Source organism: Hippocampus comes, unplaced genomic scaffold (assembly GCF_001891065.2).
Source record: "Hippocampus comes isolate QL1 unplaced genomic scaffold, H_comes_QL1_v1.1 scaffold267, whole genome shotgun sequence".
Taxonomy (NCBI): Eukaryota; Metazoa; Chordata; class Actinopteri; order Syngnathiformes; family Syngnathidae; genus Hippocampus; species Hippocampus comes.
The window spans coordinates 310,903-382,057 of record NW_017805049.1 but is presented as its reverse complement, the minus strand read 5'-3'; the positions used below and the strand labels follow the sequence as shown (position 1 = coordinate 382,057).

Sequence of the window (71,155 nt, the reverse complement as noted above, 5' to 3'; positions counted from 1 at the left end):
GGACATTGTGAACGTGATTCATTTCACCTCAATGTCACCACACACACACACACACACACACACACACACACACACACACACACACACGAGCACACACCCGGCCAAACATGGCGCAGCAGCATGCTTCCTGCAATGCTTCGGCAAGCACTCCTCATCCCGGACAGAAACAAATGGCCTCTTCTCTTTTTAACAACTCCCTGCCTTCCCTCCTGTGGACGTGCACCTTTCATAGACACTTTTATTTTGGAGGGGAAGGGGAGCGGGAGATTCTTCATGCCATTTATCACCCAAACTGAGTCATTCTCAGTACCTGCTGTGTCATGCGCTCTTCCTGTGTACAAAAAAAAAACAAAAAAACAACAAAAAAAAAAGGGAACCCCCCCCTCCCCCTCACAGTAGAACACAGCGGCCTTTTGGAAGGTGATGACAAGGTACTTACGCCGGCGTGCTCTTTCACAAAGTTGCCCCCGTTCACTGTGAGATTTGCAGCTGCTCGGCCAGCGTTAGCGCGTATGACCGGAAGGGATGAGGAGAGCAGTCGGAAGTCGAATTTGTGCACTCGCACGGCAGGGGATGGCGCGCTGATGAATCACGGGCCCGGCAGTATGAATATTGAGTGCCTGTTTAGAGTGAGAAGCTGTTCTCTGGTGCTTCGGGGGGGACGCAATAAATGTTCCGCGCGGGTGCGCGCGCATTTTTTCCGGCATTTCGTCCACTCGCATGCACGTATTGGATGTGCATCTGGATTTGTCAGATTTGGGAACAACCAGATGAAGGCATCGAGCGATCAATTAAAATCACACTGCGGCGCAGCTTTTAATGTGTGTGTGTGTGTGTGTCTGTGTGTGTGAAGTGGAGTGTCGCCCCTGGCCAAGTGGCATTTTCAGTCTTCACTTCAGCTAATTACTGTCTGTTTTAAATGACAATCGTGCCGCAGGGGATGGTATTTGCAAGATTCTTTTGCCATTCGCCAAGCATCAATCTCCAAGCCGAGTTATTAAACACAATTGATGTTCACGGATGACAAAATATTGTTTTCCCCCCCCGAATATCACATCTCATGGTAAAAATAGAAATATACATAAACCGCTGCCGTCTAAAATCTTTGTTAACTGTACAGGCAACCTTGGATCATCCTTGACATTCGCGCAAGTTGAAAAGTTAAACCAACTGTTATTTTCAAGATGGCAAACATTAAAATATACAATAGAGATGCAACAATTTATTTATTTCCAACTTCGACAGTGGTAGTTATTTACCGTGACTTCCTGACAAAACGAGACGGGTGTTAAGATAAAACTGTTCCCATCTAAAAAGTCCCGAGGTTTTTTTTTTTCACCAAGTTTCAAAGTTACTTTTGCTTGCTATAAAGCAAAAATAACTTTGATCATTTTGTCTACAGATATTTTAAAGGTAGACTATTTATGGGTTGCATTCCAGATTCGATAACAGATGTTTGAAACACGGGTTAGCTGTCATTCAAAATGGCGGCCCAGCTCAAAGCCTTGAACTAAAAATACACTCCATGTAAATGCACTTCGTCATCTCCCGTGGTACCCTGACTGACACGAGTGCCCCAACGTGATCGTTTTTCGAATAACGAGTCGTCGGCTCTCATTGATGAATGTCAAATTATTTGTGCATAGCCACAAAAAAATTCTCATGCGAGACATTCACTTCACAATCTTACCGCAAACATGCTTCTGTTTTTCCAGTAACGTCAACTGTCAGCTGCCGCCACTCCAAACCCGCCTCGGCATCCATCCCTCACTCCCGTCCTCTCGCTGCGTCCTCCCGGACCCCTCAAGTCCTTCGGCATGAGCTCCTCTTCGCTGACGTCGCAAACAAACATGGACATCCTGGATGAGCTGCAGCTGATTGCAGCCCAGAACCTGGAGAAGTTGGAAGTCAATAAGTATTACGAAGTCATGAGAGAGCTGGGCAAGGGCACCTACGGCAAGGTGGACCTCGTCATCCACAAGATCAGAGGTACCAAAATGGCGCTGAAGTTCTTGAAGAAGAAGACCACCAAGCTGAAGTCGTTCCTGCGGGAGTATAGCATCTCGCTCTACTTGTCTCCCTGCCCGTTCATCATCAACATGTTTGGCATCGCCTTCGAGACGGACGAGTACTACGTTTTCGCGCAGGAGTACGCGCTCGCGGGGGATCTCTTTGACATCATTCCTCCGCAGGTACTCCGTCATGTTGTTTCGAATCACCATGAACACGTGACGCTAATTACTCGACACCCGAAAGATTGCTCGGAGGGTTGCGGGGGGGAAAAAATGCTTTAAATTTGTTCACTTGGGGTCGTCATCCTCATTTCATCTTATCATGGAAGTCAACGAATGAGAATGTCGAGTTGATGGGCTGTCAACTGGTGAAACGTAGCCGCGATGCGTGTTGAGGAAAGCTAGCAAGAACGCTGCTCACGTTCACTACGTTTTGCTACCGTTGGTTCAATAAAGTGATTGAACAAGCAGTGACAAACTATCTTAAATTCACCCCCCAAAAAATTGTTACTAGTTGTGCTTCGCATTCGCCGCATTGTACTTTAGCTTTAGCTGTGATGCAGCGAAGCCGCGAAAAGTGAACGGTGATAGCATGAGCAACGACGACATTGCCAAACGAGCAACCCTGCTCTGAGTGGAAGAAGTGCATGTCAGTGGCTTTAAATTGTGGGAACCACTTGAAAAAAAATGATTTAAAAAAAGACAAACTAGCAACAAATTACAAGAATCCATTAGGTAATTGCACAGTGCTAGTTTAAGTACATCTGTCTCATTTCAGTATCAGGGAAAAACAAATATGGCTGCTGTTATGTTGCTAGTTTAACTTGTGGAAACCCACACATTGATTTACAGTAACAATGTTGCAAATGGCTTTTAAAGCATGGAACATGGTTACACATTGTACACAGGCTCGTAAGTAAAAAGCTAGCAAATACGATTGACATTAGCGCTTGTTGGACCAGGCTGGACACATTTGCTGTTGTTCTGTCCATGTTTTTTTTTTCATGTTTGTTTTGTTTCGGGGGAATATAGAGCAAACTACGGTTAATATCTAAGCAGAGCCCCTTGAGGGACTCGACCAGGGGTGTCAAACTCATTTTTGTCGTGGGCCACATTTTAGTTACCGTTTCCCTTGGAGGGCCATTATGACTGAAACCATATCAAAAAAAAAAAAAAAAGAGGAAATAATGCTTTATAAATTATTGTTTAAGTTACTGTAATGAGGGGTTTAGTAACAAGAAAACGCTGACACTATGTCTCTTTTTTATTACATCTGAGAATTTTAAATTTTGGTGGAGATTTTAGCAAGCATCATGGAGGTTGCCATGTTTGATTTGCTTTCGCGGGCCACATAAAATGATGCCGCGGGCCAGATCTGGCCCCCGGGCCTTGAGTTTGACACCTGTGGACTAGACAAAGCACGGCTCAAAAGAACCCAATGATGAGTTCAAATACTGGAAAGTGGTGGTGGTGTGTTCCAACGACTCAAAAGAACCTAATGATGAGTTCAAATACTGGAAAAAGTGGTGGTGGTGTGTTCCAACGAAAGGATCCTCTATTCAAGGGCGCTGGAGAGGAGGTTCCATTCAAGTCTTAGATTCAGGAGGAGCGGCGTGGTTTTTCATCCGTGGCCGCTTGACTTTCGAGACAAGATGATTTTGTGTGGCCCAGTCTTGTATGTGCCCCTCAATAATCCCCCCCCCCTTTCCACTCTTAGGTCGGTCTCCCCGAAGCAGTGGCAAAGCGCTGCGTCCACCAAGTAGCCATTGCTTTGGACTACCTGCACTGTAAGAAGCTGGTCCACAGGGACATCAAGCCCGAAAACATTCTCATTTTTGACCGGGAGTGCCGCAAAGTCAAGCTGTCCGATTTCGGCATGACCCGTCGCGCCGGCTCGCCCGTGAAACGAGTGAGTGATACCAAGGTCCTCCGGTCAAGATGCACTTTTGCTGGTTGAAAATTACTAAATTTTGCCCCCGTGTGTCTTCAGGTCAGCGGCACCATCCCGTACACGGCCCCCGAGTTGTGCGATGTGTCCCGCCACGAGGGTTTCTGCGTGGACTACAGCACTGACGTGTGGGCCTTCGGCGTGCTTCTCTTCTGCATGCTGACTGGCAACTTCCCCTGGGAGAAGGCGCTGGCCTCCGACTCTTTCTACCAGGAGTTCATCCGCTGGCAGAGGAGGAGGACCAACACGGTGCCGTCCCAGTGGAGACGCTTCACTGAGCAGGCCCTGCGCATGTTCCGCCGCTTGCTCTCGGTGGAGCAGGAGCGACGCTGCTCCGTCAAAGAGGTATTCGGATACTTCAGCCATTCGTGGATGCTGGACGGCGAGAACAACAACAACAACGGCAACGGTGGGAGCGGCCCCGGGGAAAGGGTCGGCGGCGGCAGTAATGTGCGAGGCGAGGCCAACGACAATATGTCCTCATCTTCATCCGGGGAGGAAGACGAGGAACTCCTAGTGGAACGGATGAAGCAGCAGACTCTGTCTCCACTCTCCCCCCTCTCGCCGGTGTCACCCGTAGCCGCTGAGCGCGGCGGCGGCGGTGCGGCCAAGGGCGCCACGATGGAACTGGGCGGCGGCCACCATTTCGTATCCGTGTCCACCAACAGCTCGGTGTCCTCCACCAACAGCTACGAACGGATGCCGCGGGAAAACAGCTCCCCGGGAGGCCGGATGCTCGTGGCCACGCCCATCGAGATATGCGTCTGAGCACCCCGTCGACATTTTTTTCGACGTGAATCCCGTCTCACCGGTGTGCTCTTCTACCACTCATCCACCCCATGTACACAGTCAATGTGCATGCACGGAGAACGAGACACTGAACACCGTCCTTGTTGTTGTGGAAGCACAGGGCAGACGAACTGTGCAAACCTGAAAAGTATAACAGAAGACCAAAATGTCGTTCCTAAAGCAATATTTCCGAAAAAAAGCAAAAAAAAAAAACCCTAAAAACAAACAAACAAAAAAAAAACAGTCAGGAGGGAACATGACTTCTTTGGGGGCTTGACTTGGCGCCCCCCCAGAAAGCTTGAAATGTGTTGTACGTTTGACGAACGAAACAAGACAAACTTGAAAGACGAAGTGCTTTTTAAATACATCAAGTGTGTTTCATTAACTGGATCCTTTTTTTGTAACGCATTGAGGAGGTGATTTTTAGTCACAAGATTCGGGCTAAAATTCAACTGCTCATTGGCTGTCGGATGATGGTTTAGAACTCTGCGCTTTTAACATATCTACTTCACACATTTTTTTTACTCACTCTTGTGTGACATAAAATATACATCATTAATTCTTTTCAACTCTGCGCCCCACAAAAAAAACGAAAACAAAACTAGACAAAAAAAATTCCAATATATAATGCATGAGTAGCTCAGCAACTTTACACACATCCAAAAAAATGTCATGTGGAATTTTTGACGTAGCACAATTCTTGCATTACGTCCAAGAGGGACTGTCATATGATCTCTTGACGTTTTAGGGCTAAAGCAAAAAAAAAAACAAAACAAAAAAAAAAAAAAAACAACCCCCAAAAAAAATCTCAATATAGTTTCTATTCAACGTGTTTAAGTGTTTTTGTATTCGTGTCTTGTATTCATATCACCACTTTAAGGAACTGGAAAAAAAAGAAGAAAAAAAAAAAGCAAAGCATGACTACATAGCGCTCACAAGGGTCGGGAATATCAATGACTTTCGGAGCTTCTAATTGGTCACTTTTAGATAACACGGTGGCATGGAAGTTGTTCGCAAAAAAAATTCCTTTATCAAACTGAACCATTTTGAAAAAAAAAAAAAAGAACACTGGATCCTGCATTTGGAGTGAGCCTTTTGTCTTTCCCCATAGATCTGCATGAAACGTTGTGTCCTAAAAGCTAATCGTAAAAAAAAAACAAGATGAGTAGACGCTAGCAACACGGTGTATTTTACGACCCGCTTGGATTATCGTCACCGTCATCATCCCAGCTGCTCCCAGATCAACTAGCGAGTATGCAAAAAGAAAAAAAACAAAAAAAAGAAAAAAACGTCCGTCTTGTGACAATCTCTGACCTCATCGGACGCCGTACAAAAGGACAAAAGGAGGGACACTGAGGACGCGCTGTTTTCCCTATCATGCAGCTGCTACGTTGTTTACTGCCGCTGCGGAACTTGAACGCTCGCTCACATGGCCGCATGAAGAAGAGCATTACCTCATCATCTGAACCAGCACCGTTCGCTAAGAATTCGTAGCAAGCCTCACGTTTTGAGTTCTGACAGTGACGTCAAATAAATACGACGATGTAATCCTGGACAACGCAAAAAATCCGAGCGAGCTCAGTGAGGTGTAAATCAGTGGTGCCCACTTCAACTTCTGAAAATATGAAATTGCCCCAATATTTTGGATTTTATTGACAGGAAGCCTTTTTTCTCCTCATATAAGCTCACTATAGCGTCACTTAATGTTAAAAAACTATGACCAGTCACCACCAACATTTATGTGGACATCTCTACTCATGCCCACTTCAACCTCCAAAAATATTTAACAATTATCCCAATAATTTGGGTTTTATAGATCTTTTTTTTTTTTTTTTTTTTACTGTGGCAATCGTCCATCCATCCATTTTCCGATCCGCTTTATTCTCACAAGGGTCGCATGGAGGGGTGCTGGAACCTATCCCAGCTGTCTTCGGGCAGTAGGCGGGGGACACCCTGAACCGGTTGCCAGCCAATCGCAGGGCACACACAGACGAACAACTAGCCACGCTCCCATTCACACCGAAGGACAATTTAGAGTGTTCAATCAGCCTGCCATGCATGTTTTTGGAATGTGGGAGGAAACTGGAGTACCCGGAGAAAACCCACGTAGTCCCGGGGAGAACATGCAAACTCCACACAAGGAGACTGGAATTGAACCTCTGCACTGTGAGGTCAACGCGCCAACCACCGGACCACCGGGCTGCCGTTGGGGCATTCATTCCAATAATTTCAAAAGTAGGCATAAGTAGAGAGGCCTCCACTTGGTGACGCTTGATTGAAGTCTTCTGACACCCAAGCATTTTTCCCTTTGGAGAGGAATACACTTACCGTTCAGAAAATTAAATATTCATTCTTGATGTCACTGGCATAGACAGCCGAGACATCTATATTTTTTGCAGTAAATAAACATTTCTGACCAATGAAGTGAAATTAGAACCGGTATACCGGTTGGAAATAACGGGTGTTAATGGTTACTTCAATGGCAATCTTAATCCAAATTCATTATCATTCGCAGAAAAATGAATACAGTAATAACCATTTTGGAACTTATGTGGATGGATACAATAGAGTAGCTGATTTTGATTTTTTTTTTTGTTTCTTTCAACGCCTCCAACGCATTTAAGCTTAGAGGCAGGAGGAGAGATGGTTTACACCAAACTGTAAAAAAAACAAAAACGATCCAAACAGTTTGCCCCTGATCCTCCTCCCGTTTTCATCATCCCACCATTCGCATCACGCGTAGTAGTTGAGTGTCAGTGTCCGTGTCCAGCGAAACATTTCCCAGCATTATCATTTTTGTGACTTTTGTGAGTAGATGGCCAGAAGCACTCTTACTTGGTTCTGTCTCTGCAATACAGCTGTCTTCCTGTCAAATCGGATTTAGTCAATAAAATTGAGAAATTCTCATCATCTGTTTTCTGTTTTTATTTTTGGTGGGCTTCTGAAGGGCCTGTTGCTTGAAGAACCCTTTCAGGGTCAGCGGTTACGACAGTGGACAGTTTATCATGTTATCAGGTTGCAGGGTAAATAAAAGGGTTAAAATGGAACATTCTTTTCCAAAATGCGATGAATTCATTTGGATTTTTCTGAATCTATTCTTTTATTTACCCTGCTTGGCTGACCAACACATTCAACAACAGTTCACCACCAATCATCGGCTATGAACATACTCAACAAATGTCACTTGCATCTTTACAGAACAAAGACCATGACACATTATTAATTGATACATGACTCTCTTCTCGTTCTGGGAAAAGATTATACAGAGGGTCCTTGGTTTACAATGGTGATGGCATTCGAGGTTGCAATGGCGTACAATGAACGAGTTTGCACAGCAGTGTAGGAATAAGGCTAAAGGTAAACAAAAAGGCCCTCTGAAATACATGGTTGTTTTTTTTTTTGGGGGGGGGGGGGTGGCGGCGAAAAACGCCTTTCTATACATGGTCGTTTTTTATCGGCAAAAAACGCTTTACAATACATGGTCGGGTTTTTTTTTTTCGGTTAAAAACACCTTACTATACGCGGTCGTTTTCTGGGAGCTAAAAACACCTTAATAAAAACGCTTTACAATACATGGTCGGGTTTTTTTTTGGTTAAAAACACCTTACTATACGTGGTCGTTTTCTGGGGGCTAAAAACACCTTAATATACATGGTCGTTTTTGGGGGGGCTAAAAACGCCTTGCTGTACATGGTCGTTTTTTTCGGTTAAAAACGCCTTACTATACATGTTCGTTTTTTGGGGGCAAAAATCGGGTCACCCCGCTCTCCCCGGCGACCCTTGTGAGGATGGACATTATGGCTTACCTTACTGTCTGTAGTCTGCCAAGTATGGTTAAGTTATTCAATTAACTTACCTTTTTCTTTTCGTCGGAACCATTTATTCTTCAGTGGTCCTGCAGTGCCCCCTAGTGGTCTGGCAAACTTCCGTTTAGTGGTGTGAACTTCGGCATTTTTTCCTTGCCGACATTTTTGAGTTGTTTTGGTTTCAGCAGCGTCCCCCACCCCCCGCCCCCATTTTTGCATTTGTTTTGCGGTTTATAACGTACGCTTCCATTTTGTTGCTGTAATTACAGCATTTTTTTTGCGTTTGTGTTTTCCTTTCTGCATTTCAGTGTTTTGTTTTTGTTTGCAGCGTTCGGACGCTTGTAACGCGTCCGCTCTTGTCGGTCACTGTACATGTTCACATTTACTCATTTGTGCCCCCTATTGGCCTAACATGATCCCTACATTGGACAAAGTTGGGGACCTGTTTTATCTCAAAATTTGCAGAATAAAAACTACCACTGCAAGTTGACTGATAAAGTTCATGCAGAGGAGAATGAAATTTATTTTTGCAATCATAAACGCTGATAAATGACTTGGTATAATTTTCCTCTCTTTCACATCTGGTGTTAAGTGCATGCAAATCGCATTTACATTCCAGAATTGCAAACCAACAGACACGCATGTACGCGCAGACACACAATCTCTTCAATGTTCAACAAAATATTTATTTTTTGGACACCCAAATGGCCTCCAATGCTACAAGAGGAGAGCAGGGATGTTTAAAAAAAATGACAATGGAAAAAAATTTAAATGGCACAACACGCAGTCCATTGTTCAACGCAAACAATTACAGATATAAGGAGGTGTTGGAATGTCTGGACAGGAAATTGAAGCCTTTCGTAATTCCTTTCCATGAACCCCTAAAAAATGTCAATTCAGCCCTGAGATAAACACACAACATGACAAATATTCCATAACAATCACGCATTATTAAAAACTGTATTGTACAGTACAATACAAACAACTAAAACATGACTTGCAGTCGTGTGACTGAACTGAGACATGGCACGAATGAAAGATGTCTTTTGTTTTGTGGCGGGTTGTGTCCTTCAGTGAACTGCTCAAACATTTGTCTCTCACACAGCACAATGCTGCCCGTGGCAGATCCGATTTGTCACTGCACTGTGTGTGCAGTGCCCCTCGTACGTCAAACTAAGGCTTACGAGGTCCCACAACTGCATCTTGTCACTCAATAAATAAAACTAGCGTGGAAAAAAAGCAGCCTTTCCAAACTGTAATTCATGTAAACTGGTCTTTCCTTTTTGACTGTAAGTGGTGAGTTACTGAATTTGTAAAGCAGGACTTTTAATGCCCTATTGGATTCACAATCCATGAGAACACAATACAAGAACCCTTGTCACGTGCCCAAAGTGCTTTTGAGCCAGATGGTGGAGAGGGGGGGGACAAAATAAATCATTACTCTGCTAACTAAGGCTGGAATTAACACTGCAGGTCCAACTGCCCATCTCAGCGACAAATAACTAATGCGACTGTTTACAACTCCGGAACACACGAAACAAACCCGCAGGTGACCAACTTTGAACTCCACAAATTTCAAGACTGGACAGTACCAACACATAAGTAGATGTAAATACACAAATGATACTAATATATCTTATCTATACTATTTATCAGGGCAGTGCTAATTCATCCTGCCAGTCGGAGACATCCGAAAAGTAAGCGTTGCCTAGTTGCTATTCTCTGAATTATGTCACTTGAAACGTGCAGTGTCAATTCAGCCCAAGAACTGCTTCTCCCTTTCAAAATAAGAGGAAGATGGAAGAGGAGGGGGCGTGGCCAACTAATACTGCAGCTACTGCAAAGTGCTTCCAACTTGCCCCACTGCCAACACATACAGACAAGATGAGGATACATTCAAACACACCGTGACGACTTCCCCTCTAAAAGCATGAACTGGGAAAAAAAAATAGTTCTGTTGTTTAAAAAGAAAAATAGAATAAAATGCATATATTTCTTTGAAGAAGAGGTACCTTTACATGGCTTCGCTTTTCATCATTTCCTCTGCCGCAGCTTTCGAGTTCAATCCTAAACTGGTTTTACCAATAACTTAAGTCTTTGACCAAAAGAGGCAAAATGACATGCTTCACGAATAAATAAAACCAAATATAATCAGATATTTACAATTTCTTTAAATTAAATATATTGATTGTTGTTTCGGGGAACTAAAAAAAAAAATTCATACAAATGAATTTCTTAAAAAAAAAAAATTATTAAAAAGGGAGGGAAATTGTGCGTCAAACTAGAAAGGAGGATTTAAGGTTTTTGGGTGTTAGATGTCCATAACAAGGGTGCCGGTCCGCACAGTCCAGAGGGTGAGCCAGCCCCTGGCACAATTTGGCAGGTGTTTGTCTGCAGAAAAGAACAAAGAAACAATGCTGAAATCGTTTTGGAGAAAATGGAAGACTTTTAAGTGTGCCTTTTGGTCGTGAAAATACGGTAAAAAAAAATTCCGATCAACAAGCTAACGTCCGCCATTTCTGCCCGTACTCGAGTTTCGCCGCCTATGACATGTTCAGAGGCGGATTAGATTTACTTTACTCACCAAGAGGGTCTTTTTCTCCCCGGATCACTGTGCATCCCCGCTGGGGCTTTGAATGTCTTGTTCTAATCATAAGAATAAGAAAACCTTTATTCGTCTCACAATGTAGACATTCCCAATTTACAGCAGCAACGTTATGAAAGGAAGAAAGTCGAAGAACAAAAAGTAGAGGAGCTGCTGTAAAGGCAGCCACTCTCGCGGCGCCATCTTGAAGTCATAACAAAATAATACAACCCAACACGTAAGACAAAGGCAGTCATTCAAATCTGAACCGCTTTTCGGCATAATCTTTGTTGTTCTAGAATGGGATGGAAAGTTCGACGCGAATCGGAGTGTAGCTAAACTAACTCCAGGAAATAAAACGGCAGACGGGAAGATTGTTTTTGCACTCACTTTGTGCTTTTTACACTTCATGGAGAAGTTTTCTTCGATGAGGACACAGTCTGCAAGGACAAAAGAAGAGAAGTGTCACTAAACTTCGTGCCAACTACTGAGGCTTCTATCTGTATTAGAAGTCCTGATGCCAAAAAATAAAAATAAAAAGTCACCTTATTTATAAAATATTGTTAAATTATAATTCCTGAGTGTTGGGAAAAGCAGCCGTCAGAATAATAAAAAAATCTAATTTCTTGTACGGTGATTTGTGCCCCACATCGCTTTACTTTATGTAATTTGTGGATGGCCCTTCACGTAGACCACAGGTGTCAAAGACAAGGCCCGGGGACCAGATCCGGCCCGCCATATCGTTTTATGTGGCCGTGGGAGCAAATCTTGTGTGTCAGCTTTCATGATCCTTGCTGAAATCTGTACTAAAATGTCAAATCGTCATGGGTAATAAATAACGTTGTGATTATACATCAGCCCTCCAAGGAAAGCCATAACTCCGAAGTGGCTTGCGACAAAAAATGAGTGTGACACCCCTGACGTCGACGGTAAGAGAAATACAGGTGTTAGTGGCATGATTGCACATGAAGTGACAACAAATGCAACTGCGATCTTTTTAACAGTTTTGTTCATTTTTGAACGGGGTCTGCTTTTGAGACAGTAACAATACTCGAGAATGTAAAATTGCACATCACGACAGCAACGTTTTTGATGACAATATCGAGGACGATATCCATATCGCCCGCCCCTAACGTAGCGTGTGACCTTACCCGCCTCCAGAGCACACCTGTAGTGGTATTTGCTGGGACAACCTTTGAAGAAGCAGCCGAGCGTTGCGCCTGCGGCAGAGCAGGCCGAGCACATCTGCGCGCGCGCACACACACACACACACACACACACACACACACACACACACACACACACACACACACACACACACACACACACAAAAGCGTTCATGAGCGCATCTTCGAAGTTTGACAGATTGCTTTTGCAGTACAGGTATTCCGCATTGATATGTGGTCAGAGACTTTCTGATAAAAGACGCCTACTCGTTAAAAGTTGTGTAACGGCAGAGTAAGCAAAACGTGCAGACCACAAGTCATCAGTGGTTTAGGCGGGTGACGGTAATTGAAGGAGCTAAAAGCAATCCAAAAATTTATCTGGTATCGCACCCACACGGGCAATGAAAAGGGGGCTAAATGAGGTCAGACATGATTGGTCATTAACTCATTCAGTACCAGCCAATTCTAGATCAAGTCTGAAAAGACGTTTAAAAACGTCTTTGGGAGTGAATGAGTTAACATTTTACTAGACACAAGCGCAATTGCAAGTATTTGATCCATAAAGCCCCTCTCAATCGCTTTATTGAAAGAAAACTAAATACTGTCAAATAACGCTAACATCAGAAAACTATTCAACAGCCAAAAGCGATATTTTCTTCTGAAACCAAGATGTTGCCATTATAGCCTTAAATTGCCGCTTTACCGTCTCCTGGGCCACTTTGACTGATTCCTCCAGGCCGTAGACTCTGCCCTTCACCAAGAAAATGCCAGCCGACCAGATGGCGCAGTCTTCGTGGAGCCAGTACTCACGGGGCTCCATGGGCAGCACAGGTGGGCTGTACCAATCCTCGACATCAGTTGGCCACATTTCTGAACAGGCGCGTTTTGCTGCAGGGCTGCCGCTGTTGTCGGCGGCCCTCTGGCGGCTCGGCGAGAGGCCCTTTTGCCACCACTGATTCGCCGGCCTGTGACTCCAGGACGAGGGCGGAACAGAGCGTTTCCTCGCCCCGCCCCCGACACTAAAGGACGAAGAATCGGAATCGCTGTCGTCCTCCTTGTCACCTTTCGGGCCGGACGTAGGTGTTGATGTTTTGGGGTTCGACACCCGGTATCCTTTGGGGTAGTAAGGACCGTGGAGATCCCCCAAGTCCATGGCATTGGCAGGGAGCCCGCAGAGGCAACAGATGAGGGAGCCCTGATGCTGACCCTGAGTGGACGCCCGGCCCAGCAGGAGACAAGAACTGTTGGGTACGGTTCCGGAAATAAAGCTACTGTGGTGATCCTGTAGCTCTCTCTGGCCCTTTTTGTGCTGCGTCCTGACCTCTTCTGGGTAATTCACGACAGTACATAGTGATGATGATGACTGCTGGTGATGCACGCGGATGAAGGGGGAGAAATTCTCACACCTTAAGTGCTTTTTTTCCTCCCTGTAGTGAACATACCTCAATTTGATCTCGGGCTCCTTGGGAGCAAAGATGGAAGAAAATGGTCTCGGTTCGTACTTCTTCTGTCGCCTCTTTGGAGCCCGAGACACTTTGGTCTTTGCCGCGGATGATTTTTGCGGACCTTTCGCTGAACGTGGGCTTTTCTTTGGAGATTCTTTCGTTGCTGGTGGGGGACATCTTGCTTGATTTTTTTCCAATGAGGAATCGGAGTGCACGCAAAGTTCTGGCTCGTTTTTTGAGTTTTTAAACAATGGAGTTGATGCTGAACAGAGTCTCCTCTTTGAACTCACAGGACTCCTCTGTGGCACATGTCCAGGGTAGGGGACATCCTCTGGAATACTGTTTGTAAACTTTGGGCTTTTTGGTTTGTTAGAATTATTAACACAATTAGAGGTAGTATTTTTGTATTCATGTGTTATAATGCTATTGGCTTTGCCTTTTTTAGGCTGGGTAACTGCTTTTTGTTTCGCTTTCACTCTGCTTCTCCTTTGTCCATCAGACATAGTGTCATTCCTCTTTGGATTTGTTGCATAAGAATCCCGAGTTTTGGAAGCATTCACGTTAGTGTTAACAAATCCGGATATTTTATAACTCCTTGAACTTATATTCATAACCAGTGATTCTAAGCGCACCCCTCTATTTGAACGTAAAGGCAACTTCCTTTCATTTACAGTTCTCTGGAGCGCGCTGACGTTGCCGTTCATGTGAGGAGTGAGTGTTTTGGGTTTCTCCTTTGAAATTCCTGACAAACAAACATCCTCAGTCAAGTCAACAAAAGGCATCAGCTCTGGCTTCCTTATGTGGACAGGCTGTCTGTTTTCATCGCTTGAATCGAAACTTGTGGCAGTGTTGCCAATGCCAGACCTGAGCTGAATGGCCCCTTCTGTGACTGAATCATCCCATGCAACCTCTGCTTGAAGAGAGTTATCCCCGCTTGGTGAGCAGGAGGCCTGGGTCTGCATGAACACATCCTCGACATCACCCAATGAGGTAGCAGAGGGAGAAACGGGTTCTTCCAGAAGGCCTCTACAGTTCCTGGGGAGTGAGCGCAGCTTTACAACCGCCACTTTGTTATGGACCACCAATGGTTCGTCTTTTTTAGAAACATATAGCAGCGTCTCGGAGTTTCCCTTGCTCTCATTGTTCCTTAGGACAGTCGCCTCTGGTGACGATTCAGAAACCACACCTAAACTTGACCAGCTGTCATCTTGTCCATTTTCCAACCTTTCACTCGTTTCCGGCCTCCCAGGAATGCCGTGTTCCTCTCCGAGAGTCGTGCTCGAACTTACTCCCCCATTTAATTCACAAAGCTCCTGTGGTAAACAAAGTCCATCAAACTCTGGAGCCTTGGTGGCGAGGTCGACTGGCGTGTCAGTATGTTCCAAGTAATGCTGGTTCAGTGTATAGGCGGTCTCCCCAAACCCTTTCTCAGCCTCACAGGAAGGGAGGAGGGAGAACTTGCTGATAGGCGGCAAAACAGTTAAAGGCTGAGCTGCCGAGTAAATGTGAGACCTGCTCACATAGGATAGGGTCACGGTGGTGTGGGACAAGGCATTGTCTGGTTGAATTTGATCCACTGATTGGTGTGAGGCATTCGAGGAGGTGGTTTCTGAGGAGGGTAATCCAGAGTTTTGGTGCCAGTCTGGGCTGTGGACCAGGTGCTGGACATCACAGGACTTGACATTCAGGCTGCCTTTCCTGGTCAGGTCAACCACGCCAGGGATGCTTGAGGTGGAGAGGTCCTGAGGTTGAAGCTCGTCCAAGCTCCCTGGTGGTTGCTCCATAGCAGCTGCAACACAAAGTTGTGTTCTCAAATGAACTTTTTCAATTCAATTTCAAATATCGAAGTGTTTTATTTAAATTATTTTCAACAAGCTGAGTCACGAAAGCACACCCTTTCTTCCGATAAACTTGGCAGTAACCTTTACACATCTGAACACAACAGCTACTTTTCTGAGTCTACACGTATCATGGAACTCTTAAATCTTTACCTAAAGTCCGTAGAATGTTTCCATTCATACTTCAAACGACCTATGTTCCGTTAAAGAGAGAAATTAGTCACAAACGTTACGCCGACACAGTAAATGACGCGTCAGGGAATAACGTTCACGTTAAATAAATACATTTTTAAAAACACGATATAGCCAAAAGTATGCGTTTTACATTTTCTTCTTGAACGTCACCGATGGTTACAAGAATCTACTCAGGATCAAATGATTATTTTCTTGAAAGCAACTGACAACTTACCAACAGCGTTGACAGGTCAGGTATGCCAACTCGAAGGCTACAGTTTAGCCACCGCTAACGCTAGCAAGCTAGGCCCGGCTATGATGAACTACGACTACTAATAGTCAATTTTCATTCCTTTGAAATAAGGGCAGAAAACAGCGATGTTTACATCAGTGCTTTGGAAGTGCGAGGGATTTACAGCGACCATTAATCATTTCAGCGACATGTGCCTAGACCAGAGCTTTAATATTTTTCTAGAATGCCAACTTTTATTTCTAAACCGTCCAACGTGAAGTCACTGTGCTTGGTAACTTAAGTTCTAAGGAGAACGACAAAAGCTGTTCAATGTTTGGCTCATTCGGCAGGAGTTATTGTTTAATACTTAGCCCGAATTAGAAAGTGCATGTAAATGTATATGAACTCGTGAAATTGTACTTCTAGGGGATATACAAACCCAACGACGCGCGTAATTTGTGAAGTTGCAAGTTAATTTCATTGAATTTGGCAGCGTGTTATATAGAGCAGTGCGCTTATCGGGGCAAGGCCCGACTGGGTGAAACAAAGACGGAGCGGAGGTAATACGCTGAACTGAGGAAGCTGCTCAAACTTACCCGTGAGGGAGCGATCGTCGTGTTTCAAACGTCCAGCTGTAAAACTCTTCCACCCTTCATCTCATTCAAGACCCCATCAATTTTGACAAAATTACTAAATGCTCTTAATTAAAAATTAAGACCATAGACTTTCTTGAAACGTTTGATTACCGCAGAGTCAAGTTGTCTCATACATCTTCAATTTCCTGATGCACCCTCCACAATAAAAGATTAGCTGCACTTTTCTGCAGAAACCAACACACTGGGAAGGATCCTGATATATTATAATGCGCACCGCATCCAGATATTTTATTGTATTGTAGTAACGTAACTCAGTACGATAAAGAAGTGCATTTTGTGTTAAAGTCTGTTGTTTGTGGTTCGGTTTTTATTTGATTACGGCTGTTTTACAATTCCTGAAAAATCGATACACCGAAGCAGTGGTCAGACTAGAGGTACGAGATTAATTGTCTAATCGTTTGGATAACTTTAAAATTGTCCAAATCCTTGAAATTTCAGCTTCTCAACAGTAAATACGATCAGATTTCTGTAGTCCTCCATCAAAGCAGGCTGACAATATTTGCGTTGATCCAAAATAAAACATTTTCTTTTTTCTGACGTTACAGACCAAACCAGTCACTGGATCATAATTATGTATTTTCCACACTATCAATTCGAAACAATGGCATGCTTTGAATAAAGTGATGCAAATTAAAACATCCATTTCAAAACAATCACATTGATTAATAAACAAAATATCAACTCTTGAGTGTTCAGCTCATACCCATTCATGTGTCTCTCAATCTTTTGTATGTGCTTTATGGCAAATATTTGTCAGGAGATTTTCTCATAAAACATGAACTATTGGATATGCTTGTCAAAGTCAAAGCACCGCTAACCCAAAGTGTGTGACAATAGCCTATCATATTATAATATTCGACCCGGTTCGCATTTGAATCAAAACGTTGGACAAGGAAAAAGAATGATATATATATATATATATATATATATATATATATATATATAAAGGTTAACTACACAACAGTCACAAAGGGTGCAAAAATATTTATTGCTAATAAACCTGTAATCAGTTGGTGAATATGTGTATTTGGTTTATATTTACAAAAATTAGAGTACAGAGGAAGTGGAATGTGAAAGAAAAATCCCAACCATTTAAATAAATACAGACTGTCACTGAACAAAACTACAAACACAACCAAACTCTATAAACAGCTGGAACAATGATTGCAGTGAGAGAGAGAAAAAAAAAACTATATAAAATTTAATACATATAAATTATAGTCAGAGAACCTCATCCATGTGCATTCAGCTGCAGTCTTTCCATGGGGATCAATCCAAGGATGGCAGAGAACATCTTGATGTTATTTTGAAGTCAGGCGATGGAGCAACACGGTAGTTTGCCGTTTTGAGAATGCAAATCTGTACTTCTCTTCCTACTTCCATCTGTTCTGGAATGCCGACAGAGCAACCTGAACGCAAGAGCCATCCTATGTTTAACGCATGTATTAGTCGCCCAAAAAAAAAAAAAAACGCTGGGCCACTTGGACGTCACATTCTTGGCTCGCAACAGTCTAGGAGTTAAAACAGTAGCTTACACAGTCATAGTTTTAGTGTACGCGTGGTAGATGCTCAATTAAAAACAATATTTACAGTAAGACAATAACAGGAAGAAAAAAAAATGTCACAGTTAAGTGAAGTGCATGGAATGCAAATTCTAAACATGAAATCCGAACTTCATACCATGTGTCCTTTAATAATAAATGTTTGTTTTGTGACCAGTGTGTGTAGTGTTACAAGACAAGCCGTTACAGAGCTAAAATAGTGGACTTTTAAGCATGCAGCAAGGTACGGGAGGGAGGTAACAAGTCACATTCAGAACTCCTTAGTGTCCTTATTTTCAAACAGGTGGAGTCGTTGCTCAGGTGTCAGTCCTTCCTTTAGACTCTGTTGGGATTGAAAGAAAAGCAGATGTTACGAATGAATATATGAAGTCTTTCGAGACGTGCATTTCTGCAAAGCTCTTTGCCAGGTTAGTGTAAAGATTTCCCCGTGAAGTCCAGTTGAGCATAAGTTAGAGCTTGTACAGTTTGTAATTGGACCAAAATCCTTGGAGGAACCTCGGCCTCCAAAGTTATTGAACCTCGGCTCACAATCAATGCAGTAGTGCGCATGTTTTTTTTGTTTTTTTTTCCGCCCCAAAATTGTCATCTAATCATTCCTTCACAGGCCAGGCACTGCACTTTATATAAGGAAAACCCAACTAGTCCCGAGGAGGAGGTTAAAGCTTTTACTGCAATCTACTACCCAAGCCACATCAAATTGTAGCTCGGTAAGTCAAAACGCTGGTTGATCTGCCTCTTTGCTGCCAACATGGTGAATGAACAAAACCAAACTAGCTAGTGACACTGAAAGCAAGTCATTCACAAAATGCACATCTGCTCAGGCACGGGTGTCAAACCCAAGGCCCGGGGGCCAAATCCGACCCACCAGGTCATTTTATGTGGCCAGAGAAAGCAAATCATGTGTGTCAACTTGCTAAAATCTGTACCAAAATGTCAAATTGTCATGTGTAATAAATAACGTTGAGATTTGACAATAATTGTGTGATCCTGTTTACACTCACTTGAACAATAATCGAACAAACTATTATAATTAACTTGACCGATTTCAAAATTAGTAATCTATGAATTTGTTGTGTACAAGTAATAATTTTGTCGTTTCACTGTCATAACGGCCCTCCGAGGCAAGACGTAACTCCAAATTGGCCCGCGACTAAAATGCGTTTGACACCCTTGCCAAGGTGTCATGACACAACAGTTTCTCATCCTCATTGTCGAGACACAAACACACATTCAGTCCTCCGCAACAGTGTCCTTCACCACCATGCATCAGTGCAGTGATTATTTGTGCAGTGGTGACTCAGATCTGTCTTGGTGCTTTGACAGTGGACGACGAGAGGATTTACTCAAAATGCACGGCGTACCTAAAGGAGAGGGGAGGGAGGCCTACGCGTCCTCGGCAACACTAACTGTCCCAGGGCATGTCACGACTCACAGACTGGGGACAGAAGGGGGAAAACAGACCAGTGAATGTGCATTAGACTGCTTTGAAGTCAAACCGGGCACCGCACGTTTTTAATGGGAGTTGCACAAACAAGAGAGATGGTTAGAGCAGGGGTCCCCAACCGCCGGCCCGCCGGTCATTTGGTGCCGGGCCGCACAGAAAGAATAAATAACTTATATTCCTTCCTTTTTATTCATTTCGGAATCTGAAAGATGTTTTATTTTAAAAAATTACCGGATTCTCTGTCATAGTCTACAGTATGTAAAAACACAAACGTCTTTGAAACGTTTTTTCGGGAAGGGGAAAAGGCCCAGCCAGTTTTTTTCATGCACTTTTTATTTGCGGCGTATCTTATTTTGAAGGCACGTTTAAACGTTACCGTAGCGACCAGAGAATGTTGTGGCCAGATAGGACGTTCCTCGTGTCATGATTCGTGTTTATTATCATGTTCCGAAAATACCACACTTTTCATGCAGGTCATATCAAATTATATTGTTGTATTTATCCAGCCTTAAAGGCCCGTCCCTGAAAATATTGTCTGACATGAAACCTCTCCGTGGGGCAAAAAAGGTTGGGGACTTATGGGTTAGAGGGCCAGCTGGCTACGCTGAAGCAAATTGCATGTGGCCACTCCAGCCAGTAGATGGCAGTGGGACATTGGGAGCTGCCGCTCTGCTTGTCAATTCTTTTTATGGGATTTACTGGAGACACAATGGGTGCGCGAGGCCCTTTCACAAGAAATCTTTTAATCGACACAATTGCGGGATGAGGAAGCGACTTCAGCATTAACAGGAAACCCACCTTTGACCTCATGGTGCGTTCTGAACGTTTGGCCGCTGCAGCTGCCATTTTCAGAATGTCAGGATTGCTTTTGGACTTCATGATGTCTGGGAGAAAAAAATAAATTAAGAGAAAGCCAGACGCATACATATACACATATATGTATTTAAAAAAAAGACTACCCGTATGTATAAGAAATTTGGGTGTAGTCAATGTTGAAGTAATTATGAAAACATTGCATGATTTAAGACATGTAAAAACTTGTAATTAAGTATAAATACAATTTTCAGTTTTACCATGGCCCATTACGCCTCCTATATAGCTCGTAATGTAAATTTATTTCTCCCAAGAACCCCTAAAACCAAGACAGACATTGCTACATTCTTGATGTTTTCTGGAAAACGGAGCCCTGCTGCTATTAAAGGGGCGCTATAAATAAAACCACTTTAAAAGTATGTCGCGGCATGAGGCCCCATAACTAAATGTCCTAAATAGCCGGTTTGTTTCTGTCTACCATATCCTCCTCCTCGGTCCACTTGCTCCAGCGATGGTTCACCAAGTGCCTCGTGAGCCAGCTGCAGCTGGTCCCTGAGCCGGCCCAGATCCCGCTCGGCTTTGGCCTTGACGATGCTCAGCTCTGTGTAAATGTCTTTGTACTTATCTGTCGCGTATTTTTTGTCCTGAAAAGACAACGTTTTGGCAGTTCTAGCGAGGAGTGTGAACTTGAAAGGGACAGACAAGGTTTCGGAGGTGAAAATCAAGACGTACTCTCTGGGCAGCTTGGAGTTCATCTTTCAGGGAGTTGATTTCCTGCTTTAGGTATTGGACCTCAGATTCCTTCACCCTCAGCATTACCTGGAAAACCAGCAGAAGATAACCACAGCTGAATACGTACTCCAAAATTCACTCAAAGAAATGACATTCTTACAAGGTGTGTCTACGTAGAAGGGGTGGAGCAATAATTGATTCTTAGCTGCATCGTGACGACGATGGGCGCCACTCAAGTGCTCAGTAAATATTAATAGATTATTAAATAATTTAATGCTGGCTGAGTCGATAGTCGTCACTCAGACACGCATGCATACACGAGTGGGCATATGGAAACCACTGCTTCAACATAAGTCATTTGAGTGAACAACGCTCACTTATATTAACTTTGGGCAAGTAAAAAGTCTTGAAATGATTGCGACATGTCACATAAAGCGCACGTCTAGCTCATTTTAGGTTCCTTCGCTATCGCAATGAATTAAATACATTTTTAAACCTGCCAACTGCATCGTGTGATCCAAAATTCAAAGCAGTTACACAAAATATCACGACATATGTCTTAAGTTTGTCTATGGCTCTCAGGAAGCTGACCACCGGATACATTAGTCACCTCCCTATTGATAATATTGATGCATCAAAATCATCAGAACCGTACTTCCAACTCGTAGAGCTCTTTTCCCTGGATTGTGTTTGTGTCTCCGACACCATCCTCAGAAGTCATTGAACGCATCTTGGTGATCTCTGCTGCCAAACGATTGTTCAGTTCCTGAAAGCACCACACAAAACAAACCCAAAGCGGTTGGATGGATGTACTGTGCCCCATCGGGGATAATTCGTGAACGAAAAGACCATCTCGAGTATTACTGTGTGTGTTTTATCAGTACCTGGTTGTGTGCATTGAGCTCCTGGTTTTCTCTCTGACACTGCCTGAGGGCCTGCCTCTCTGCCTCCAGCGCCTGGGCCAGGTGGGCGTTTTCTAGGCACTTCTGGGAATACTGCTCTGACAACACTTCAATCTCTCGCTGGAAGGAACACAGTTCCTCTCTGCAGCACAACATGATACCGCAGTGAGAAGGGAGTCATATAGCATACAGTTAAAAGTTCAACAACTACATCTGTAGCTTACCGTATTTTCCGCACTGTAAGGTGCTTCAGAGTATAAGCCGCACCGTCAATGAATGGCCTATTTTAAAACTTTTCAAATATACGGCATACCGCATTGTAAGACGCATAAAATAGAAGCTAAAATAGTGGCTAAGGCTACGTTATGCATCCACTAGATGGAGCTACGCTAAAGGTAATACAATACAATACGGCTTTAATTATATAGAGCCGTCACAACCTGCTGCAGCTGTAACAATGCGCTTTACAGAACATTTCAAATACTAGGTACAAGAAATCAGAATACTGATCCACATATAAGGCGCATCGGATTATAAGGCGCACTGTTGGCTTTTGAGAAAATTGAATGCTTTTGGGTGCGCCTTATAGTGCGGAAAATACAGTACTTTAAATTTAAAGGGGGAAAAAAAGGAAAGGCAGTGGACACACCACAAACATTTAAAACAGTTTTTAAACAAGGAAACATATTTAGAATTCGACAGGTTTCGAGCCGAACATTTTGCACTGTTCTTTAGTGCAGCAGCACAAAACTGAGTTCCACCCAAACCAAATTGCTGCCTGTCTTTTTAGGCAATGTTGACTGGTAAATGGTTTACTGGTCAATTTTCATTCAGTCGATTTTGGTTCAGAACACAATCAGCCCTGTATGTGTTGTAGATGGACGAAAAGGAGGCTTTCAAAGTCACGGAAACTTCTAGCCCCACTCCACAAAAGGCTGGTCACGCCGGGCCAACCTCTTATTTCTTTTAAGCGTACAATTGAGAAATTAGCGGGGCTGGGCACCGAAATTGCTCTCAGCCTAGAGCCCTGACTTGGCAACCGCCATTTTGTTCATGATACTGTGCCAAATAGTGCAAAGTTGGAGGAAACCTACTCATGCCCTCTGCGCATCTCATCCATGTCTGCATTCTCTGCATTGCTGTTAGCTTTGCGAGCCTTGTCCAGCTCCCTCTCCAGCTCGTTCCGGTGAGCATTTTTCATGGCTTCGATTGCTAAGAGCAATACAAAAGTCAGTAAAATAACTTAACTGTGACATGACTCCCTTCCACTACTTTAATTTGTTCATGGCTTACCAGAAATGGTGGCCGCAGTTTCCTCTGCCAGCAGTCTTTCTTTTTCCTCCTGCAGGTTCTCCAGCTCTCTCTGGTGTTTCCTGTGGAGCTCGTCGATCACTTTCTGATGAGACTCTTCCATTGCAGCAAAGCCCCTCTCGCAAGTTGCCTGTGACAGGACAATACGGGGGACAGTGAGTGTATATTGTATGGCTCAGCTCCAAAAGGACCAAGAGGCTCCGAGTCTGGACGAAACGAGCTGAGCAGGAAAAACCTCTCGGCAACACGGGGACCCAAACAGATGGCCCATTTATTAGCTGGCAAAGAACTTGCAAGCTACTGCGTGTTAGCCATGAGCAAGTTGAGCCTGTGTGAGCACAAAAGGGTTAAGAGGAATGAAAGGATACACAATGACAATGAAGGCACAATGAAGAAAATGCATCGCCATGAAAGAGGGTTGAACAAAGTGTTCCGCTGTCATTTGTGTATCAACAAATATGTAAGCGTCTGATTATGCAGATGAGACAGCATATTTAATTTTTTTTTTTTTCATTATATGGCCCAAAACCTCATTCACTCACTGACAAGCACTGCACAGCAGTCAGTCATGGTGCAAGTTTCTACAAGCCCAACCAAACACATGGAATGCTTCCGTTCTTCTATTCACCGACGCTAATCTGCGAGCTCAGTCGATGGCTCCACGTCCATTCTCCATGCCTCAACCCAACTGCAGCCACAGAGGGGAAACGGCGGTCTCGTCTGTTTTTACAGGGATAAAATCTCCTGGGAGCTCCGCTCCAGGAACCCACTGTGAGAAGCTGAAAATCCTCCCCGAGAGCAAACATAAACTTCCTGCTCTGACATCAGACCAAGCAGACGCTTTATTTAGAAGCATGTCAGACACTGTATCATGTAAGTAAATACATACTCGGTCGTGGCGTGGGCATGAACTCACTACTCAGACGCTTCAGAGCACTTCAATTAGCCAAGTTAAAAAAGGACTAACTACAACGCTAACACAAATTTTAATTTGACCAAATCCAAATTATAACCGTAAAAATACTGCAGCGAAAATAAGATCCACATACCCAGTAAACAATAACACACCTTCAGTACCATTAACAACGAACATGTAGTTTGAGACAAAAAAATAAATGATTGACTCAAGACACTTGAGTACTTTATCAGCTGCCAAACAAAATTGGTGATGTATGAGGGAACTAATCATAAATTAGCAAAAATGCTATGTTTATCTTTTTCATATTTCAGCTACTTCCGGCATATGGATTTGCAGTGATTGATTCAAACATTTAAATTAAAATGGCACGCATTATTTTGGGCCCCACAAATGCAGCACGTACAAAGACGAGAGAAATCTGTTTTTTTTTTTATAGCCTGTTTGCCATCATGTGACGTGACTCTTTAACATGGCTCCAGTTTACAATATAATGACTGATAGGGATCAAAAGATTAAAAATAGCAATTGTTAAACAGAATCATTGGGAAATAGATCAGACCAATAAACACCTAAATAAGAGTTATCTCGTTACGCCTAACACCTACGATATCCCATAAAGAAAAAGAAAAAAAAAAAAAAAAAAAAGCCTACGGCTGTGAAAGCACGATATAAATACAGCTGCATCGTATTGCATTCCCTTTAGCGTAGCTCCATCTAGTGGATGGTGAGCGCATCCACAGCCACTATTGTAGCGTCTATCTTATGCTCCTTATAATGCGGTGCACCCTATATATGACAACAGTTTTAAAATAGGCCGTTCATTGAAGGTGCGCCATATACTCCGAAGGACTTTGTAGTGCAGAAAATACGGGTACAATAAACTAGCACCTTTTGGTCACGGTTGAAAAAATTGTGAAATGATTTCTCTCATTTACGTAACTTTTTTTTTTTTTTTTTTTTTAATATCCATGGTGGGTGAACTAATCTACAAAGAGTATGGAAAACCATCCGTTTCATTCTATGTTGGAGAATCAGTTCATGAGTTAAGAAATGTAGTACTGATGACAGAAGAAACTCAATGAATGTTAGAGTTCATGCAACACAGAAGGAAAGAGGTTAACAGAACACTGGGGCAAGTGGAGGATGCACGGAGGTTGGAGGGGGGATGTAGTAGGAGTTGGGGGGAGGAAGTGGATCTGGGAATGCCACAAAGGAACATAAGGCATCACAGATGGCGGACGATAAGGACAACGAACGCTTCCACCTTTAAATTTTCCAGGTCTTTCTCGTATTTCAGCCGGAGAGTGGTTATCTCGCCCTGTTCTTCGCGACGTCTCATCTCTTCGGTCATAACTGACACTTGGGTCAGCAGCTCCTGGATGCACTCTTTCAGATGGGATGTCCGGCCAGGGGTGCCATGTAACGGACCTTCCTCTGCTGTAGATGCCTTGTTTCTGTTTGAAGGAGCAACCATTCTCCTTAGCGCCTCCATTTCTTCGTCAAACCGCTCCATGAGATTGATTCGTTCTAACTCGTGCTTCTTCTTGAGGTCTTCCATGCAGTTTGTCAGTGAATCCATCTCTCTGGCATTCTCTTCTGAGCGCAGGCACAGAGTTTCACTGGCTTCAGCAATCTCTTGTCTCAGTCTGTCAGTTTCCTGTTCGTAGCGGTCTTTAACCTCCCGCAGCTCCTTCTCATACTTGGCTACCATGTCCTGATGTGTCATGTCACAGGTTTTCTCAGCTGAGCTCATGGGCTCCCCTACGGCGTGGATGGAAGTCTCTGGCATGTCGGATGCGTCGCACGACTGACTATGAAGATCTGCCAGCTGGGTCTGCAGATCTTTGGCAAGCTTTCTCAATTCCGGGCAGTTTGGACAATCAAAACCATCAACGTCAACTTTGGTCTGCTTTTTCCGGAATTCTTTTTCATGCTGCACCCGCAGCCGAATAATCACATAGGACATGCAAGCATCTTGAAGTGCATCAAGGAGATACTCCGAAGACTGCCCGTCTTTGAGACCACACGTAAAGCGATCAAAGTCGTCATCTTTGGCCAACTGAAGCCTCAATGCATTTTTTTCCAAACAGATTGCCTTTGCCTTTAATGTTTCGGTTAATTCTTTAAGAAGGCGGCTGTTCGTTTCGTCATCAAGCCAGTTATACATCGATGAGAAATCTGACTCGGCCATTCTGTCTGTCTCAGCTTCGGCATCTGCATAAATCTGACCGATCAAGAGCGTCAAGCGCTTGTGAGCAATCTCTTGTGCCAAACTGTTTCCAGAGTCCAGTTGATCGGCTTCTGGTTTTATTTTAGTGGTACATAGAATCTGGCTCAAGAATTCGGCCTCTAATACCAGCCTCATGTTTTTTTGACTTTTGCAAAAAAGGCCTTCTTTTCGAGAAGGAAGATGTTTGCTTACACATAAAGTGCTTTTTAAAAATTTCAGCATTTTCTCAACACCGACATCTATCTTGGGCAACATGTCTAAAACCTGATTAGCCGCCTCTGACCTCTTCTCAACCTCATCGACTACTTGCTTTAAAATACCTTCATTAACATGCTTTGCTCCTTCCTGAACACAGTCACCGATGCCCGGAGACTTTTCACCTCCACTTCTCCTCATTTCTAACTTCTCTTGTAGCATCACTATTTGATTTTCTACTTCTCTAAGCTTCTCTTGATTGACCTCCTCCGATTTCTGCTGTAGTGCGATTAATTCACGGTTGCTGGATTCAAGTTCAACACAGTGTCGTTGAGTTGTATGGAGGGCTGCCTCGGTGTCAAATAACTTTGCTTGTGAGGCTTCAAGAAGTTCTTTAAGCTGCTCCTGCTCCAGGTGCCGTGCCTCATCCTCACAATCCGCCTGGAATCCAAGACCTTTCAATGTGGCTTCTCTCAACTGCAATTTCTTCTCCGTGTCCTTTAGGATGCTGCCAAGGTCCTCGATTGTTGTCAAAGCTTCACGAAGCCTCAGCGATTTCTCATTCAGCTCTCTCTCAAAATAGTCCCTGTCAATGGCATTAGCCTGGCTTTTGGCCAAGTCGGCCTTTAGTCTTTTCATCTCTTCCGTAACGAGATGATGCTGGTTGACACACTGACGGCCGATAAGCTCGGCTTTCAGTCTGTCTATTTCTCTGTCTGCCTCAGTCAGTTGGTTCACGATCTCTTGGCATTTTTGTTTCAATGCACCGTTTTCACTTGTTAAAATCTCGATCCTCTGAGTAAGCATTCCAATCGTCTGCTCTTTTGTCTCGGAATGGTTATCAGTTCTTGAGAGGGGACCAAAGGGGCCTTTAATACTTTGCTTCTGAACCAAATCGTCCATGTTTAAAAGACGGGATTCATATTCCCGGATGGTTTCTCCAGCTCGGGCCAAACTCTTTTTCATCATCTCATGTTCAATCTCCTGTTGGCATTTCCAGGTCTCCAACACCTTCTGAAATGGTTGTTTCTCTGACGTTTCTTGATTTAACGTGTGGCATTTTAACAGCTTTGTCAGTTCCTTCACAGTGAGAGATTTGCCAGCAGTTAAGTCATGAAGTTCTTGACCTGCTTCTGTACTATCCAGGAGTAAAAAGCTAACTGTTTGCTGGACAGGTTCAGGCATAGTGCCTTCCGGAATGGGTATTTTTGGGGGTTCGGAAAAATGAGGTTCCTTAAGAGGGTGGTGAGAAAGGGAAAGGCCAAGCTGTGCCTGCATATTGCGCTTTTTCAACTCTTGCAGCTTCAGGAGTTCTTTGGTCTCCTGGTACTTCTTTGTTAAACTCTGTGCTTGAGGACTAACCAGTTCTGGCCTCTTCATCTGGGGCGTCACATCAGCCTCCAGACCCAAATGGTGTTCCAGCTTGGAAAAGGGGATCAAACAGTTGGTTAACACACAGCAGGGGACACACAAAGATTTGATTATTAATCAGCTTTTCTATTACGTTCTCGCATTTTCTATGAAAATGAGTCATTACTATTAGAATCCCAATCGTAATAATATCTAAATGTGTTTCATGTAACAATACAAGACATACAATTGCCTTTAATTCTACTCACTAAAATCAAAGAAGAAAGATTTGACGGCAGGCGTTAGTTACAACAGCATGCTTATGAAACAGTGAAAGGTTACTTCATGTGGTAAGTAATGCAATATTAGTTTGCTTTAGTGGGATGGTTGACTAAAGGATGAAAGACATAACCAAGACTTTTCAGCACAGAATTCTAGTCCAAGCTCCTTATACCAAAGCAGCGCTTTGTGGAATCACATTAGCCAAGGTAAGCCGAATGGTTTCCCCTAAAACTCCCAAAACTTTCAACGACATTGCACCACAGTAACGTCAGTCTTGAATTCAACCATGACCAAAGAAAACTACACATTAAATTCAATAATCCAGCCTCGCTTTGGCCACACTCATCAATTAACCCACAGGCGCACGCACGCACGCACGCACACACACACACAAAGAATAAGAATCAAATGAATGGTCGTTGCATCATGCCGGCAATATTTGCAGTTAAGAGACAATGACAATTTTATATACATGCACATAATTCGAAACAGCCAAAATGTTATTCATACACATTTACAGAAGTTAATCGACTGGCAATGCGTTTATAACCCCGGTGCAATAAAATTCCTGATAGTACTGAGTCACGATGTATCATTCTGTACTGTCAGTCTCAATAGAGCTACTGAGCTCTTCGAGTTTGACAAGGGAAACAAAAAAAAAAAAAAGGCAAAGGTGGCAATTCCACAAAGTTTAAATACCGATGATCGCATGAGTTCAATTATTGGGTAGTAGGCCTACAGTATGAAACAGAAGAGATTAACAAGTAGAAGCCAATGTAATAATTAGATCTCAAATGTTTTTAAACATGCAATGAACTCATGCAGAGGCACACATTGGTAGCCCTTTTGTTTGTTTTGTTTTTCTTTTTTTTCTTTTACATATTAACACATGCAAAGGATGTTACACAATAGAGAATAAACAATTGGATCAAATGTTAAAAATCTATCAAAAAATGGTAACAAAAACGTCTAATGTTGTAACGTTGAACTAAACTCACCGGAGATATGTAACCTGCTCGTATGTCCTGCTCTCTCTCAAGAGCTGTTCTCAGCTGCAATTCAAGCTCCTGCTTGTGTTTGTTGGAGTCAAGCAGCTGCTGGTGACAGCCTTCCAATTGTGCTTTAAGTTCTTCCATCTGGAGAAGCAGAAGGGAAAAACATTTGATGTCATGCGAAATGTTGTTCAATGTATCAGTGCTAGCAAACAGCTACTTTTTTTTTTTTTTTTTACATTTTCAAATAATTGTAAATAAGCAGCTCTAAAAGGTGCAGCTAACCTATGTGTTCCGCATTGGAATCGGCAACATAAAACCCTGATCAGAACACCCCTATTTCAGAAAGTTGTAATACATTTCTGACGCATTATAACAGTGCTCACGAGGGTTACAGAATCCAAAACTGGGTCATGGAATCAATTCAGATGGCTCACAGATAGATTTAGAATTTTTTTTATCAGGTTCAACACGGTGCCGAATAGTTTATAAAGCTATTTTGCAGATCAGCATACACATTATCCACCACGTGAAATATTTAACGTACATTTCCAGGTCGGACTTGAATTATTTTTCGACAGGCAAGCGTTAGAAACTTTCCTACGCGGAACTGGGCATTGCTATCCAGATTCTGAATTCTGCAGTACAGAGGAGTACCAAGTTCCTATTTGGAAAATATCACACAACGGCCACGAAGTGTAATTAATTCGCACGCTACATACACGTTTACTCTGCGCACAAATACAGTGCTGCTCAGCCTCTAGCTAGTGGATGACATGGCTAATGGTGTGGTTCTGGAAAGTGATTATCAGTACAGAATGCAAGATGGAGCCAAAGACTGTTCAAATTTAATGTTCTCTGAACATGTAAGCATAGCACTGATTATGTTTAAAAATATGCTATGCATTCAAATATTTTTACAAACGCAATTTTTAAACGATGCATTTTCTTTATTCTTCTTAACTTTTACAAAACTGAGTCGCGCTTTGGCAACAATAGGAAAATGCGCACCCCCATGGTAACCCCAATTGAGAATAAATAACCTAAAACAAGGTAAGAAGTAAACGTACCCCTTGCTTGTAATTGTCCAGCAAGTGTTCGAGCTCCACCGTCTCTCTGGCAGAACCTGTCGAAGGCAGGGGCACCCTTCGCTCTTCTCGAATCGGCGTCTTCTCTACCTGTCGCCAATGTTGCTCAATCACCTCCTCAACCTTCTGATGCCTTTCTAGAAACTGAGGACCTGATGAGTCAGGCACTTTTTCTGTACTCTGGAAGTCCATTCTCCCGCCTTCTTTGAGCGACGAGTGCTCCATCGCTGAACTCGTCACAGACTCATACCTCTTTCGCCTCTCCTCCCTCCGCCGACTACGCTCTAGCTCTCCTAGGTCTGCCTGAAGGCTCTCGGCCTCCTGTGCCCGTTGCTGAGCCAGGGCTTGGGCGATAGGTCTGAACTCGGCCCAATCAAAAGTCTTCGATCGACCCTCTCGCCTACGCTCACGTGCTCGGCTCTTTATGATGCCTTGAGTGGATTCTCTTTCCACTGATGAAGTTTCAGATGAGGGAGAGTCCTGAGTCACGTCTGGTCTCACCAGGCCCTCCAGAGGAGAAAAAGAAGCATGGTCATCTGTTGAGCTGAAGAACAGAGAAAAGAAGAATATATCTTAGCACTGCACAATATCATTCAAAAGATCTTACGTTTTTTTTTTTTTTATTGAGAAATGGCACTAATGAGATTTTACTCACCTTGCTACATCAGGAGCAGTAGATGGTCTGACATTCTTCATCACTGCCTGGATCCAATTTCTCCGGATACCCGCTGTCATGGCCGAAAGTGTGTAAACTCCCTCTTGAGTCTAAACATTTAAACACATTTAGAAATATAAAAATCACATGAGGCACTGCCCTCCATAATTATTGGCCTCCTTGGTTAAGATGTGTTCTTTAGCCTCTAATTATTTTTTTTCTTCTAAATAATATCGGGCCAAAATAGGGGGGTGGAGGATCAGCACCTCATCTTCTGTAACGGGGTGACAAACTCTTTTTTTGTCGCAGGCCACACTGTAGTTATGGTTTCCCTTGGAGGGCCGTCATGAATTTTGGGAAATCATATACATATTTAATCACCTCCACATATTATACACCCAGCGACCACCAAATTGATGGATAGCCAGTTTTAAAATCAGAAGTCAAGAATAATGTCTGTTATTGTGGATTACATATGACATTTTGAAATTTTGGTTCAGACTTTAGCAAGCATCATGGAACTTGACATGTTTGATTTGCTCTCGCGGGCCACATAAAATTATGTGACGGGCCAGATCTGGCCCCCGGGCCTTGACGTTGACACCTGTGTTCTATAATGTTTCACAAGATGGGACAATACAGAGAGAGGGCCCTTGAACCATTCTCCTTGAAACAATCTGTCAAAATCATCCAGTGACCTGGGTCCTCGCCTCTGCATTCTCCTCTTTAGCTCACTCCACAAGTCTTTAATTGGGTTGAGGTCTGGGGAGTAACCTGCTGCCCATGGCAGGAGCTTGATTGTGTGTCTGGTGGAACGACTAAAATTTTTAATATAACAGTATGCTTCTGCACAAAAAAAAAAAAAAAAAAAAAAAAAATCCCCCAAAAATATATTTTCAAGCTTTTAACCTATCTTAACTGGGGGTGCCAATAATTATGGAAGACACTTTTAAATATTCTATGATAAAAGTTTTCAGCAAAGCTTTGAGGTTGGAATAACAACACAAAACAAATGCAATTTCTGAAACATGAATAAAGAGGCATTGAGACAAAACACCTTACTTGTATTTGGAACCCGTAATTTCGTTGAGCCTGGTATTCCGTGACATTGTAACAAGTTGACAGATCAATCTCACCGTCCAGGTCAGAAGCCTTAAGGATCAATAGCAGATGCATGAAAAAAAATAACCACAAATTCAATTAACATGGAAAAAAAAGTAAAAATTCACCTCCTCTGCGATTGAATCCTTGTAGTAACGTAGGCTGTGATCTGTCAGAACAAACCAGGATTTCTTCCACTACAGCAGATACAAGAAAAAAAAGTACGATGATGTTTAGCAGACTGGATTTCTTCCACTACAGCAGATACAAGAAAAAAAATACGATAATGTTTAGCAGACTGAATCGTGATAATGTGGTGAAATACATGAGACACAAGCACCTACTCAAAAAAAAAAAGTTTTCAAGAGGGCTGTAAAAAGGTCTTAATTTATTATTGATTGTGGGGGAAAAAAAAACTATCGGTACATCTCTTTTAAAATGTGGCCATGCCTCGTTGAAAGGTATAAGAATGCTGAAAACGCGCCTTGAAAAAGAGGCATATTTAAACGTGCATTAAAAACTTGCAAATCAGCTACCTGCCCTTGCTCGTCCAGCTTCACCATCCATCCTTTCTTGAAGTTCAGTAAATCTGGCTAGAATTGAAAAGAACAATTACACAACTGCGGTAAAAAAGACAGATGTGAACATTTTTTTTTTTTTACAGTGTTACTTGCAGGTACGTGGACATTCTCAAAAACAAAGCTGATCAAACAATCCTGTTTTAAATGTGCACTTTTCAAACAAATATATGATTTTTTTTAAATCTGCTCAAAACAAAAGACAGTAAGACGCATGCTCAGTCAAATCACACTTCAGGTGGGGGAGAAGTTGACGTGACATATGGTCTGGACAATTTCAACTAATAGGATAAGACTGTGGTCTCAAAGCGGACCAGTGGTCAGGTCCAACTTCCACCTCATTCGTTTTTGCTCTGTGAGAATCCAGCTGAGGATGCACAATCCTATGCTTGATATTGTAATAAACTGCTGTGGTTTGACGCAGTGGGAGACAACAAAGATGTGACCGGTGTCCAGAGAAAGCAGATGCGGTGAACAAGCTAAAAACACGCACATACAAACACAAACAAAATTGACAAAGGACAGCTGGCCGATAAAAGGGTCAAAGAAAACGTGGGTAAGTATGTCATTGTGTTCGCAGCAAGATTTTAAGGATGAGGATATGTTTTAGCATCTGATTAACTTTGCTCACTTATTTTTACACTTGTGGAACAGTTGTTGCTATCCAAGTTACAAAGTTACTCAAAAACATACCTGTATGTTTTTTTTTCCTTTTTAAAGATGAGCATTTGATCCTGAAAGAAGAAATGTATCAGTAGGAAAGGTATGTGCTAGCTAATAGCACTGCTTTCCGCTGAGCATAAGCTAGTGATACAACCACCCCCGATACCAGGCGAGATTTTAATTGATTGCCCCCCCATCGGTGATTTTCATATGCTTACAAGAGGAGATACTTTTTTTTTTTTTTTTAATAAACATTGCCTTCAATAAGATAACATTACACAATACACATTTAGAATTTTTTTTTTCAAACAAATCATATAAGTGACTTGCTGCTGCGACTTCTAATTGCGCAAATCAAACGGAGGAACGAGTTGAACTCTGTTCCAATTTTCCTCCTGTTTTTTTTTTTCTTTCCCTGTGCTCTGGATAGCTTTGGTAATCTTGACATGTTTGCACAGTTCTCCGGGGTCACATCAATAAATTTGCTCTGTTTGCCATTGAGGGTTCTCAAACTTTGATGTGTTATTACTCTTGCTTACAGAGATTAACGATGTTCCTGACTTTTTGACTTTTCCTGTCTCTGTACATGATACCTATCATTCCCATGCTGCAATTTCATCTTATTAAAAAAATATAAAAATATTTACGAGTCATTATTCTTTCAACTACCGCGAGCCTAACGGCTCTCTTCATTTCAGTGTAAATCTTTGGCACCGGAGGGCCATCGCCGGGTTTCCATAGCAACCCGCGTTGAATTCTGAGAAAAGCTGCCGGTCACCATAGTCTAGATAAACAACTTCAACAGTAAGGAGGCATTACATCAGCTTCAAAATATTGACGAGGCTGTGTTTGAGGATGAGTGGCCGCTGGATGTCTTGGGTGACAGTAACTCCGAGCGAGCAGTCTCCCCCCTCAACAAAGAGGAACTGTGCCGCGTCACTTCCCCCACAATGTTTACTCCACTATAAAATCACGAGTTTAGCGGAAGAAATGACTGATTGGAAACCGTGCGGGAGATAGGGTTGTAATTAGGGAGCCTCCTGTGTGAATCGGGAGAGTTGGCAAGTATGATGAGTGTTTTTTTATTTTAATCAATTTGGTGCCCCCTCCAGCAGATGGCGCCCTATGGGGCCACTTGGTTTGCCTATGCCCAGGGCGGGCGATGCTCCTCACAGACACACACACACACACCCACACACACACACACACACACACACACACACACACACACACACACACACACAACAGCACACACACTCAAAATGAGGGCACTGAAAATACACGGCAGGCAAAATCTGCAACAGAAGAAGCAGAATAAGCATGTAACCTGAAGAGGAGAGGGAGGGATGGAGACATGGCCATACCCTCACACCATCACATCAGAGCAACACTAGTCTAGCGGAGAAAGGCAATTACTGTAATAGAAATAATACAAATAGAAAGAATAAAAGTGTCAAGTAATCTCAAGAAAAAAAAAATGTCAACATTGGACAAATTGAGTTGCTAATGAGCTGTTCAAGGAATTGTGTAGCCAAGGTTTCAATGTCGTTGGAGGAATTTCACAAAATAACCAAACACGGTTAAATCAATATGGTCTCAAAACAAAAAAGCCTGAGTCTTTTCGAAACAGCTCAAAGCCAGGCGGCCATTTTGACCCTGGATTGTAAGACTTTTTAGCAGGACAGAAGCAGCTTTGTCTAGAGACAACAGACATACAGAATCGCACCAGGATTAACCGGCACATTTCAACTGGAGGTAATCAGATAAGGAGTTTCCATCAAAGCTTGTTATTCACTATATCGTCTGATCAAAGCACTTTCTCTTCTGCCTCATTCTCTCAATATTTTTCATCAAGCTAGCATCTTCTAAGTTCTGTTATGTTCGATTGTACTTTTATTTTTTAACTTGCCTTTTCTCCCTAAACATTTTGCGGGCGAGGCCCACAAGCGTTTCCTCCCTGCCAGTGTCTGAATGTGAATTGCACGAACCAACATCGTCGTACTAAATTGTTTGGAAGACAAAAATGTTGGTTGAGCTAGTGCGAAATATTTGTGCACCTTGCTCCCCAAAGCAGTCAACCTCGCCTAAACGCTAACCGAATGGACAAACACCAAATGCTAAAAGCTATGGGCTTTCAGAGACCTAAAAAGTTGCAATTGGAGGATTGAGCATATTATGTAAGCCTAAAATAAATCACTTAAATGACAACTGACAAGAAGTCACTTTCAAGAAACGATGTCGTTCTGTGTTTTAACTATTTCATAGGTCATTTATATATCAGTTATTGTATACAAATCAAAGTGTGTAAAGACAACCTAATAACAGTAGCAGTCTATTTCGGACCAACTAGCGAACTCAACAATGTGTGCTTTAAATAGAAGCAAAAATATGACTGCACTTCGACAGCAATATGCCAACAATGTGCCATCACACCCATTTGGTCAGCACACCTACGCTAAAAGCTGGTAACATTGAGGTGGCAGTGCAGACGTCAGCATAATAATAACTCATTATGAAATGTGACTGCCTACAATCTCACGACAACATGTATGACACCCTGAGCGTGAGACAGAGATTTCACGGGAAAAAAATAGCATGACACACACACAAAAAAAATAAATGAAACACCTTGATGAAAAACTTGATGAATCCCAACGTTCACTTTTATCCTACAAAATATGGTATGATGAGAAACATGGATCTTAGAAAGACTTGTTGACCAAAGCACGGGGAAGAGTTATCACTCACTGTCATGACTGAATCGGTAGTCCGTCGGTCAAGGGACTTGGCTCTCCGAAGAGGCGGCAGGGAAGAGGTGAAATCCAGATTTTGACCCTGAGGACGATACATAAATATGTGACCAATCTACATTTATTGTATGGTCAGTACATTCAAAAACATGTGGTATAATGCAGGTTTTTGAGATGTAATCATACGTGGTACTGTATATAAATGGAAGTCTGGCAATTTTGCGAGAAAAAAAAATTGCTCAACTGGTTTAAAAAGTCTAAATAATATTCTAAATCCATCAGAAAACCAACACAAAAATGAAAGCGTAAGTTAAACATAGTTTGTTACTATCATCACACATGTAAGCATGCTGTCCCAGCATCTTTGTTTGCACACACTATAAGGTGCATAAGGGGAAGACATCTGGCAGAACAAGAGAAACCTATTCAACAGTATGAAAAAAAGTCAGTATGATAGCATTGGGGGTGGGGGCATCATGGTGGGAAAAGGAAGCACAATCACCAGGGGAATCCCACCACAGAATACAAACTGGAAATGAAGACAGCACATGCGGATGATCTTTGAACCACAAACCAAAAAAAAAAAAAAAAGACAGGACAGTATGAAAAAAAAGATGGCGGGAAGACGAGGCAAAGAAAAACATTGGGAAGATGAAGTGAAATATAATAGGATTGCCCCCGCCCCCCAAAAAAAAACATAACGGCATGTCTTATGCTGATCTATGTCCTGATGCGACACCGTTAATAAAAACAAAAGAATAATAAACACTTTACAAGCCTCTCTGTATGCATCGTAAATTGCTTTACAATGCTGGCAGTATTCGCTCCAACATGCTCACGTAAATGTGTGCACGCAGAAAGTATTATACCTCTCTGTGGAAACGCCTGTGCTCACTGCGGCCTTCTCTGGCTCCACTCCTGCCCGACTCTTCCACCTCCATTTTCTCTGCATTCTCAAGCTCGAGGGCCTCCAACTTCTCAATCACGCCAGAGCGACTGTGAATCAACATTCAACATTCACATGTCAAGTTTTAAACAGGTCAAGGAAAAACAACATCCCGTTATTACTGAAGCAACACAGACTGACAGATCTAAACGAGAGAATATTAACTATTTTTGGTGTGCCGTATAGTGTGTGAAGGATAATTTGCTCATTTTCCTGATATTGTGCTCATAAGTTGGAAAACCAGTTGAAGCTTTTGGTGTACAACTGCCCCGCAAATGCTGAGTTGAGACACAAATTGTATTTTAGTCCATATGAAGCATAGTCTAGGTTGTCCAGCAGCAAAATAAATTGTTACTGTGGCGCCAGGGCCCACCCCAAGTAAATTGGAAATTATACACAGAAAACTATGACGATGGCCAGTCTTGTGAAAATGTACTATTAAAATATGGAAAGGTACATATGGCTACAAGAAAGAAAACAAGAAAAGCAAAACGTACGATTCTCTCACGAGTTTGCGAAAAGGGAGCTTTTGAGAAGAATGATGAAGGCGTCGAACTCATCATGCTCAAGTTTTTACGTGTCCCACAAAACAGCATGAAATAAGGAGGTATGCAGCGTGGTGGTTTTATAAAACCGAAAATAAATCAAATATGCAAAGAATGTATTCAGGAACTGAATGTTAAGGGGAGGAAGTGCGTAAAACACAGAGTTTTTAATTTGCTCCTTTTGTTTTCAGATATTAATGCCTCTATTAGAAAGCTGGCAGGAAATGAGGAATAAGAATTTAATCTGACCTCGCTAAGCATAGACGGGGGTTAAATTGAGCAGGAAGCCGACTCTGGGAAGAAAATGATGACCTCCCCACCCCACACTCCCGCCCTGGTTTGTTTAAAAAACTGCTGTCTGTAATGTGTGTAAGTGGGTGTGAGACTTAAAACTCTCCACGAGGCAGATTACTGAATGGAAAGTACACAGTGTGGATTTATATTCCATGCTTACAGTCAATGACGTAACTGCTGATAAAAGAATAGGCTTTCTGAGAAACCCGCGTAATAGGGATGCTCACAACCCTTGTGCGCCTTTAATTTACTTGATACAACCATCCAGTCATTTATATTCCTGTCCACGTAAAACCACAACAGTTCATGTGTCTGCGCTTTAATCCTTGCTCAGGGTAAATGGGCAAATCATTGAAATGATGCAGTTACATAATGTGGCTCAGGTTCCATTAAATACTAGAACTGTTGGTAAAGACGGTGAGGGGAGTGCCGAGCTAAAGATAACGCTTCTTAATTCCTGCAAACAGAATTACATTGTACTTTTCACGCAAGGCACCCATGTCCCACTCAGTTCCAACTAGACACACGAGGCCACATGTTGCCACAATAGATCCACCATCAAGACACCAAAATGTCAACCAACAAAGCACAAATAATTGTCAATAGTAAAACTAACGATAGTACTGTATACTATTAGTTTGATAGTTAAAAACAAAACAAAAACAAAAGCGCAACTGAGGCACAATTAAAATGAAACGGTGCATTACTCAACACATTTTAACAGACACAAAGCATCTCATGATTCATTATTTCTTGTTATACGGAATAATCAGTAGCCAGTAAGTCATGAGAGTGATGGTCATTTAAGAGCACATTTAAAGTTACGGTAAGAATCACAGGACACTGAGCCACTCTGCCACCATGGCAACAGCGGCTGTGGGACTTTTTGGAGGGCCGAAAAGATTCTATTGTCTTTTGGGCCAGGACTGTGCTTTTCAGTGCATACGTGCGTATTAACTCGTCCAATTGACTTGATAGTGTCTATCAAAGACTCAATCAATTAATCAAACTCATCTGTTTATGCAGTGGATACACTGCAACGGAAAAAAGATGGGAGGGGTGTTCACAGTTCCTGGCGAGTGCCCAGAGTTCCTGCTGTCGAAAATGTGCCGAGGGAAGAAGAGGACACTGACCTCCTCTCGGGGCTGAGAACAGCCTCCCTCTCGTGCCTTTCAGGGCTCCTGAACCGGCTCCTCTTCTCTGCCTTTCTCGCTTCCGCTTCCAGCCTTCGGGATCGAGGCGTGTCGTGGTGGCTGTACGAGTGGTTCCCTCTCTGGGGGGCCGGGTGACTCTCAGTGCTGGTCACAGTGCTGCCGCTGGCATCGGAGTCCAGGGAGCTGACCGAGCCACTGATGTGAGAGCCATTAGACAGCAGTGAGCTCCCAGAGGGGAAGGGGTCACTGGGAGCGGGAGAAAGGCAGCGGGGTACACCGCCCAGGCTGGAACAAGAGCCTGTCGGGGAAAGGAGGTCACTGGGCGGCTGCGGCACAGAGCCGTGCAGGGCCAGGCTACCCTGATCCACTTCGTCGCCATTCACTGAGCCTGCGTCAGACCCCTGTCGACATTCACCTACAAAACAGGAAAATGAATCAATGAACACCTTGTCACCGGGAATCAATCCAACTTGATCACCGGTGAAGATATTGCCAGTAATTTAGGACTCTGTGCCATCTGCCAGGACAGAATGTTGTGCGTTTAGAACTGCAGGCTGTTGATCATGACCTTTCTTCCGCAATTCAAGTCCATATTTACAAAACAGAATGCTCCGTATGCAAGAAATGCTCAGAGGGTACGGGGAGGGCATAACAGGGTAGGTGTCTGATGACAGCAAACACGGAGAACAAGAAGTGAAGAGAAAATACGCCAATATTTGTATTCCAACTGGAACCACAATTTGAGGATCATTTTGTCTACTCCCCTCTGGAACATTGAGGCCAATTCGATAGAGCTTTTGCGAAGACGGAAAACAGAAACACGCCGCGGAGAGCAGATGTTGCCAGACAGGCCGAACTTGAGATGAATGTCCTCTAGATTAGCTGTTTTAGCTTGACACCGCATGACGAAGTTGCCGGACTTAACCCTTTCGGGGACAGCGGTTACTACAGTGGACAGCTCATCGTGTTATCGAGTTACAGGGTGCATGAAAGTGTTGAACATGCATTCATAGTGTTCACTGTTTGTACATGGGCTCATAAAACCAATGATAATAATAACAATGAAGTGGAATTTCACTTCACAGTTCAAAATTAATTCATTGCAGAACTCGGTTTGAAAGGAAATACAGTGCACCGGCATCCACTAATTTTTCTTTAATGGCTGTCAATTATATGTGGATTTTCTCCATTCGCAGGCCGGTTCAGTCGCTAGCCCCCGCAAATCGCGGGGGTCCACTGGACCACAGCTCCAGCTCCAAAATTCCAAAACAAAGCTACCTTCACGCTTTGTCGACATCATTCTACATATATCACATGCAACATTTTAAAAGGTGTTATTTTTGCCTGTAGGATGTGGCGGTGGGGAGCCTAAAGGCAGCTCAGCAGGGGCCCAGACTGTGGCCCCTTCAGCCTCTCTTTGGTTGAGCTCTTCCTGCCAGATGATGGAACTGGAGTCTGGAACTTTCTCTGCCTCTGGGATACCTGAGCCAGTCACTGCTACTTTGGCTGGCCCTGGCTCCTGTCGGGAGGCGTGTATATAAAAGCAAGACTTGTTTATTATGGAAATGAAAGCAGCAACTGTATCACCAAAATCAGTTGTCCGTTTGCCAAGAAAGTGCGACATCGAGGGTGAGGAGGCCTACCTGGGAGGTTGTAGGCTCCACCTTACGTTTCTTCTTCTGGTTCTGCTTATTGGTGCGGGGATACACAACGAGCTGCTCAGTCCACCTGAATGGACGATGACAAGTGTGATTTTGACACCTCATCCCTCCGAACACAGACACAAAAACAACATACCCATTAATGATCTCTTTATTCTCCCCCCTGATGAAGTACTCCTGTTCTGGGGTGATGATGCACAAGGAGTTCTTCTGGCCAGTCTTCGGTTCCGCGTCGACGACATCCATACATAGGTTCATATTCACTGTGCCCTGAGGCAGTGTACTTGGCTAAAGGAGAACAAACAAGCAAACGGTCACTGTTGTGTTTGGTAAGCCAATAAGAATGCCGACTAAGTTGACATTTTATCATTGGATGCCCCCCCCCCCCAAAATATAAAAGAAAACATGAACAAATAAGGAAATAGTTGAAACAAGAACTGGGCCAGGAAGAGGCGCCTGGCCAACAGTAGTGATAACTATGAAAAATACCCATTTTAAAGAAAGCATGCTTCGGGGTCACAGAATGTTTCATTTTTCATCAGTCTTTCCATTTTCACGAGCAGATGTCAGGATAAATCACATTTGCGGCTCTTATCAACAGATTACCACGGCAACCGCACAACTCATTTCAACTGTGGCACAAATAGGGGGCGGGGGACGCCAAAATAAAGCTGCTTTGGGAGTGTGATCATTGGGTCTGCTTTTAAACATTCTACAGCACGGGAGCCTCGAAAACTTGCCAACAAAGATCCAGTCAACCAACCTGCGAATTGTTTTGACACATCGATGTTTTGGTGGAACAGGATAATACGATAAACGTAATGTTTGGGATGATAGCACCAAACCCAACAACCTTTCTGGGAGTCTGCTTGAAAATCCTGCGGCTCTGTTATCAGGCTTTGTCGGGTTATGGCGGCTACAGATGTAAAACAGGTGCTGGGTCGCTTTTCAGCTCCTTTTAAGGCCACTGAACACAGATCAAGCTTTATTAAGATCTGCCTGAAACCCCCCTGGGGGCTGCCAAATATGGCAATTACACACCGCCTCTTTAGAACTCCGACCCTATGGAAGAATTTCCTGCACTTGAAAGAAACAGTCGAGCCTGAAAAGAAGTAGCGGTAGCTGTCAAGTGTATGGAAGACTTCAGTTCAACTAAGTCAGGGGAAGAGTGTATTTTCGTTGCGTGCGCTGCCATTTTGTGGTTGGTTTTCACCATTTTCACAAATGAAATTCACAACGCTGCAAAGTAGACACAAACTTGCTTACTGCTTCTTGAAAAGATATTATCACACACCACAGAAAATTACAGCCACACGAAACATACCACAAATGGCCATTGGAGACCTTTTTTTTGACCAATGCTTAGAAAAATTAATGATAAATGTGTCTTTAAAATAGTTTAGCCTAAATCGACAGCACCTCTGATGGGTGCAGTGAAGCAGTAAACCCCATTTTGGCTCAATAGCTTAAAAAAAATCAATAATAAACTCAACAAAATCAGCACAATTTTTGACAGTTCATTGCGTAAGTAATCAACTTTGCAAAAAAATAAAATAAATAATAATTCATTGTGTGTGTCAGTTTATATGCAAGTTTACGTGCAGTAGTGTGGCGAATGTCTGCCATTGGCCGAAAACCTAAACAAAAGATGAAATAAATAAAAGAATAAAAGAACATCAAAAGAGGAAGAAGGTAAAAAAAAAAAAATCCAGACTATTTTTTAAGGATTCAGTCTAACTTGATATTAAAACTCTCTTTTCACAACTACCAAGTAAACTACTGTAAAGTTGATGAAACGACACAATATATATTTTTTATTTATTATCATTGCAGCCAGACTCAAAGGTTAAAAAAAAAAGAAAAAGTGATTAAGACTGCATGAAGAAACGTAACCAAGCCTGCCTTTAAAACGGTGTCTCCAATCCATAAATGATAAATCCTGCAGGACACTTTTACAGGCTGAGCCAAAGGCAAGTCTCAAGCGTCAACCAAATCAGGCTGTGAACAGAACGCTGATTTTTTTTTTTTTTTTTTTTTTTTTTAAATATGGTGGCCTCACAGTACTGTTCATGACAGAAACGGACCATCACGTTTATGATCTGAACGTGTGAATACGATGCACTTGCATTATTCTGAACATTTCTGTTACATGAGCACCCGAGCATCAACTGAGCTGCTCGCTGTGGCAGGCCATGTGCAGAATGTCCAGGTCTGAGGCATATCGAACGTTTTCTTCTGTGGTTTCAAGAGGCTCGAACTCCCTTTTTTTTTTTCTTGCACACTGCGATCCCGGGGGCTGTCGGCTCACTACGGTTACCAAATAAGGGCAGTGGGAGAGGAATGCTGCTTTCAACGGGAGAGCATCTTTCCTTCCATTCGTTGTGAAAAAGACTCCGGTTTTGAAAGAGGTCATTGCTTCAGTTCGCGTACTGCTATCGACCGGCTGAAACATAACAGGTGATGTCATCGACCTTTAATCTGTAAAATGATACAGATGTTCAAACCACTGACAAGGGAAACAAGGCACTCCTCCGACCTGGCTTTGGGTAAAACAAGCTATGACAAACGAGCCTTGGTGGAGTAAATTCCTTTATGAAACCAGATTAAAAGAACATGAACAGAACTCAACGACTCTGATCTTTCTGCTGTCCACTAAATAAAAATCATGGTCCCCGGGTCCCGTTATAGTGGTGAGTTGCGGTCTGCTGCAAGAATCGAGATGCGACATTTGACTGATTCAGAGAGGGCGAAAGGTCAACTTCAAGCTGGTGCTCCACAAAACCAAGTTACGGTATCGTTTTGGAGTGATCCCTACTACGAGATTTGGACGCTATGAAACATCTATTGAATGATATATCGGCACGTCTTTATATCGTGGATTATTTATTTATTTATTTTTAAGTTTATGGGCAATTTGTACAAACAGAACATTAATATCAAAATATATCGAGAGACTTGCACCAAATTTACTCGAGCAGAAAGACAATTTCCATCTGTAGTCCATCTATCATTAGATTTCCTTTTTTTTTTGGCTACTGGGGGCATGCTGTTTCTTTTCCTCCGCTAAGTAAGATGCTTGCATCGATCGGGATTTCTTTTGTCATTTACAGCGGGGGTGCCCAACCGCGATTGCTAGTGTACACTGCACCCTAAGAATCCTGTCAGTTTCACTTGTACAAAGTCGTATTTAAAAAGTAAAATTACATTAAAAAAAAAATTTTTTTTTTTTAAATTCTCAATCAGTTCGTTTCATCTGCAACTCACCGATGGCACTGGCAAAGAATGAAAATATGGAGTGCCAGGAGAAGCATTTCAGTAAAACATTTTAAAATGAAAATAAAAGTCGAGAACAACAGGCTGAATAAGTGTACGATACGCCAATTTTACATGACGCATAAACAACGAATGGAGAACGTGCCTGGGATGTTCACATCACATATTAAGAGTTATTCAGATAACTATAGCACATAAAGAACATGCTAACAAGTTTCCCAAACCATCAGTGTGTCACTCCAAATCACTAAATCCAATGAAATCTTCATCCTCCGTGTCAGTTTTCAACAACTCCGGAGGGAGAAGATACGGCGCTTCCTCTTCTACGTCGCTTACGTCAAGACTCATCGTCAACACAGGCCTAGAGCGCCCTCTTGCGGTCCAATGTGAAAATAACTGCGACTTATAGTCCGGAAAATACGGTAAGCCTTTGCAATTTTCCTCACAGGATGGCTAAAGCATCTCTAGCGATCCTTCCATCCACCCCACTACTATCATTTTTGCTCTGCAGAACATCGATGAAAGTTGATGAAGAGCAATAAATGATATAATCCAAAAAAAAAAACTGTGTGGATGGGTGTGGTGTAAGAAATCTCAACTGGTCCCACTGGAGGACTGAGTCATTGGGTAAACACGGATGAGCCTGATGACAAATAGACCATTAAATGTGCCGTTATATGCGCTCTGAGGATTTGGAGAGTTCCTATCTTAGGGGTCCAGAGCACGAAGCAGCCATTTTCCTGACCCAGTTTTCCTGCTTTGTGGAATAGATGAAAAGACTCGAGGACAATGAGGCTTGCTCGTTTTGGAATCATTGTTACAATGAGAGGAAAACACAATTGCACACCGGCCTGGGTGTCACTGGAAACAGAGTGGAAACATGCATGCGTTATTGTCGTCGCTGGCACACAAATGTGACTTCATAACATCTACATTTTCTAGTCTGACCATGAAGAAACTATGCGTTCATTTGAACCCTTTCATGCACAAATAATGGATAACCTGTAACCTGATAAGCTGTCCACTGTAGTAACCGCTGTCCCTGAAAGGGTTAAACATAGACACGTTCATAAACTAACACCCGATAATGGTTTAGCACGGCCCATTAGTACAAGAAAGTCCATATATTTAAAATTAATTCATTTTACGCAAACTGTGAGCTCCCAGTGTTTCCACTCAATCCTGACCAGCCAGTTTGTGGCGCACAACACATGTCAGGACTACTTTTTCCACACTACCACAAACGTGCTTATCTGGGTTCTATCGACATGGGTGTTTTAGTACTTACTGATTCATCCAGGGCAAAGCGCAGACAACCATGTTCGTACAGAACAAAAAATCGCCGTTGCCATTTCTGTTGGGGGGGGAAAAATGAGAATATTATTGAAATGACGACATACATAATAATGGCTTTGGATCAGCAGTAGATTTTAACTTGACAAGGCCAAGCCCGAATAACTTGTTGCTCGTGATTGTGATTATAGTTTATCTTATCCAACAAAATAATTTGTTCAACAGTTTTTTTTGGCCTGAAAAACACTAATACTGTTACAGTGAATGTGTTGGACCACCGAAGTTCCCTAATGCTGGTTCGACTGGGCCAAGTACACATTTTTTAAATGAATACAATGAAATCAACATGTTCTCGCTTTTTTCATATTACTTAATAGTCTGACTTTTTTCCACTTAAATTGATAAATGATCATTGTGATCTTTTTACTGTGCTGCACACGCACCCAAAAATGTCAAATGTTAAATATTGGATTCGATTTTACACTGGGGGAAAAAAAAAACCTGAAAAAAAGCAACAAAAAAAAAAAGTGCAAACTACACAGAAGTAGTATTTTCTTAAAGGCTTAAATCCAGTTATAAAGATGCTGCACATGAAATAATCATTGAAGCTTATCGTATTACATCAAGAATACACAAGGACAGTGCCGGTTCTGGCAGGCCCACCACAACATGACTCACGGTGGCCCGACATGGAGCTTGTGGTGTTACTCTTTCCAAATTTGCATATGTAAAAACAATTGTGAATGCATTCTCCAGCCCTCATGGTGCCCAATTTTTTGGCTTTTGATAAACGTATAGGTCGGATGAGCGCCACCAGAGCATCCATACTGCAGCCGCATCGGATACCTATCCAATTTAGCCACATAAAAAAAAAAAAAAAGTCTTATACATGGCCAAAGAGACCCTGAACCAACTACCGAGCTTGGTGGCTGTGGCATCAAGCTCAGGGGACTATTTTGCTGTGTACACAGGGCGGAATAATGAAAGTGAACAAACTCACCACAATGACCACTAATTGTCAAATGTGACTTTGTAAAAAAAATGTTTGTGCTCGTCACAATGGTTTCATCATGGTGACAGTTTCACAGTCGGAATTAATTTGTGAGGGGGGAAAAAAAAGCAAAATTGGCTTGTGATTTACCTTTGACGTTTGTGTAAAACACGGCTGAAATCGGATTTTATGTATCTTCAGATACAGTGCACGCACTTACCCGCGAACGCTGCATCGGATTGTCAAAGTCGGTTCCCTCAGGAGCCAAGCACAACCATCCACCATAAATCGGCTTAGCCTGTAAACGAGGGAAAGGGAGAGAGAAAGAGAAAAAAAAAAGAAGAGAGCCATTTAGGTAATAATTAAAACTTGGTAAGAGTGTGCAAGCTGAGGGGGATGGGAGACGGTGTAAATATGCGAGAAGCCTTTTGGGCTCCAGATGTTGCAGCTGCCCTTGAGTTGCGTTTCGAAGCCGCACAAACCAGCAGAGCTTTGAGTGTAATCAACTCTGTTTGATGAAATGTTTAGGAGCCTTTTTTTTTTTTTTTTTCCAGTTTCGCCAGGGGCAAACGAGAACCCGTGTGATGAATCGAGTTACTGGTGGCATACTTAAAATAAACAAAATACATCTCACCATATGCTCAGGATTCTACTTCTGGACTCGTTTGACCACAGATTTACTTCATGCGATAGTTCAAAAGGTGTGTGAATTCCGTTAAGGCTTGCTCAACAAGCAATTATGACGACAACACCTGCTCGATCACTCACCAAAAAAAAACATCTTAGACCGGGAGTGGGCAATTACAGTACTTGAGGGCCGGTATCCTGGATGTTTATGTCTCCCTGTTCTCTGATTCAAATGAGTTCTTCCGCAAGTTCGGCAGAAGCTGGATAACGATCCTGATCGTTTGAATCCGGGTGTGATCATAACTCAATTATAATACCGGGCGCTGTCTGCTACGTGTCAACCACATGCCTTGCCAAGAGCCTATACATATCGTGCTTGAACTTGTAAAGGTTGTGTCAAGAGTGAAATGAAATGCAAGGACCTAACCCGGGGTTCGGCAACCTGCGGCTCTGGAGCCGCATGCGGCTCTTCAGCGCCGCCCTAGTGGCTCCGTTGGAGCTTTTTCAAAAATTCTTGAAAAAGGAAAAAGATAGGGGAGGGAATTATTTGTTTTAATATGGTTTCTGTAGGAGGACTAACTTGATACAAACATTCTTAACGTTCTCCGATGCTGTAAAAATGTGTAGAATAAATATGAAATTTCAACATTTCTGTCAATGAAGATTTGCATCATAGCCAACGACACACGTTTCTATTAGCAGGGCAGGATGCCAGGCAGGTGGCTGTTATTAAAAAAAAAGTATTTTATATACAATTCACCCAGGGTACTGGCAAAGAATGGAAATCCGGAGGGCCGAGAGAAGCATTTTTAAACGGTACACGTTAGCTACGATAGTTAACACGCTGCAAAAGTGCGCCCCATGCTTCGTCCATCGTAGCGGCCGTTATGGCTGTTGCTCATTTTGGCATGCGTGTGTAAGTGCGTGCGTATGCGGTAATGGGTCGATCGCGGGAGGTTGGTTGATCGAAAAAAAAAGACAATTTAGTCATTTTGATAGTAGGCTAATATAGCAAATATAGATACACACAGCATGTGTTGGCTGCATTATAAGGCTTTTAATTTTTTTGTGGCTCCTGACATAATTGTTTTTTGGGTTTTTTTTTTTTTTTTGGTCCAATATGGCTCTTTCAACATTTTGGGTTGCCGACCCCTGACCTAACCTGACCTGACGGCATTATGTAGCGAATTTGTGTTGTAAAATGCATCCCATACAAATCATTCATTATCACTCGGTGGTTTACAATTGGCCACGGTGGTTCAAGGGTGGGGATGTCAGCAGTGGGCCAATTTTTAGCAGAAACGATGACGACAAAAAGTTCCCAAACAATAGCTAGCGTTCAAGTCATAAAATGTCTGGAAACAGCCAACAAACAATGCATAATAAAACAAGAACCACGCTATATGAATGCGTCAAACAACCAACTGTGATAACTTTCGAGATATCTTTTTGTGGTCTGCGGAGAGGAAAAGTTTAAGCTGCAGTACATCTGACAATATACAGTCTCAACATTACATACAAAAACGGCCTACATTATGATACAAGCATAGTCTGCTCGATATCTTTCATCAGTTATCCAGCTCTGGCGGCAGAGCTGCGGTTGACACATTAACCAAGCCATAGCTTGTTCATTTGATGACATACTGCAGACCCGGGGCATCCCAAAAATTCTCTCCAGTGATTATATGTTTGGCAGTTTCAACCATCCACGGGACACCCAGGAAAGTTTAAAGTAGAAGCTGATAATAAGACGCTGTTAACATAACATCGTGCTGCGTATGATGAAAGAGGCTGGAAGAGTTCAGTTTGATGCAAGGAATTACAGGGTACACAGAATTTTAATTCAATTTAAAAAAATAGGACAAATAGAGTTCCCTCCCTTTATTTTTATAGGCTTTTTGGATTATGTCATAAGGTTTGAGAGACTCAAAACTCGCAGAAAAAAATATTTTGTGCAACCTTGAACCCCTGAGAGCACATAACTCTAATTCAACCCCATTTTCATGAATGCCGTATCGAGAGTAGCACAAAAACTCATTCAAACAGCCTGGCAACTGGTAACCCCAAGACAAAGTTTACTTAGTTGGGCAAACCAACAGCTGCATCATAATTATCACTGTGTTTGATTAAATCATCAAGCATAAACTGAGCAGTATGCCAGTGGGTGCTAAATACACATTTGAAGAAGACCTCGCAGAAAGTTACACATTTCTGCACAGTCTCCAACCCTGACTCACCTTGAGACGACAATATGAACATAATTCTAGTACTTTAGACTAAAATTTGCTTTATTTTATCATCACAGAAGTCGTACGGGCTTTCCTTAACCACAGGGCACCACACTACAGGCATGCAATAGCGAAGCAGCGATCTCGCTCTCTCTTACACACTCGCGTGTCTAAGCTTGTTTATCCTCAATGAACCAAAGGGTAACTTGTAGGTAGCATGGAAGTAACCTGGAATCACAGACACCACATGAAACAGTGGCAGAAATAGCGACACGACTTTGTCTTCTATATTATCGTGAAGCCCGCTCCATCGCGGCTCATCTTTCGTACTCCTGCTAGTATACATTGTAGTAGTTTAAGCAATCATTTTTTTTGTTTTTGTTTATTTTTCACAGTGCACAACCAAGTGAATTAAAATGAAAATCAAATAAAATGCACCTTTTGTGGAGTAACACTTTGTTCCACACCAAGTCGGGGAGCACTAAGCTTGACTGGATGTAGACAAAGCATAACTCTGATTCAGAGATGGTTTACTCGGCTACAGTTCTAACAAAAATATGCCTGTGTGTAATGTTGTACTGCATGGTTTTGTTGGACATGTTCAAAACCCAGTTAAAAAAAAGTCTCAAAAATTTGAGAAACCACAGAGAAAAATGTTTTTAACAAGCCAATTTGATTGAGAAAAAAAAAAACATTGCCAAGTACCGTATTTTACGGACAGAAGTATAAATCGCACCAGTCCAAAAATGCCTCATTAGGAAGAGAAAAAAAAAAAACATACACTAAGGTATAAGTTGCTCTGGGTATAAATCGCATTTTGAGGGGGAAATTTATTTTACAAAAACTGAGACCGAAAACAGTACAGCTCAGATTGCACCAAAAATCCCTGTTCCCTAATCGTGGGTGCGTTCGGAAAAATGCTCAGAGCATGCACTGCTTCACCCGTGTTCAGTTATTCAAAGCCCGGTGCGTCAGGCAGTACAGATGAAAAGAGTTCAAGCATGAGCTGCTGATTGCTTTATAACATAGGCTGCGTTCGGAAATTAATGGGAGTGGAGCGCGCCCTGCCTCTCTGAACACACACACACACACACACACACACACACACACACACACACACACACACACACACACACTCAAAGTGGTGTTCGGGCATTTCTGAACGCAACCAGTGTTGACAGCATATAACAGTTTTTTTTTTCTTTTTAGTTTAAAATGGCTTCCCTAAACCAGAAATCCGCATCACATTTTGACCAAAGGTAGAATCCTGATTATTGCGACTTTTTGACTTTATAAATTGTCACTTTATGTCAAATGTTACATTTTTGTTGAATGTTTGTGTTACACGATACGTTTAATTCGCTTTTGTTTTTATAGGTTAGGACTATAAACGTGTAGATGTGACAAAATTATTAGTCCATGTTGTGTGTTTTTTTTTGGGGGGGGGCACTAAATGCCATGTATGCAAGAAAAACAAATGGCATCAATATCGAAACCTTATCCTGCCTAAGGAGCATGGTGGAGCATCATGGTATGGGAGTGTTTTGCTCATTCAGGGCCTGGACAACTTGCTATCAGTAATCCATCCATTTTCCGATCCGCTTTATCCTCACAAGGGTCGTGGGGGTGCTGCAGCCTATCCCAGCTGTCTTCGGTCAATAGGCGGGGAACACCCTGAACCGGTTGCCAGCCAATCAGAGACGAGCAACCATCCGCGCTCACACATAGGGACAATTTAGTATGTTCAATCAGCCTGCCTTGGAAAAAATAATTCACAGAATTATGAATATATTCTGCACAGTACACAGTCCACTGATTAATATTAGTTTTGTGAAATATTAATTAAAAATGAATCCACCAGTTTTCAGCCACTCACGGAAGAGGGTGACATTTTTTTTTTTTTAAATGACGGCAAAGTGCCGCTGGGCTTGCATTGCGCACATCACAGCACACCTGTTTTCTGCGTTTGGTCACATGACGCTCGCAATGTGAGCCCAAGGGCACTGTGACATCAATTTTAGTCGACAGCGGGATGGAGAGGGCCGGGGGGGGGGGGGGGGGGGGGGGGGGCTCCTTGCATGACTGAAAACTGGTGGATTAATCTGCTTTATTATTATTCCACAAAGGCAAGATTAATCAGAATTCTTTTTCTAGACACGTGGGGGCACATAATGGATATGAATTGTTTTTAATTTTACTTCCAGTTTAAGCAAAGGAATCACGTTTAGTACAAAGTCCCATTTGTATTATACATTTAAAAAAAACAAATACCACCAAATTAGTGAACTGATTACCTCTCAAATTATTGTGAGCATCTTTATGGCTGCTGCAATGATAGCAGAATGTATCTCCACCACACCTGTGGCGTGGAATCTTCTTTATTCCTCACGATTATCACAATGATTGTCGATTGATACCGTGATAAAACCAAACCGTGAGGTTTAGATGTTGTGACATTCCTAAAGATGAGTGACTTTAATGATAGACTTATGCCATGAAAGAGGGAGACCAGGAAACGGCAGAAAAAAAAAAGGCCAAGTGGACTGATGATGGACTCACAAAATCAATGATAAGAGCAACTATATACTGTAGTTCTCTTTCGATGGAATATCTACTTCATTAATGAAATTGAGACTAGTATTTTCATTCTTTTGCATACTCATTATCCTGTTCGGTGTCACAGTGTAGCCACAGCCTATCCAAGCCAATTTTGGGTGGTAAACATCCAACTACCAGTCAAATTACAGGGTTCAGAGACACATGCAACCATTCCAACTCACGCTAATGGACAACTTCAATCACAATAAAGGAAGACGTACTTGAAAGGAGCCCACACAAACATGAAGATCAGTCACTTCAGAATAATCGGAATGATCAGCATCCCAACAACAACAACAAAAAAAAGCATTGAAACATTTGGTCCAGATTACATTTATATGCTCGATTATTTTACAACCTAAATTGAAAAGCAGCCACTAAGACCTCTCCTCCCATTTCCCAAACCCACATACTTCCTTTCTCTCCACGTGACTCCGTCTCCCACTCATCGAATCCCATCGCATCCCTGCAGGCCCTCTACCCACCTCTCCCACACACATGTCAACTTGAGCCAGACAGCATTCTCCATCACTGTCCAGCCTCCCATCTCCTTCGCCCTGGCTGTGTGATCGATCCCACAAAGCTCAACCGAAAGCAAAGGGCTGCCAAGTTAGGAAAAAAAAAAAAAAGTAACCAAGTGAAAAGGGAAACAGAAAGGTGGAATTTGCGGAGGTATTATAACTCATTTTGAAACACTCAGACTGTAATAAAAGCACTTCTCCAGAGTCCAACCCCCGACAGTCGATCTTTTTTTCGAGCATTCCTGCACACATCATTTATATCGGGTACTATCTTTTCATTCAGTGCTCATCTTTTTATATGGCTTTTCCATGTGCGCTCTCTCTATCAAAGGGGATTTCTTACAGAGCCTTTCCATCACAATCCAATTTTTTTTTCCACAGTTTTATCCGTCTGTGACACGGTTTTAAATGTACATCTATATGGTTTGTCGTTTGCATGCAATTGCGTTTCAAAAGACAAAAGCTCTCCAGGGGAGACCGGGCTGGTTGGCGGAATTGTGACCGGCCACAGTTGCATCATGACGCAAGCACGGATGGGTGACGGCTCAGTCCCCCGTAAGGAAAAAATTCCCACTTTGATGGTGACGCCCGGCACTTACATTTTTTTTTAAGGCCCTCAAGCAAACCTTTCAAAACCATACAAACACATTTAAACATGTAAAATAGATTTGAGATCCCTCAAGATCAATGAATAACACAAAAATATTGTTGTACCAATGTAACGTCTGTGTACGCACTCACGACAACGATGATGATGAAGCTGCCGTGATACAGTATATTCCGATTTCAACACGGAAATACAGGTGTATTCTCGAACGAACTTGTCATATGCTGAAACTGGCCTGGTCATGAGCATATCGTACAAGCGCACGTTAGCGAGCCTTTCTACAGTACAATGGTGACTTTTTGTGGTTTGTTTTTGCAGTGCCCCGAGACTGATAGAAATGGATTAATATGGTTAATCCTTATTCCACAGACACAATATTAATCAGGATACCGTGTTTACACAAGTAGGGGCGCATAGAACATATTAGTGGAAAGAAAATCTTTGCCTTGAGTTGACCTCCCCTCCCCACCCAAAAATAAATTGAAAAAATAGAAAGGCATCTTGGTTTCCAATCAGTAAGACTCTAAATGGTCTAAAAGTATAGTGACAAGACATTTAACACATTCTCTGAATATTTTCAAACGATTTTACAAAAGGATCCAACTGGAACGCAAAGTCATCAGCCTTTTTAAAAATATGCACGTTACCAAACATATTTCAACAGAGATTCTAACAATGGAGTACCGCATCATATGTGAAACGCTAACCACCAATAAAGTGTTTGCTCCTGAGCATTTGGACGAGGAGAGAAGAGGATGCTGACGTTGCCTTTGCTTTTTGGCACTTAAAGCGTCGTCATGGGCCCATCCTGTATGGCCTCATCATCTGGGATCAATTACAGGACACACCAGAGACTAAACTAATGATCAGAGAGCGAAAGAGCAGCTCAAAACATGCCTTGACTGCTGAAGATACTGCCCCAACTTCAAATCTTTACTGATCCTTCAACCAAGTCTTACTTCAGCAAACAATTGATCATCTTTTTGTCACGGCAATCACGAGTACTACATCCCCTGGGAACCACACCAAAGGCAAACAGATTACAACAAAGACAAACAAAAATCTGGATATGTCAGGTGAAATTTGAAATGATATACAGTTGATTCTGCACATTATCCATTGGTTAGTTGATTTGGCAAATCTCCCATTGCAGAAAGTGCATTTTGGCTTCATGTCTATTTCTGTCATAAACACTGTTAGACATGAACACATTGTCAATAAAACGGGGTGAGGACGAAGTATAAACAATACATTTAATTGGTTCAACAATGTTGGTAATATACAAATAGTAATTTGCCATTATTGGTTAGAAAAGCAGCCAAAGCCACTACCTGGCACTTTATTTTCATTGAGCACAACATATTATTAAAGTATTAACATTTATGTGAAACTAGAAAGGCGGAGAAAAAAAATATTTGCATTTCCGTACCTGTGTTAAATCCTGATCCGTCAACAGATGCAACTCCCGTGGTTTGAAGCAGTTCTGACATTTGCTTTTGTTGAAAAAGTTCGCCTGGAATTTCCGACAGGAATTTTCCTTCGCGGTAGACATCGTCTTTCACCTTGGTGACTGACGTTCTGCCCGATGTTCTCTGGGTGACTTTAATCAGCAGTGGAATTGTAATCCTGCTGTTTACTTGCCTCTACTGCAACTTTGAAAACGACCCGGCGCTCCCATGCATTTTCCTAAAACAATGACCAAAACCGGCTTCTAATTCTTTTAGAACTTATTCTTATACCGTTCCCTGTCTGGTTGTTTTTGTCCAATTCCTTTTCGCCCAGAAATAATTAGCTGCCATCAAGCCACCCTGCTCATCACTCAATCAGTGATGAATGCTTCTCAGTCAATGGCTCACAACCACAAAAGCGAACGAGAGGAGGCTAATGTCCTGTTAGCTCGCCACTAGGTCTCCAAATCAATAACGTGATGGCGTAAGCCACAAAAATAAAGTTAGCACACTTGTATGGGCATCAAACTTCGAAATGGTACTGTCCAACAGGCGACACCTAACTTCCATGTGAAGAAGTGAAATAAAAAAAAAAAGAAAAAAAAGAAAAAAGGCCTTGCGGTCAGACAGCAGGTTATTATCCCAGTTGCAGGCGTTGGTCCATGCGAAGTTCACCCAGGCTAACTATTAGCCAGCCTGCTCGCTCGCAGAGACGCTAATGCTGTCCTGTCCCGGTCGGCGTCTTCACTTATCTTAATAGAAAATGAAAAATGACTTTCACAAAACACCAAATGACTCCAGTTGCCTTTTCTCTCCAAGATAAAAAGTCGGCATGCAAAGAGAATACAGCGGAGCCCGTCAATGGCCGTAAAACAAATGTTTTAAGGATTGCTTCCACAACGAGCTTGGCTAGCTGCAGTAGGTTTACAGTATTTTCTTCTTTCCCAAACGCAGCGAGGGGGTTGATGAGGAGCGAGTTGGCTCAAGAGCCTGGAATGCTCGGAAATCTCGCGAGATCTGCTCAATGTCGCCATCCGGAGACAGAACATAGTAGAGTGAGCGTGATAAAATCTAATAGTTTATTCTATTCTATTCTATTTAAATCACGAATCTGTAACTCTTTTTCTGTCCAGGGCAAGGATGGGAAATTCAAATGTTGGAGGGGGTCACAACTTTTGATCGTCGAAACAGATGTATGACAAAAATGCAATTTTAAATACTGTACACTATGGACAAAATATGTGCACCAGAAACGGCTCCAATGATTTTTTTTCTCTCCTGGTGGGAAAGGGTGGCTGAGAAAAGAATTTACAAATACATGATAGAATATTAAATAAAATGCTGGAGGGGCTTAACCGGGTGTATTTGTGCAAAATACGTGCTCTTAACATCATTCATTTTTGATTGTACATTTTCAATGCATGTATAAACAATTTGCTAAGCTAACCCAACAACAAAAGTTTGAAGCAAACAAAAAAAAACCCAACAATTCCAGTGCAAAGGGTATAAAAATTAACAGTCAAGGATCTCACAAAATTGCTAAACAAGAAACTAACATTAAGTGCAAGAACTAATTGTGGACATATTTTCACAAAAATCAACTCACTCAAAATGTTAATATAATTGAGATACTATGTTTGTCCTGCCTATTGTTCCAAATCAGCAAAGAAATGATTTGGCCTACTCACGTTGCAGTGCAGGGCAATATAATGCTGCATAAGAGGAAGGTAGGAAGTTGGACTTAGCCTTCTCGGATTCCAATAAATTGTTAGCTGTTTTCCCGAGCATTTAATAAAAAATAATTTACTTTATTTCTATAAATAAAGTAATATCTCATCTTCAAAGTGTTTCATACAGTTCACCACATGACTTCATGCAGGGAAATAATGGCATATCTTCACGCAGCCAGTTCAAATCACATTGTGTGAAGTTCCTTTGGAATCACAGTTTAATGTAATAAATAAATAAAGAGAGAAAAATATATGTTTGTAATCTTGTCATTTAAGTTTTGTGTCTCCATGGGGTTCACCATTGTCGAGTGAAGTCAGGTTGAAGATGGACAGTGTAGTCTGGGTCTTTCTTCACAACTCGGACCTCTCAGAATTAAATTAATAGCAATAAACCGTTTAATGTATGATGACTTCAAATATGTCTCTAAACATTCAAAGTCTGTTAGAAAAATTCCAGAACTGGTTTCACAAATGGTATCTAAATACAAACTAAAAGTTTTGTCCTCTCAAAGTAATCTTCTCTGGAGTATAACACACTTCCCCAGCCAAGGGAACATACCTCAGATAGCTACTGTGCACCATATGTGAGCATTCATGGCTGACTCCAGCCGTGGCTATTATAAGCAACAGGCTCTACTGGACACCAGTGGGTCAGAAAGACAAGCAAGGGTGGAGTGAATGGATGGTGGATGTCGAGGGAGGAGAAGGGCTGCTGTTACCTAACGAAAGTTGGAAAAAAACTGCAGCCAGTCCTACTGAGGCATTATCTCTGCACCAAGAATAACAAGGATTACAGGTGCTTGTGGGTGTGTGTGTGTTTGTGTGTGTGCGTCGTGTTTGTAGTGCTTACAAAATGTTCTAACCCATCAGGGCTGTGTGTGTGTGGGTGTGTGTGTGTTTGTGTGTGTGCGTCGTGGTTGTAGTGCTTACAAAATGTTCTAACCCATCAGGGATCCAATCATGTGGCAGTCAAATTGTGTATGGTCAGAGTTAATTATCAATATTACATTAGTATGTGTATTGAAAAAAATATAAATATTTATTAAGTAAATTAAGAAAACAGCATTAATCCAGTGTTTGCAAGTGTGATCTTGAGATATCCAATAACAGTATTTAAGAGGTGGCACAGGGCAAGGAATTCTGGGGCAGGAGCTTGTCCAGAATATATTTAGCTGTTCTCCTGAAACACACTTTAAAGTGTGCAGGGCATTGCTTCTAAATGGCTCATGTAAAAAACAAAAAAAAGAAACATTTTGTTAGACACACAAAAAAAAAAGTTTATTTTAGTCGACTCAGTTGACTTCGTCAACGATTATACAAAAAAAAAAACATGACCAAATTGACCCTGAGTTGACTAAAATAAACAGTTTTTTGTTGTATTATATATATGTATTTGGTCAGTCAGTGTTCATTGGAAAAAAAAAACAGAATTGCTTTAAGGAGTGGTGTACAGCCTTTTCTAACATTTAAAAGTGTGCAATGTCCAAAACATACTCTGTGTATGGCCACATTACTTGATGTGTTTTGTTCTTCATAAATTCAAAAGCACTGGTTCTTAACCTGGGTTCGATCGAACCCCAGGGGTTCGGTGAATCGGTCTCAGGGGTTCAACGGAGCCTCTGCCATGGAGGGTTAGACACATCCAACTCAAGATGTCAATTAGTTATGACACGCCCGCTTGGTCATCACTGGCTGCAGATGATCACATTACATTGCTTGTCCAATCGGTGCCGTGGGAAATTTAGTTCGCTCAGTAGTCAATGTGTGACTGTCGTGATAGTACGTAGTGTTATTTTTTTTTAGAATGTTTTAATACATGCTATGCTAAGCAAAAAAAAACAAAAAAAACGAAGTGGTCGGACGAATATGTACCACATGGATTCACATGGATCACGGAACATGATGGGACTCAGCATCCTATCTGGATGATTTGTCATGCCAAGTTGAGCAACTCTCGTCTTGTACCGGCAAAACTGAAGGAACACTTCTTGAATCAGATTTTTGTTGTTCACTAACGAAGGGTTCGATGAATGTGCATATGAACTGGTTGGGTTCGGTACCGCTAATAAGGTTAAGAACCACTGCTCTAGGTTGTTATTGTTTTGGTCTCACAATGTTACCTCCTCCTTCTTCTACAGAAAATGGTCTTCCCTTCAGTGATGGCATTGCCCCTGCTGATTGTCCTGGCGGCAGGACTATACTACATCTACAATGAGGTCATGCAGTACATGTCCAAGTCTTTAGTGCGGAACAAAGTGGTGGTGATCACTGACGCCGTGTCTGGTGTTGGAAATGGTAGATGATCTCAGTTACCTGACGAATAAATTTGTTATTAGTTTAAGGAATCACACATTTTTTAAGACAATTGAAATGCACAAGGTCAATAAATATATTTGAACTGCCTGTTAGCTTTGGCTACTTGACTCTCACCATCTCATTCCCATTGTTCTCCTTAGTAACTAATGTCTGTTGTCTCTCAGAGTGCGCTCATCTCTTCCATAAGGGCGGAGCCAGGCTCATCCTGTGTGGAGATAATTGGGATAAGCTCGAGTCTTTGTACGACTCTTTGATAAATGAAGCTGACCCCAGCGAGGTGAGGCAAACGCAATACTTTACTGCACAGATTTGATTATATTTAATCTGTTGGCCAACTTCCTAGTTGAAAAAAATAAATGGCATCTGAAGTTGGAAATTTGGGGAAGAAAATTACTTTCATCGAAATGGCCCAAATGAACATTACACAACATTAACATTAGGTTAAACAGGTTGTATCCTTGTTTTCATCATTATCCTCCATTCGGTCCCCTTCCGCCCCCCCATCACCACTTCCTACTCTGAAAAACACAATGGCAGGACATCCTCTGTGACAGCAAGCTGTCCTCTATCTTTTACACGGGACTACACGTGGCACAAAAGATGTTAGTAAGTGAGACTTTTCACAGACAGGGGTCACAAAATGTTGGATGGACCGAAATGGACAATAGTACAAGATTAAAAAAAAAAAACAATTGAGAATGTATCAACAAATAAAATAAATATTTAAAATATTAGTCATGATTACACATTGAATACTTCGACCATATTTCAACAAAGTCTTCAGATTCATTTGGAAACTTTCACCTAACTCCTGTCTTTGTTGTATGACTCATTTTTACTCCATGTAAAGCACTTTATATAAACAAACGGCATTCTTAGAGGCTTCCACCCACCAAGTAGCTGGGAATTGGAGCTGTTAACTAAATTTTTATCACAGTATTAACTCCTCAAATATTTTTTTTCTCTGTTATTTTATCCTTTATTAAAAGTGATGGACTTGGCTGACTTTGTAACAACACAATGACCACTTTCATTGGCACCGTTTTGCATGCACTGTAACAGAGTGTATGTTTTCTTTTTTTGTGATTCATGCTTTGGGGCTGTCCAAGAACGTGGTGTTTTTTGTGTAATAATATGAGAACCACTTTTTTTTTTTTCGACTGAATGAGAAGTACTGAGAAACGCTGGCAGCAAGCACACTAAATCAGATCCAGTATATTAAGCAACAAAATTATGTTTCTTCACAGACCTTTGCCCCCAAACTGGTCATCCTGGACTTTAGTGACATGGAGAGCATGGAGGATGTGACGACTGAAATGGTGGACTCTTACGGATGCGTGGACGTGTTGATTTGTAACAGCAGCATGAAGCTCAAAGCTCCAGTGCAGAGCATTTCCCTAGAACTTGATAGAAACATCATGGACATCAACTACTTTGGCCCAACCACCTTGACCAAAGGTGGGGTGCATGTTCCTAGTGTATTATGTTCACGGCGGTTGTTTTCATCTTTCACATCTCATTCTAATTAATAATGTGGCAGGAATACTTCCCACCATGATTCCAAGAAGATCAGGACATATTATCTTGGTCAACAGCATCCAAGGCAGATTGGCTGTCCCATTCAGAAGTTCCTGTGAGTTATAAATTACAACAACAGAATATGGGAATAATTGCAATTTATGTGACATGTATGCATTGCATGTGAAACTGGTACCGCGGGCTTCAATAGGGACTTACCCGACTTCATCGATTCTTTATAATTAAACAAAAATAAAGCTAAAACATGCAACTGAATAGCGCCATATTGAAAGATGCTTTTTTTCTCGCCCCCTCATCATAGTTTTACTTTTGTATCTAATGTGAATACATTTGAACACCCCCCCCCACGTTACATAGGTTTAACACGTTTTTGAAACAGTCAATCAAGTATCTTGAGGCGAGTCAAAAAAAGAGGAAAGTCACTATGACGAAGCGAATGTGGTCAGCGATACGATAAATAACTACATTTCCCATAATTCCCTAAGAAGGAAACTACACGTCCACCATCTTTTTTTTTTCCAACCCTTGTATGGAAGATGACTCCACAAGGGGGCGCAAATTTCCCAAACAAAGCCAATAGTTTACATGTCAGATGCCAATACGAACACATTTCACATGGCATTTGGGGGTGGCTGTGGGGTTGGCGGGTGAAAAGAAATGCCACTTGCTGCAGCCGCACATAGAATTCTGATTCTGTGTGTTTTGCTCGCAGAACTTGGCTGGAACAGGTTTTGCTCTGATCATGCAGTGAGAAATTGGAAAAATATTGATGCGATCGCAGGCGAGCTGTGAAATCTGATTGGTGAAAGAAACAGTCTCATTGCTCATATAATGTAGTTTAATTTGCATTGTCCAACGTAACCAATTCTCAAGGTCCTCGGCAGATTAGATTGGCGTGGCAGCACATTGAGTCTGAAACCCAATTTCAATGTTGACCACCACTGCTTCGATCACATGGGCAAATTAATCACACTTGTAATCTGTTTGGTGCTGTCGACAGAGAGTTCTACACATCTTTTAATTAGTGACATGAATCAATTTGGAAAATTGGTCATTCCGGTGGTTTATGTAAATGCACAGAAGGCTTCAGAAATGACATTCTTTGAAATCCTACTGAGGGCATGCTTTCAACAAAAGGTATAAAAGTATGTCCTCATGCATGTGCAATAGGATCGGTGTGTCTTGTCTTTGCATCAATCAGATGCAGCTTCTAAGCATGCAGTGCAGGCCTTCTTTGACTGCCTCCGGGCTGAGGTGGAGGAGTATGGGATCACCGTGAGCACCATCAGTCACACTTTCATCGATTCCACTGTTCCCTCATCTCCAGAGAAGCATGCCTCCAAGCCAAACAGCTTGGCTGCATGTGAGTAGATAAACAGGTTACCGCGTGACAATAGTTCAGTGGAAACTCCACCTAATTATTTCCAAAGCAACGCGGTTTGTAATGTGCTTGCTCTGCTACTGTGTATAGTCGTTGCCAACCAGCTGGCCCATGGGGTGCGTCCTTCAGTCCTGGCCGATGAGATTATGCGAACGGTGAACCGGAAGAGAAAGGAAGTTGTGCTGTCTCACCCCATTCCCAGGGTGGCAGTTCACCTCCGATCTTTGCTACCTTCTTTTCTCTTTGCTGTCCTGGGTGCTGGAGTGAAGGACTCTGTCTTGGCTGAGCAGATGGAGTAGCGGAAAGGCTGAAGAAAATAACACAAAGAGCATTCTAGTTTGGTTTGTTCTTTTGCTTTGATTAAATGCAATGAGTGATTTGTAACTTGCAAAATAAATTACATAAAATAGAGCCTCTTCCCATTAAAATAAACTCTGTAGGTGGTCAAATACTGTACTTGTAAATCTATCACATATGTCTGTCTGTCAATACTGTAAATACTGTACTGGATCCATAATTTAAAGTTCACAAATTTGCATTACATTGGCCATGTAATTTGGGTTTTTTTTTCCTCTCAGAAAATCCTAACGAAGGATACAACTGAAATAATATGCACACATATTTCCTGGATGTGTTTTTTAACGAACCACTAGGTGACAGCAAAGCGTTTCCCTTTTAAGGTTAAGTTTTCCGTGTGCTGAGATGCTAACATTGGTTCACGTCGAACGTGTAGTTATAATACATAGTGCAGGTATTGTTTGAAACAGAATAGTGATTTTTCCCAATGTTAGTTTAAAAATGTATACTGATTATTTTTCTTCAGTTTGGTAGATTTCAATCGCTGCTATCGTTGCATATTTATCGCGATAACATGAAACAAACAACATCAACAAAACATGGAGTCATTTTGTCATCAATACGATGTTGTTCGTCAACGACGTTCACCCCCATCGGAAATGTATGCAACTAATATCAGAGTAATTATCTGTCACTGATCAAACATTTCATCAGTCTGTTCTGGAATTGTTCTGTTGCAGAGGTGACAATTTTAGGATAATGCTTAGTTCTTGGTGATGTCTGATGATTCCTTATATGGAACATTTAGCCGATTGATGTTCCTTATGATAATGCATGTCTGACTGCAACTCATATATGTTCCTTTTTGTGTGTGTGTGTGTGTGTGTGTGTTTGGACATGAAGTCCAGCTGGTAAGCGGGAAGCTGTCCTCTAGGTCACCGTCCTCTTGGGAGTTCAACATCCATTGTCTCCATGCCTCCGGACAGGAATGTGCCTGTGATATTCCCATGAATAAATGCAGTTCGATGACATTTGCGAGTGTCAAACAGGAACGATTTCTGACGAGCGCTCAGCTGGACTCTCCAAATTGGCATTTTTGCACGACAGAAACAGCCAAGTCATATGTGTTTCATTGCAAGATTTTGCAAAACAATAGACGCATGGACGCATGGAGAGAGACAAACTAACACCAACACTCAAGGTGAAAAATCAGATTCAGATCAGAATCATGTATCGAAGTGTGCAGTCATTTCTTTGAATGATCTTTGCCTATAATAGCTCCCCCAGTCATCACTCTCAGCTCTCTGATGAGCAATATGTTGATAAGGCCCAAACACGGCGAAGACGATTGTCCTCAAGCGATATTGAAAGCGATGCATCCTGAATGTGCGTCATGACTTATATATGAGAATCGCCTCATAGGGACACGTGCAGCTCCGAAATGGTCTTTCCACGGTAGAGGTGATCACCCTTATCAATTTTTAAGGCCCAGGTTATTGACACAAACCTTATTTATGGAGGTTATGCGGAGGCCATTGTAATGATTCCTTAATCTTTCACATACAACACCATAGGGGCCCGGCTCTTACTTTACACCATCGGTTGATAGTTTAGATTTTATTGCTCCATTGATTATTACAGTAATGCCTGCATGGCGGGGTTCACTTTGTCTGGCTGGATGCATCGTCCTTTATGGCACTGGATAAACTGTTCAACGATATCCTGTATCGTAAATTAAAAAGAACACTTTTTTTTGTTTGTTTATTATGAATGTGTGTGTGTGTGTGTGTGTGTGTGTGTGTGTGTGTGAGTGTGTGTGAGATGTACTAGCCATGCTTTCCACGAAAGAGCATGAACACACACACACAAAAATGACAATAATACGGTTGCTACGCAATTAGGGACAGTTCCATTTCCGGTTCTATGGTTGTCGTCACAAGTTCCCCTTTTGAGATCACTGCGATCCATGTGGTGGAATCAAAGCAAAATCCAAAGGAAACAAAAAAGGAAGTGGAGTGCCAGTAAATGAATCATTTCGATCCTCGGTAATTTTACTTTAATCTCCCAAGATTTAGTGACATGTTGGCGTGCCAAAACAATTTTACAGATTTCATTTTTGACAAGCCTTCAGTGTAGCATTAAACTATTCTTTCAAGGTTTAATCACAGCATTCTATGTCTTCTTGAGATGTCACATTCTTTGTTAGTCACGGAAGACCTCCTAATCCCCCAGTGTTGTTTGGTTTCAAGATTACACATATTTAATCTGCAAGAGAAACTTTGCCTTAATCCTTCAAACATCCCAGCATGCATTGCATCTCATACCACGTCAACTCGGAAACAGTTTCTCAGTCCCACAACAGACTCCGTGAGAGCTAAACTGCGCCGCCTGTCGCAGATTAAAGACTTTTGGAATGATAATCCTTCAATGTTCTCGCTATGTGGACAGAGAAGCTACTCTACCGTTTCTCATGCCGCTCAAATCAAGAGGGACCATGGAGATAATTATTTCACAAGCGGATATGGAAGAGGGATAAAAAAAAATAAAATAAAAAAAATCCGTCCAAAATTCTGGGAATAAGGTTTACACTTGGTCAGATTAAATCTCTGTGTGCAAATGCAAGAAAAGCAACTGTATATGGATGCTTGAACCACAAAGGTGTGCTCGGGTTTGGTTTCGAATATACGTTATTGCTGTTTTTTATTATGTCAGCCTAATATTGATTAGGCCGGGTCAAGCTGGAGATGTTAATAAAGTTGGAGTCTCCCTATTGATCATCTGCCTCTTATAAATAAATGTATTGTGTGGTCGAACAGTGGACCCTTCGGTTACAGGACAACCCTCGCTACTGCCTGAAGCACAGCCACTCCAGTGTTTCACGTTTCTGATATTTTACTTAAATGATGTACCTTCCTGTACTTTTACGTTAAGCCTTTCACAAATAAATCCAACAACATCAGCACACCACCATTCGCCTGTCTGTGCTAACAGAAAAAAAAAGTATCAGGTCAAAGTGTACCTCCGACGGCCCATTTTGAGGTAATGATGTGGAAAAGTTTGAAAAATAATAGTGTTTCCCATCCTTGTGTCTAGTCTTGACAATTAATAAGGATGGGAAAATAATGCTTCAAATTTGCTTCGTAAACCAGTTGTTTAATTTTTTTGACTTCTCAAGATGGCTCTATTGGTTTGAATTAAGGGATGTAAGAAATGACATTTTAGTGTGCCAAATGTTGAACAGAGAATGCCATTGAGAGGAGTCAATAGATACAACTGGTTCATGAAGCCAATTTGAAGCTTCATTTTCCCATCACTATTCATCGTTTTGCATTAAAATGAACCACTGAGCTTTTTTTTCAATATTGGTAGATACTCAGAAATTTACAACCATCCACAGTTTTATGCAGTTAAATTACACTTCTCTGGTGTTCTTGTTAACTGACGTCTTTAACTATTAATTTACATGCGACAGACATATTTTACAATTATTATACAAAAAACAACAGCAAGATACTGTTGTAAAATCAAAGTACATTTCCAGAATTTCGTTACAGTGCATTTTTCCCCAAAACACCTATGACAGAGGTCTTTGAAAGCATAAAAACAACCCCCCCCCCCAAAAAAAAATCCAAATCCAATTTTCTGGCACTGTTCGTTCTTTTCGTAGTTTTACTAAGTTACATTTTATTTCTTTAGTTTATTTTTTAAATTATCTTTGATTCTTTTGGTTCAATTTTTTTTTAATGAATGATTATTACTTTTTTTATTTATATGAAGCAAATGCGCTAAAACAGTAGCAAAAGGTGCCTTGCCTTGCCTGGGCCACACGCTTTACATTTAATACATAATGGTTACATATGTAATGAGAAATCTGTCACTCAGCACAAGTAAATTGCGGACTAACACCGATGATCACAATCCGCAACATGATATGGCAATTTGCTCATCTCGAGTGTATTGAGTTTTGATTTAGCCGTGGCGCTTTGTGCATATTATATGAGAGCTATGGGAGTCCAAATGCAACAATATTGACACAGAGGAATTAGAGTAGGGTCATTGGGTGTGCTGCAATTCTAGACTCAGACAAACAGGATTTTGAGGAATCCTACCTGGCTGGGGAGATGGAGAACAGTACACAAAAGAATCCAAAATTTTCTGCTGATATTGAGGCAAACAAGCCTCACCCTGGTCCTGAATTAGAGAAATGGGGGCTGGAGGGACATAATAGGAGGAGCGGCTAGCTAATGAAACAGAAGGGGCACCGGTTTAAATTGAGATTTCTAAGCCTGCTAGATGCTGGATGCCTTGACCCCAGCTCAGCTCCTCACCTTCCAGGCCTCCATTGCCTGACCTAGAGAGGCGCCATGAGTGTCAGGAGCTTTTCAAAGAACTTGATTGGATTTTAGGGAACGGGAAAATAACTTGTGTGGCTTCAAAATGACCGAGAAGCCTGATGTGTGTTTGAGCATAACTATAAACACATCAAGGATCATATCTGAGTGCTCCTTTGATGGTGGAGAATAACCTCACATCTGCTCTTTGTGAGAAAAAAACACACTTGTGCACATTCCCATTTCACTGTGAAGTGGTAAATCACGGTAAATATGAACATACAGTTGACGACACGAATGATTCCCGACATAATGAAACAAACCAACAAATAAAGAGGTGCCAGTCAAGGTGCGGTGCCGCCTTTTTCTTCCTGCAATGAACCACTAAGGAGGCGGCCCGGTGGCCCAGTGGTTTGCGCGTCGACCTCACAGTGCAGAGGTTCAATTCCAGCCTCCTTGTGTGGAGTTTGCATGTTCTCCCCGGGCCTGCGTGGATTTTCTCCGGGTACTCCGGTTTTATCCCACGTTCCAAAAACATGCGTGGCAGGTTAATCGAAGAATCTAAATTGTCCCAAGGTGGGACTGTGAGCACGGATGGTTGTTCGTCTGTGTGTGCCCTGCGATTGGCTGGCAACCGGTTCAGGGTGTCCCCCGCCTACTGCCCGAAGACGGCTGGGATAGGCTCCAGCAAGCCCGTGACCCTTGTGAGGATACGCGGATCGGAAAATGAATGTATGAATGAACTTCTAAGGTCATTGCAAAAGAAGGAAAAAAAAAATCCTACAGGCAATTTTGGAAATAGAAATGATCAGTGGGTCAAACTGTCACATCAGATGTTTGTAAAAACAATGCAACAAGTTCACTTGAATGAACTTTGTTTATATTTAATGTGCCTTGGATAGTGACCTCCATAAAAGTGTCACCAGGGTGGTACATAAATAAAAATTGCCTCTCTAAAACACTTGTCACACAATATACCCCCTCATATTAGTTTGATGGCAATTATATTCCCTATGTTGTTATCCGATTTTACTTTTAGCTTTAATAAGTTTACAATTTCTAAATGGGACTTTCAGACACGGCCCGAGACTTTTTTTTTTTTTTGGCCCGCTTTTGGGCACTGTAAAGAGTCCCGAGGGAGGTCCAGTTCAGGGAGTGCAGAGGGGCATAATAAGGGGCTTTGGAAAAAAAAAGAAGAAAGATCTGGGAGGTAGCGAAGAAGGCATGCAAAGATGTTAAGAGAGGACAGAAGCAGGAATCCTAATTATCGGTTAAGAAGACTTTTTATTTATTCCCTAGCATACAGCTTGACAACACATTTCTTTATGTACTCACTAAAAGATTTTGTGTGTGTGTGTGTGTGTGTGTGTGTGTGTGTGTGTGTGTGTGTGTGTGTGTGTGTGTGTGTGTGTGTGTGTGTGCCTTTTACTTAGCCACTAACAGGTCTCGGATCACTGGCTATGAAAAGAGGCACTGGGAGCTGTTGTGTTTCTTCCGAAGAAACGCGTTGTGATTGGTCGGCGTTGTGCCGTTGCTGCAGGCCGGTTGGGTTATTTTGGATTTGTGACTTGAGGATGTTGGATAGACTTTGTTCTTTATGTCTACTATCATTGACCATACGGGAGTTTTATGGTCGTGTCAAGTGATGCAACTCAGTGAGACATGATAACATCTGTTCTCAGAAAAGAGAGAAGAGTGTACTTATAGCTTTCGTAATTAGGCCACAACCACAATCCCGTGTTTACAGATACTTTTCTGTACGGCATATTTAGTATAAATATCAAAACCACAAGCGTATGGTCAGTTCTTGGACAATCAGTTCTTATTATTTTGCTTTGACAACAAAAGATGGGATTGAATAAAAAAACGTCAATGTTTACTTATGTGTTACATATTCAATATTTCAGCTTTCATTTTTTTTTTGTAGCCGGTGCAAAAGAGTCCAACTGATTCTCTATGAGGAGCTATTCGGTTGAGGTTATTTGCATTTCACAATAGCAGGAAGACATGAAATTGTGCGATATTTAAGCATCGCCGTCAAAAAGACAACAATAACTTGACAGAAGCAACGCGACAGTGGATTCATGCATTGCTATATCACCCTATTATTAATTGATGAATTTGGGATTGTTATCACTCCTAATGGGGGCTCAGCTACAATAGTCATCACAGGGTGTTGGAAGAATGTGTGCGGGACTCAGGGGACTTGAGGATCAATGCAGAGACTGCAGTCTCTGATCTTCTCTGGTAACGGGAAATAACAGCAAACCGCTGTGGCCTCTTTGGGAGGATTAGAGAATATATCATGGCGAGACTGTCTTTGGTCATTTGGATATGATTTAAATTCAAACAACTTGCAACACTGGATCTCCATGACAACACTTTCGTTTGTCTGTCGGAACTGCGTTTTCTTCAGTGTACATTTCATAGTTGACAACGGAAAGCTTGTTCCTCCTGTGGATGTCCTCGATAATAGCTGGGGTGATGCCCTCATTAGCCTTCTGCCTTTAACTGTTTTCGGTTCACACAAACACAGTCCCGCGGCTATTGAATGTGTGTGTGTGTGTGTGTGTGTGTGTGTGTGTGTGTGCCAGTTTGTTGTCTACAAGGGGGGAGTGCCTGCATCTGATTGACCATTATGTGAGAGTAGCATATGTCAGAGTTCACTCATGCCAACGCGCGGGCGCACACACACACACACACACACACACACACACACACACACACACACACACACACACACACACACACACACACACACACACACAAAAGCACAAAAGGGATTATTTTCTGTATAACACAAGACGAGTAATGTTAGAATTGGGCGTCATTCAATGGCGCATTTTAAGAGACTTGTTACGTTCAGTGAAATGAAGGCGGAGTGAAAACGCTATTTGTTGGAGTCGGGTAGCCCTTTGTAATGTCTTTCAGTACGGAGCCACTTTTAATTTGATTTTATTCATATCGTGTGGATCATCAGCTTGTTGTTTATGTAGAGGTGAACATTGTAGACCTTGTTGGTGAGCGTCAAATATGTCGCCATAGATATACCGGTATGCGTCCGTATGTGTGTGTCCTATTATGGACTATTGAGGCAAAAACCCAGGGTACAGACAGGGCTGCATGAACAAGGTCATCAGTCTCCAACTACAAATTATTTACTATTGTCATGACCAAAGTCAGAAGAATCGAGTTTGCCGGATGTAGATACCATTGGGTTAAAATGCGGATGTATTGAAAATCGATTGAGTGTTGAATTTTGCTTGAGGCTTTCAACGTTTTGGGAACTATCTGTATGCAAAAAATAATTATCATCTACCAATACCATCTGACGTGCTGATTTGACTTTTTGTCAAGAGAAATGGAAATATATTCTTGCTCATCAGCACAGACTCTCCTGGTGCCCAAATTTGATGCAATCCAAGTAAATACATTAGCAATGTAGTGTTATCCTATTTGAGATGGGTGCTAATCGAGTTGTAGGAGATGTATTAGTTGAGGGGTGTGGGATCAACAGCTGTACATGACACATTTTGATTAAATGTACACCCCTTCCGTGACCAGACATGCAAATAAGGGTTAGAATCCCATATGTGTTACATCATATTATCAGTAAAGCCCTGAAAGCGGGTCAATTGTTGCAAATCAACCGTGACAACGATATGAAATGAAAGTCCCATTGTTTAAACTCTTGAAAACGAGAACACTGCTATGTCTGTAGTCCCAAATATTACCAATATGTATCTTTTAATTAAAAAAAAAATCAAATTTAAATTCTTCAAAAATACAAGAACACAACTCAGGACAAAAAAAAGCATCTTGTTCATCTGTATTAATTTTTCGTTGGGGTCTTGAATCAATTCTATAATAATAATAATCATCATCATAATAATAATAATAATAATAATAACAATAATAATAAGAATAAAACATACCAAGGAATATCAACAACCAGACCAGTCAGACTCAATATAATTAGGAAACTATATAATAACATAAACATTTTCCTTCCGACAAGACACCAATATCTTCATGACTGTCAGTTTTATAAATTATGAAGCAGGAAACTGGATGGGATTACTCCCATATTGCCTTATTCTCCCTTGTGCTTTAATCCCCTTGCGGAGAATATCCCGCTCATACTAGTCCCAGATAACAGATTTATCCAGGATAAAAATCCATGTTGTTACATTGCCTCTCCTCCTGTCCGAGACCAATAATCCAAGTCCCATTGTAACAGGATGTCAAACAATACCAGCAGCTGTGCATGGCAGCCTGTAGAAATGAGGACAGGTTTTTTTTTCCAACAGGTAATCTTTATCTTAATTTTTTTTTAGGCCAATATCACACTTCTAAACATGCATAGCCTGTCCCTGAGTGTACAGAATATTAACCTCTTGGTTTACGGTAACCATGAGCGTGTCTGTATGAGTGCAAGGTGAGCAATGCATTCTGACGACAGAAAACATGAAGGAAAAACCCACGTTTCACTTGTAAAAGATGAATCAATATGAAAGTTGAGGTGTTCATGATTTGATTGACTGCATCGGTCAATATAAAACAAAAACACACAAACACACACACACACACACCGGAGAGCAGGTTTAACGATTGCTATTCATTAATATTCCATTAGGACACCGTCAATGGGAATGCGTTGTGCCAAATCGCTGCAGGCTCATATTACCAGTCTGTAAATGTCTGTCCCTCCATGCGAGTATAGTTCCTCTCTACTCATCTTCACGGTGTTATTCTGTTCATTCAAAGTTGTTCACATGGTATGGCCGCTTCAGTGTGGAGACGCAGTCATGCTTGTGAGGTGTGATGGCCGACAGTAGGGCATTTGGGCAGATTAGGGTCAAACCGGCAAGTCCATGAAAGCAAGCCTTCCTTTTCATGAGCTTTAGTGGAGGTATGGCATCACCACCAGGTACAGGTACCTGCAATGATGAGGTTGTTTCGTCCATTGAGGTTGTTTAGTCTGTCCAAAATAAAGTTTTAATGATTGAGTAACATTTTTATTGATTTCTGGAAATGGAGAAAAACCTGAAGACGCTTAAAACAGTATAGTGCTGTACACAAGCTATTAAAGTGAGACTACTACTGGGACAGCGACATAGTACTGCTTGATGGTTCGCATGCCCGCGTCACATTTCTT

The 71,155-nt window shown here is 42.0% G+C and overlaps 4 protein-coding genes across 9 annotated transcripts in view; 2 read left to right on the top strand and 2 right to left on the bottom strand.

Annotated features, from left to right (window-relative positions):
* Window positions 1–5,543, top strand: part of bsk146 (brain specific kinase 146) — an 8,689-nt gene extending 3,146 nt beyond the window's left edge. Inside the window, exons 2-4 of the mRNA XM_019864475.1 lie at window positions 1,716–2,192; window positions 3,730–3,921; window positions 4,003–5,543. Coding sequence (XP_019720034.1) covers window positions 1,818–2,192; window positions 3,730–3,921; window positions 4,003–4,728 — 1,293 coding nt within the window. The 5' untranslated portion in view covers window positions 1,716–1,817 and the 3' untranslated portion in view covers window positions 4,729–5,543. The remainder of the gene's footprint in view (window positions 1–1,715; window positions 2,193–3,729; window positions 3,922–4,002) is intronic.
* Window positions 5,544–10,754: 5,211 nt separating this feature from the next.
* LOC109512608 (uncharacterized protein CG5098) lies at window positions 10,755–16,814 on the bottom strand. 2 transcript variants are annotated; one of them, XM_019864469.1, is made up of 6 exons: window positions 16,591–16,814; window positions 13,009–15,539; window positions 12,291–12,384; window positions 11,530–11,579; window positions 11,140–11,201; window positions 10,755–10,946 (listed from the first exon to the last, which is right to left on the bottom strand). In XM_019864469.1, coding segments are annotated over exons 2-6 (2,733 nt in total). In that variant the 5' UTR covers window positions 15,535–15,539; window positions 16,591–16,814; the 3' UTR covers window positions 10,755–10,945. The 2 variants fall into 2 exon arrangements, with proteins under 2 accessions (XP_019720028.1, XP_019720029.1); XM_019864470.1 differs by lacking the exon at window positions 16,591–16,814 and adding an exon at window positions 15,998–16,531.
* Window positions 16,815–17,619: 805 nt separating this feature from the next.
* LOC109512607 (myosin phosphatase Rho interacting protein) lies at window positions 17,620–55,406 on the bottom strand. Of its 5 annotated transcripts, none has more exons than XM_019864464.1 (25): window positions 54,385–55,406; window positions 46,595–46,672; window positions 45,379–45,444; window positions 40,954–41,105; window positions 40,800–40,884; window positions 40,501–40,675; window positions 39,136–39,571; window positions 37,087–37,213; window positions 36,216–36,302; window positions 32,763–32,819; window positions 32,355–32,423; window positions 32,188–32,277; window positions 31,126–31,235; window positions 30,453–31,014; window positions 29,389–29,526; window positions 25,598–28,180; window positions 23,397–23,544; window positions 23,198–23,315; window positions 22,086–22,245; window positions 21,857–21,967; window positions 21,202–21,288; window positions 20,948–21,113; window positions 20,455–20,540; window positions 19,574–19,647; window positions 17,620–18,534 (listed from the first exon to the last, which is right to left on the bottom strand). In XM_019864464.1, exons 1-24 carry the CDS (start codon window positions 54,505–54,507, stop codon window positions 19,615–19,617), a joined length of 5,847 nt encoding a protein of 1,948 aa, XP_019720023.1. In that variant the 5' UTR covers window positions 54,508–55,406; the 3' UTR covers window positions 17,620–18,534; window positions 19,574–19,614. The 5 variants fall into 5 exon arrangements, with proteins under 5 accessions (XP_019720023.1, XP_019720025.1, XP_019720022.1 ...); XM_019864466.1 differs by lacking the exon at window positions 19,574–19,647 and having other exon boundaries at window positions 25,598–25,748; window positions 25,794–28,180; XM_019864463.1 differs by lacking the exon at window positions 19,574–19,647.
* Window positions 55,407–56,721: 1,315 nt separating this feature from the next.
* dhrs7cb (dehydrogenase/reductase (SDR family) member 7Cb) lies at window positions 56,722–61,818 on the top strand. Its single transcript, XM_019864437.1, has 7 exons — window positions 56,722–56,929; window positions 58,272–58,428; window positions 58,614–58,726; window positions 59,697–59,907; window positions 59,990–60,082; window positions 61,190–61,351; window positions 61,460–61,818. The coding sequence occupies exons 2-7, from the start codon at window positions 58,275–58,277 to the stop codon at window positions 61,666–61,668; spliced, it is 942 nt and encodes a 313-aa protein (XP_019719996.1). The 5' UTR covers window positions 56,722–56,929; window positions 58,272–58,274; the 3' UTR covers window positions 61,669–61,818.
* The last annotated feature ends 9,337 nt before the right edge of the window (window positions 61,819–71,155 follow it).

What these genes read in the sequence shown, in the direction of transcription:
- LOC109512608 (XM_019864469.1), bottom strand. Translation starts at nt 15,534, where the DNA reads ATGGAGCAACCACCAGGGAGCTTGGACGAGCTTCAACCTCAGGACCTC. An exon ending in TCAAAGTGGCCCAGGAGACG is followed by an intron (nt 12,385 to 13,008) that starts GTAAAGCGGCAA and finishes GCGCGCGCGCAG; the next exon opens with ATGTGCTCGGCCTGCTCTGC. An exon ending in TGAAGTGTAAAAAGCACAAA is followed by an intron (nt 11,202 to 11,529) that starts GTGAGTGCAAAA and finishes TCTTATGATTAG; the next exon opens with AACAAGACATTCAAAGCCCC.
- LOC109512607 (XM_019864463.1), bottom strand. Translation starts at nt 54,507, where the DNA reads ATGTCTACCGCGAAGGAAAATTCCTGTCGGAAATTCCAGGCGAACTTT. An exon ending in ACTGCTCCTGATGTAGCAAG is followed by an intron (nt 31,015 to 31,125) that starts GTGAGTAAAATC and finishes TCTGTTCTTCAG; the next exon opens with CTCAACAGATGACCATGCTT. An exon ending in AAGACCTGGAAAATTTAAAG is followed by an intron (nt 23,545 to 25,597) that starts GTGGAAGCGTTC and finishes GTCCTGTCACAG; the next exon opens with GCAACTTGCGAGAGGGGCTT.
- dhrs7cb (XM_019864437.1), top strand. Translation starts at nt 58,275, where the DNA reads ATGGTCTTCCCTTCAGTGATGGCATTGCCCCTGCTGATTGTCCTGGCG. An exon ending in CGTGTCTGGTGTTGGAAATG is followed by an intron (nt 58,429 to 58,613) that starts GTAGATGATCTC and finishes GTTGTCTCTCAG; the next exon opens with AGTGCGCTCATCTCTTCCAT. An exon ending in GCCAAACAGCTTGGCTGCAT is followed by an intron (nt 61,352 to 61,459) that starts GTGAGTAGATAA and finishes TACTGTGTATAG; the next exon opens with TCGTTGCCAACCAGCTGGCC.